Consider the following 60,948-nt stretch of genomic DNA (forward strand, 5'->3'; position numbering starts at 1 on the left):
ATGGTAGACTTAAGCCAACAGGACAGGAATATATGACATCTGTAGGGAATCCAGGATTATTGAGGGTATCAAGATAAATGTAAGTAGCTATGTAATAAGACCATGAGACATTTAGTACTCCCCTGCACTGCTGAGACCTTGATGGGTTGGAAGTAGAAGGAGGAGAGCATAAACAAGGAAGAGAAGATAAAAGTAACATAGAATTAGATAACGGTTAGTGAGTGGAGACCAGCATAGTTAAATTATAAACAGGTGAGGACAGAAATAACACTGGGAGAGACAGAAAAGACATAAGAATAGAAGATAGCAGGATAATTTAGTTAGGTTCATTTAGTTAGGATATTAATACATAGAGAGACTATCGGCTCCATAGGCATGTATTATAGTTTTGATTTTAAGTTATGTTTGGTCAAATTCGCTAGGAAAAGATATGATAATTTAGTTGAAAGAAGTTGTTCAATCTTAAAGAAGATAGGACACTTGATAGAGAAATGCACAGGGTACCTAAGGATGAATGCCCCAGGGAGAATTGTACATGTGGTATATGAAAGGGGGCAATCCTACAAGAGAAGGGCTGACATAAGGATAATTTACTAACCTTACAAAAGACATTGTTAAGAAATACAGCAAAATTGATACATGGTTTGAGCCATGTATAAAAAGGGGGAGTAAGGGGGAGTATAGTAGAGCAGGCGATAGAACAGGATAGGATGCTACTAGAACAAAAAAATTTTTTGTAGAATGTCCGTTCCAACATTTGGAAATGGACTTATTGAACTATTCCGAATTGAGGGGAAGAAGGGGTGTTTAACAATAACAGATAAGTATAGCAAATGGGTAGAAGTGTTCCCAACTTACTTGGTGGACATGATTATGGTAGCTAGAATATTAGGACAAGATATAATCCCTAGTGTTGATACTGGGATCTATCTCTTTAAATGATGGATGACAGTTTAGCTAATCAGGTAGAGCCTATAGAATGCCAGAGTTAGGGAGAATAGAGATACCAGAACAGGTAGACATAGAAGTTAAAGATATACTAGCAGAGCACATGAGAAGACTGTTTGTTAACCAAACCCGTATGTCCAAGATTTTGTGTTCAACAGGTGAATTACAGGAGAAGGTGATTCACTCAATCCAACTAGGAGACTGGGTGTGGATCCAGTCCCTGAGGAGAAAAGACGGGAAGCAGCCCCGTGGGGAAGGCCCATACCAGGTGCCGTTAAACCATTGCCTTTGCCATTAGAAAAGCTGAGAGAGTCACTTGGGTCCACGTTACCCACTGCAAGGAGGTATGTACACATATGACCACTGCTGATCACACACAGAGTTAGGAGAAGAACCGATACCAACAGGGTCCGGGGGTTACCTCCTTAACGAAGATTCCCTATCCCGACCGTTCATCACTGTGTGTGCTCCTAGAGGTGTGAGTATGGGGTGGTACCAAGCAGAGAGACTAAGGGCAGGAGGGTTGACGGTTTTTGGGAAGAGTAGAGACTCTGAGCTGCATCATAGTCTAATCTTTCTGATACATTCAGATCCAACACCTACGGGTACTAAACATAGGTTACCGTTGTCATTGAGAAGAAGTAAAAGATAAACTATATAATACACTGATGAGTGACGTACAGAATAAGGAATCAAAGAAGATCAAGATGTAGAATTTAAGGTAAACATTAAACAATTTCCTGGGGAAGCAGACAACTTTACAGGAATTGGGGTTGGCCAGACTGTACTCAGCCAACCCACCTCGGTTCACCTAAATTCCGGATGAATACCAGTGTTATAGATACAAGAATGGCACCGAGAACTAAGATGATTTTAATGGCTGAAAGTAATCGTTAATGTGACTAACTTAGGTTTGAGAGATGAATAGAACATTCTTAACCTCACAGCACCTATAACTGCTGAAGGGTGGGCTAGTACCAGCAAAGGACGCATACGACAGAAATTACCACAAAGGGTGGTTAGGAATTGCGCTCTGGGGTTATTGGTCTAACCAGTTCGAGTTAGTCATCAGAGGCCAGTTATAGGAGGCTAAAGTAGGCACAGGAGGAGTTTTGACCAGGATGGGAGTAGCTTTACAAGATGGATGCTATTGGCATCCTCAGGGAAGTTCCAGATTAATACAAAGCTATGAATCAAATATGTGAAGGCTTTAACACTACATTATTTTGGTAGTTGACAATAAATAATAATGTGGATTGAATTAATGACATCTTTTAATCAACAGATATTCATGAATGAAACAGGGGATGCAGTAAAGAGGTTCTCTGACCAATTATCCGCCACCTCCCTCATGACCTGGTAAAATAGACTGACTCTCGATAGGTTACGGGCAAAGAGGATGGTGTAGGTAGAATGATTAGGTTCATTGCTGTACGTACATTTTTGATAACACAGCTCATGTTTGGGAAATGGAAAAGTGTTGCAAGAACTGTATTATGGGCTGCTTTCACCTGTATGAGTGTGATTGGGTTGTGTGGTAGTTGTTTGGTCCCGTGTGCAAGAGGTTTAATCACCAGAACTCTAGGCAGATGGTGAGCTACGGACCGAGTCAAAGTTCAGATCAATGAGATGACAAGTACCTACCGCCGAGCAAGGTGGAGGATTCATTCAAATATGAGGAGCACATGTTAGATGAGACCATCTATTGGGATGCATGAATTAGTTTGAATTTGTGTGAAATTTCTGAATCCAATCAAAATAGATGTGTTATAATGTATGTGAAATATCTAGCAAAACGGGTGGATTGTAATGGTAATGATATGATTTTAATCCCTATTGAGACTTGACAAGCTATCTGCTGAGGTGAGACGTGAAGAGGGGGACTCACAAAATTTGTCTCTGACAAATTTGTGTACTTCCGTTTGTTTGTTTTCACTCCCGCTGTGCCGCAGATTGTTCTTTTTTGTCACGTCTTGCAGACGTGAAGAGGGGGATTTGTAATAAAGATAATCTAACGTTTTACCTAATGATATATAAGGAGGGCATTTGCACAACATGTTTCACAACAGCACACAACAAAATTCCAGAGACATATTGAGCAACCAACTGATACCAATCACGACCACACCCAGAGGACAGATGGCTGACTTAAGAAACTCACACAAAAATGTCAAGACATGAAAGCACCCTAGCCACACGAACTGACCACTGGTGTAAAGAACAACATTCCATGAATATCGCAAGCACCCAGACACGAATTACCAGAAATACACACACACACACACACACACACTTAGGTGTGTTGGACTCCGAGGACAAAGGACACTGCCAAGGGCCAATGGGAAGTCGACACCACCTGGAGAGTGGACCGTCCCTCCACTCATCGACCAGTCAGGAGAGCGGACCTACTAGACTCAACGTCAACACACTGTCATTTCATTGTATAAATTAGATGCACACTATGTTTCGGGGCTCTCTTCTGCTAGTTCCCTATGAGCTAAACGAAGGAGTCCGTGCATGCTTTGCCAAATATCTTTGTCTCATAATAAACTGCCTTAATATAAACTGAATCACCCGGTCCAACGTCTTGACTTGGTCTCCTTCTCAAATAACTAATCATCAACACTTGCCATCTGTACCAAACATTGCAAAGTATTCTGATGACAGTGATAGGGAAGAAACATTGATCAACAGTGTTGTTGTCACGGATGAAGTTGACTGAGTTTTGAAATCAGTGGAATGCCCAGTGGAAGTAGAATATGAGAAGGAGATGGAGAAAATTCTGGCTTTTGATTGCATCCGTTACAGAGAGGGAGAAAGATCTGATGATTCTTATGAAATTGCACATGGTTAGTGTGAACGGGAGTAACTTAATACAACGGGCCAAGCAAGCGGTACAAACAAAACGGAAATGACACAGGATGTCTGACTTAGTTAAAGAGGTTCCAGTCTGCCGTTAAGCATTCATTCATGTATATGGGAAAGAGTCTAGCTACATTTTCAGATATTATATGTTTCTAATTTTGTCCAAAAGTATTTTTCATTGCAAGTTAAATCGTACTGTTAGCTAGCTAGCTAACGTTAGCTGGCTGGCTCACTAGCAAACGTTAGATGTATGATCTGTTTAGTAATATTACTAGTATCTCAGAAAGCCATTTGCATTGCTAGTTATAGCCTGTTAGCTAGCTAACATTGAACTTAGTTGGTTAGCTTTAGCTATCTGCAGATTCATACTACAGCATTTCATGAATGGTGGCTAGCTATGAAAATACGTTTTTATTTCTAGTACTAGTACTGTATGAATTAGTTACAAAAGACTCCACTTTGCCAGATAATTACATGACCCGTAAAGAGATGGGTGAGGCTTAACTGTAGCCAGGTGGGTGAGAGAGACATTGTGTCCCCATGGAACAACACATTTCTATGATTGTTGGCACTGTGACAAAGGTATGTTGAAGACATAATTAAGTGTCAAAGAGTGTTTAATGTCCAAGTATTGTTTTGCCTCCAAAACAGGTCTGGGGAAGGAATTTGATGCCTTGTCAAGGGAGAAGGCGTGCGAGGACTTGAGGCTCTGGAAGCTGTCCATAGTGAATCATCAGTAGTGGACGGCAGATTCAACTCCAAGTGGAAATCCGGATGGTGAGGCCAAGTGGAGAAGGCTCGTAAACCATGTGCAGGACATCCGCAACACCTCTGCATTCCTGTCAGGTGTGCTCCCTCTCCGGCCTCTAAGTCACCAGGCTGCTCATTATGGCGCTCACCTGTCACCATCATTACGCGCACCTGCTCATCATCAGACTCACCTGGACTCCATCACCTCCCTTTTCTTATTTTTTATTTCACCTTTATTTAACCAGGTAGGCCAGTTGAGAACAAGTTCTCATTTACAACTGCGACCTGGCCAAGATAAAGCAAAGCAGTGCGACAAAAAACAACACAGAGTTACACATGGGATAAACAAAAGTACTGTCAAAAACACAATAGAAAAATCTATATAGCTTCATCTATATAGCTTTACCTAGCATAGACTTATAGATGACCTGGAGCCAGTGGGTTTGGCAATGAAAAAGAAGCGAGGGCCAGCCAACGAGAGCATACAGGTTGCAGTGGTGGGTAGTATATGGGGCTTTAGTGACAAAACAGATGGCACTGTGATAGACTGCATCCAGTTTTCTGAGTAGAGTGTTGGAGGCTATTTTGTAAATGACATCGCCAAAGTCAAGGATCGGTAGGATAGTCAGTTTTACGAGGGTATGTTTGGCAGCATGAGTGAAGGATGCTTTGTTCCGAAATAGGAAGCCGATTCTAGATTTAATTTTGGATTGGAGATGCTTAATGTGAGTCTGGAAGGAGAGTTTACAGTCTAACCAGACACCTAGGTATTTGTAGTTGTCCACATATTCTAAGTCAGAACCGTCCAGAGTAGTGATGCTGGACGGGCAGGCAGGTGCGGGCAGCGATCAGTTGAAGAGCATGCATTCAGTTTTACTTGCATTTGAGCAGTTGGAGGTCAACAAGTCACTGGCAGACAGCGCATCACTTGCTGCTGAACGACAGCGTTGCATCGTGTGTGTTTCGCAGAGTGATCTTCAAGAAAACTGCAGAAAAAAGATCCGGTAAACCGCAACGCACACGGGCATCTCCCTCAAACTTGCGCAGCTGCTAAGCAGAGACAGAGACCGCTGCTAAGCAGAGAGCGCACTGAACAGAGAGCACAGATGCACTTGGCCAAATCAATTCCAGTAATGAGTTAAATAATTATAAGTTTACTCTGACACTTCGCGACCCATACTTTAAGGCTGGTCTACACCAATTCAGCATGTTCACACCCTCTAAAGCCTTAGCTCCACCCATCTCTTTAAGGATTCACGTGAGCCATGCGGTAAACACACCCTATATCAAAGAAAAGTTTAATTGTCACATGCACAGGATACAGAAGGTGTAAACGGTACAGTGAAGTGGTAACTGGCATAGTAGCAATATCAAAAACAGAAAGTGCCCAGATAAAAATATTTTATAAATATTTTATCATTATTATATGATGCTTACCCGACACACTTGTCTAAATTGATGGGTAATGTAAAGGAAATGCTATAACCACCCCCCAGCCACATATAGCTAAGTGGATGGGTCACTATCATCTAGACATGTACACATGTTCATGAAATACAATAGATGGCCGTAATCACCCCCAGACACACCTGGCTAACTTGATGGGGCATGTAACAATCCGGCCAAAGTGGAGTCTTTTGTTTAGACATGTAAGTACCTAGGTAGCTAGCTAGCTAAACAAGGAACCGGCATAATCCCAACTCATACTACTGCCAATAAAAACATTGTCATAGTTGTAGTATGAATCTGCTAACAAACTAGGTTCAATGTTAGCTAAATAACATTAGGCTATAACTAGCAATGCAAATGCTTTTCTGATTAGAATAATATTACTACACAGATCATACGCGTAACGTTAGCTAGCAAGCTAGCGTTTACTAGCTAACTAACAGTACGCTTTAATAAAAACAACTTTCTGACAAAATTAGAAAATTATTTGAAAATGTAGCTACATCTTACCATGCATGGATGGATGAATACATGGATGAATGCTTCACGGCAGACTGGAACGATTTAACTCTGTTTTGTTTGTAGCTACATCTTGTTTGACCAGCATTGTGTCAAGTCACGTGTGCAGAAAGTAGCCCATCACTTTTTTCCAACTGATCTGTCGATTGATGCCCTAAATTTAACTGGCACTATGTTGTTGAGAAAAGTAGCAAAACTTTTGTAGTTCTCAATGGCTAACGTTTTATCTTTCAAAAACGGCACGGTACAAATTACTGTAAACACATACTGAACAGCCCACGTTATAGACAGAAGCAAGCTACATGGCAGACGAATCCAAACTCATCTCCCGGCATGTCCATCCCATCCATTATCTCAGCCAATCATGGCTAGCAGGAAGGTTCCTGACCTTTTTCTGTGGCTAAACCAACTAGGCTCGTAATTCAACAATTTATTTGTATTTATGGGTGGAATATAAGTTTGTTATTAAGAACTGGAAGCATAGAAATAGTGCACATAGAACACATCTATCGCATTTATATGAATTTGGTCGTGCTGCCCAAAAAGTTACATATTGCAGCCTTAACATTGTAAGATAGAATATTGTAGCTAGCTAACATCACTTAGCTAGGTTATCTAGCTTCCTAGCTAACTAATGTAGCAAAATAGCTGCCAACTAGAGTCAAGTTTCACATTCAGTATCTAATCAATAGATAGCTAAAACCCACTGTACTAGCAAGCAAATGTGGAAAAACTTGCTACTATCCAACATACATTTTCTGCTGCAAACAAATTAAAACCAATCAAACCAAAATACTTTACTTCAGATGTTTCGGTCATTAACTATGTCAACATTCACAGACAACTTTCAACAGATTATTTGTTAGCTTGAGTCAGAGACATCTAAGTGTTAATGTCTCATCTGCTTTATACATCCATTGACATCCTCAAACAAGCAGTATGAATGTTAGCGGACTAAACTCTAAAGTTTATGATGAACTTCACCAACAGAGTGGAGCAGAGACCAGGCTTTGTGAAATCTAGCACCAATTACATCAACAAAAATTTGAACATTTGGTTGAATTTGATTAACTTTTAATGTAAAAGTAAGGATTTCAGCAAACAATTAAAGGCATGCAACTACAAAGGACAAACATAGGTACAAGGTACATGATTAGATTTTGTATTGACCTTAGACGAATGGATGTAGTCTGATCTAGATTCCACAAAGCCTGGTCTCTGCTCCACTCTGTTGGTGAAGTTCATCAGAAACTTTGTTCAACTTGGAGTGGAGTTTAGTCCACTATATGAATGTAAACTTTGACATACAGTAAAAGTGTGTGTGTGTTATATCCCATGTAATCCTGACCTTCAACCACACAAAGGCAGAAAAGTCAACTTTGCCATTTATAGACATAGAACTAATCCTTGAAGACCACTCCTAATCAACAAATAAATCAATGTGTGCTACTTAACAATACGCTATTTCCAACTGCTCTAATTTAAAAACGCATAATTGTTTCTTTCGTCTCATCATGATCAGAAGTGTTTAATTGAAGACTAAAAGCACATTGCTGCTGGCTTCACGTGTGACGCTCCCTGACTTGGCTGTGAAAGTGGTCGGCCCAGATTGCTATATTATAATTGCTCTCTGATACTGTGTGTCTTATTCTATGTTCATAACTAAGTGAGAATGTGGTAATTACCAGTTGTGATGTTGTAAATCCCAGTTGCATTCACATTTCTCGTTGAGAAACGCTGATTGGCTAATGGCCAATAAGCTCTTTCAACCATAAACTAAAAGTACAGCTATCATGTTTGTAAACAAATGATTGTGTTCAAAAACCATATTAATGAATTGCTTTATATAAATAATGTTTTGTTTCATGTAACTGCTGAAAATGCTGTTATCAAGGTAATTTCCTTAGTAGGAGATTTCAGAATGTGGGAGAGATCAGGGTTCAGGGATGATAGATGAGTTTCCTACTAGTAATTACGAGTTGGAGGGGCATTCAAGTGGATTTCTCCTAGTCGTATGAGGTAAATACCACCTTTCCACTTGGTTATGAACGCAGCATAACATTGTGGGACACCCAAGGCATAGCAGATGCTTGAGTTGCTTATCTTTCTATGCTTGAGTCTCACAGCAGCTATGTTCTGCAACGTTAACTCTCCTCTGACCTTGACCCTGCTCTTACATGTAAGCCAGCAAGGGAATCATAATAGATCTGAAGATATCACAATAAGAATCACAAACACCCAATTAGTTTCTTAAACTAATTTTATTAAGACGGTTGATACACAAAAAATATATATATACTTTTCAAAAGACAACATATCATTTGAATTTGTTCAGTGCACCATTTGAATTTGTTCAGTGCACCATAGAAGGCACTTTAGCCAGGGTTATAGAATTCCCTGGATTTTTCATCCATGCATAGAATTGGAGCAGTAATTTTGTTAAGATGACAAACTCTAACAACGTTGTTAACAATCCTGAAGGGTGACATCCTGTATAGACACATTATACCCAGGCACAAACAAGCCTTTAATCTAAGGCATTATTTTATAACACAGCAGCCCAGTACAGATCAAAATGAGGGAAATGACTTCATGTTGCTGCTTATAGGAAAAAATAGATAACAGAAAAATGTATTACTGTGAATACATTTCAAGGGTTAAGATACTTGGTAATGTTATTATTCCTGTCTGTCCAGATGAGTTTCAATATATTCCGTTTTTACATATTATATTAGTTATGTGATAAAAGAAAAAAAGTAATCCCCTTTTTTTGTGATTTCAATTGCATATGATGCAAGAAATATTGGATAATATTTTTCTTCCACACTTAGACCTTGTACGTTTGGGAGCCTCCCAACTCAAGAGCTGCGTTGAGTGTATCACTCAATAACAAAGAGCTCATAACCACCTCCTAAGTCACTCTCCTTTCTGGATTTAAACAAAGACACCTCCCGAAAGACAAACACTCACTTTCTCTCACACACACACACACACACACAGACACTCTCTTGTAATACATGCACACATTCTGTCTTCAACACACAAATACACACAGTCTGCTCGCCTTGCGAGTGTCTAACATTGTGAGAAAGGGAAATGTGCCGTGTGTTGAGGATTGCTTGGCTCGTGTGTATCTATGAGCAAAGGAAGCCCTTGTCAGAGGCTGGGCCAGAATCTGCTGGGTTAACGACTGGATTAACTGACAGCCCATCTGATTTACCCTGCTTTCTGTCAGTACTCTCAGAGAGCCTAGCTGTCACAGACTGTCTGATACAACAACACCCCCTTCATTCACTGTTACTTGCCTGTGGAGGTTCAGTTCAGTGGGACGCCAGTGCTCCCCTTATATGCTGACTATTGTGGGTCAAAAGTTTTGGCTCATAATAGCTTCAATGGGGCCTCCCGAGTGGCGCAGTGGTCTATTGCACAAACCATCTTTTGATTTCTGAACGTGTCGGCACCGGGTACTCGGGATGTGGCTGTGTTATTAATGTCATGTTAAATCAGGACTTTTGATTTGAACATATGGGGTGTTTTAGTTTTGTAGGCGAGGCTACCTATTTCTGATCTCGTTCCCAATGATCAGTACTTCAGTTTATTATGTTGCTGTCCAGAGGTTCTGAATTTGCGATGCACCCGACTGTCCACATTTATCTGCACAATAGCCTTTTGATTTGAACATTTGAAAAGTTTTGGGGTGTGTACTAAGCTATTTGATATATATCTATATATGTATATAGTTGAACGGAATAAGTTAGAGCATGCACACTTGCATGCATGCACTCACTCACACATGCACATAGAAACACACAAACAATGCATTATTAGTTAGCTACATAATAATTTAGGTGGGGGAAAAAAACATATTGGTCCATTCAAAACAATGTTTGGTTGAGGAAGCTCACTTGGTTTTAAGATGGCTGCTTTTGGTGACAGTATCAAAACAAATGAATGACTAATTAATTACTCAACAAATATACATTTGTGTAATGAACAATAACTAGTACAATCATAACAATAAAATCAAAAATTATTATACAAACTGTATAATTTTGGTACAGTATTGCTGTTTCTTTAAGAAACATGGCTGAATGGAATGTTTGAAGGGAATGTCTTTATACCCAGCAGGTCATAATCACAAAGCTTTTCTTTGTATTGTGAGAGCATTTTCAAAGAGATAAAAAGAGGCAATACAATAAAAATACATTTACATTTGTACAATTACACACAGAATGGGTTTACACTTACGGTTCAACCATCTATCACATCTGATTTCCATTTTTCTTGGCACTGGACATAAATAATTACTCCCTAACCTACAATAATTCCAAATATAGTTTTTCCTGAGTTCAATCATTTAGATGTAAATTCTTCTTTTTTTGTTGGTCTTTACAAATCTCACAATGTTTTGGGTAAAACCTTGCTTTGGGGTTGACTTTAGTTTGCATTGAGGAAAGTAAAATGTGTCTCTTATCTAGACATAATACAATTTCAGATAAATATTATATTTTTAAAAAAGGACTATAAAAAGTATTCATTCACAAAGGCTCCTAAGTAACATTGTCATGCATGGACATTTAGTTATACATTCTGCTTGTATGTAACAGATGGCTTGGAGAAAAACAGTATGATGTACAGTGCATTTGGAAAGTATTCCGACACATTCCCTTTTTCTACATTTTGTTACGTTACAGCCTTATTCTAAAATGTATTAAATCATTTTTTCCCCTCATCAATCTACACACAATACCCCATAATGCCAAAGCAAAAACAGTTTTTTTGCAAATATATTACAAATTAAAAACTGATATATTACCATTTCCATAAGTATTCAGACCCATTACTCAGTACTTGGTTGAAGCACCTTTGGCAGCAATTACATCTTTGAGTCTTCTTGGGTATGATGCTACAAGCTTGGCACACCTGTATTTGGGTATGATCTCCCATTCTTCTCTGCAGATCCTCTCAAGCTCTGTCAGGGTGGATGGGAAGCGTAGCTGCACAGATATTTTCAGGTCTCTCCAGAGATATTTGGTCAGGTTCAAGTCCGGGCTCTGACTGGGCCACTCAAGGACATTCTGAGACTTGTCCCGAAGCCACTCCTGGGTTGTCTTGACTGTGTGCTTACGGACATTGTCCTGTTGGAAGGTAAACCTTTGCCCCAGTCTGAGGTCCTGAGCGCTCTGGAGCAGGTTTTCATCAAGGATCTCTCTGTACTTTTCTCTTGATCCTGACTAGTCTTCCAGTCCCTGCCGCTGAAAAACATCCCCACTGCATGATGCTGCCACCACCATTGTTCACCGTAGGGATGGTGCCAGGTTTCCTCCAGATGTGACGCTTGGCATTCAGGCCAAAGAGTTTAATCTTGGTTTCATCAGAACAGATAATCTACGTTTCTTACACACAGGTCAGGTGCCTTTCAACAAACTCCAAGCAGGCTGTCATTGTCACATCCTGACCATAGTAAGATGTGATTTTCTATGGTAGAGTAGGTTAGGGCGTGACAGGGGGTGTTTTGAGTTTTTCTACGTTTTCTATTTCTATGTTTAAGTTCTAGTTTTTCTATTTCTATGTTGTTGTTTTTTGGGTTGATCTCCAATTGGAGGCAGCTGGTCCTCGTTACCTCTGATTGGAGATCATATTTAAGTGGGGGTTTTTCTTCATGAGTTTTGTAGGTGATATATCTTTTGAGTAGTGTTTGTTTCTCTCTGCGTCACGGTTTGTTTTGTAAATTCAGTTATTTATGTTTTGCAAAGTTTCACGGATTTAATAAAATGTGGAACTACAACCACGCTGCACTTTGGTCCGATCCTTTTGAACGCCGTGACAGTCATGTGCCTTTTACTGAGGAGTGGCTTCAGTCTGGCGACTCTACCATAAAGGCCTGATTGGTGGAGTGCTGCAGAGATGGTTGTCCTTCTGGAAGGTTCTCCCATCTCCACAGAGGAACTCGGGTGCTCTGTCAGAGTGACCATCGGGTACTTCGTCACCTCCCTGACCAAGGCCCTTCTCCCCCGATTGCTCAGTTTGGCTGGGAGACCAGCTTTAGGAAGAGTCTTGGTGGTTCCAAACTTCTTCCATTTAAGAATGATGGAGGCCACTGTGTTCTTGGGGACCTTCAATGCTGCAGAAATGTTTTGGTACCCTTCCCCAGACCTGTGCCTTGACACAATCCTGTCTCGGAGCTCCAAGGAGAATTCCTTTGACCTGATGGCTTGTTTTTTTCTCTGACATGCACTGTCAACTGTGGGACCTTATATAGACAGGTGTGTGCCTTTCCAAATCATGTCCAATCAATTTAATTTACCACAGGTGGACTCCAATCAACTTGTAGAAAAGGATGATAAATAGAAAAGGGATGCACCTGAGCTGAATTTCGAATCGCATAGCAAAGGCTCTGAATACATATTTAAATAGATAAAAAATATATATTTTTAAAATTAATTTACACTTTGTCTTTATGTGGTATTGTTTGTAGATTGATGAGTTTTTTAAATATTTTTATCCATTTTAAAATAAGGCTGTAATGTAACGAAATGTGGAAAAAGGGAAGGGGTCTGAAAACTTTCCGAATGCATTGTAACTCAAGTGAAACGGAATGAAAGAGAGAAACAAAAAAATAAGGTATCTGACTAGCTCACCAGAATAACCCATTCTCATGCTTGTGCTTCAAAATCCGACATCTACATAAATTAAGAGGTAGCCTTTTCCCAATCTTTCCTGACTCATATAAAGACAGATACCCCTTGGTATTGGAGAACATTGGATATTTTAGCTTTGTTGATCTGTCTGAAATCTTTAAATCTGACATGGTGTCTTCCAGCCACCCATATACAGTAATACAATTTTAATTAAAACTACAGTCAATGTGATAGATTCTGGACTGACACCTGTTCTATCTCTAAATTGCCTACAATAAGGGGCCTTGACATTTCCAATCACAACAACTGTGGATGTCGAGAGACAAAAACAGTTTCTCTAATAATGTTTTTAAAAGTTAATCTTTTGTCTCTTTTTTTCACTGACTGACTCTTATTGTGCCGCCATCAGAGAGGCACAATTCATTGAGAAGAATGCAATGAATTTCCTGTTAGTTCTTAGGGGATATGCTTTGTTTTTCCTGTTGCTAGGAGCCGGGGTCTTTTTTTTCACCCTCGCTGACTTTCCGTCTGGAACTTTTGCTGGGAGGCTAGAGAGGTGAATGTTAGGAGCCTGGACTAGACTAGAGCCGCCCCCCACCCTCCCATTCCTGCTCCTCCCACCCCGCCCCCGACCTCACCACTTTCAGGTGGGGTCACGGGTGAGAACGGGTGGGTGTTTGTGGTGTGACTAAAGAGAGGGGGGTAATGCTTTCTTAAGCATGGTGAAAGAGCGACCAAATAGCACGAGGCCCCTCGGTGTGTCAGAAAGGGGAGACGGTGGTGCTGATGATCTCATGCCATGCTGCTGGTTGGCGTGCTCTGAGTGCTGCCAATGCTGGCATTAGCACTACTGTTCTCAGAGGGGGAGGGGTTCGTAGAAACGGGTTGCCGTTTGCTGGTCAGAGAGCAAGGACATCCTGGGGAGAAAGAAAATGTTTTTTGATTTATGGCAAACCAAATTTCAGCTTGCAAAACTGTTGCCTCTGGGGTGCAAACCAGTTCCCTCTGCCTCTAATAAAGACTAATTTACTTGTTGGTTGATTGATTGCATGAATGATTGAGGGAGAAAGACCATGAGAGAGATCAGAAAAGGAGAAGACGGGTTTTCCTGATCTATATGCGTTGCCTACATTAACATTCCCTATTCATGGAAAATATAGCTCTTTATGTTTAACTGTAACTGGCATCAACCAGAAACAGTGACTAGCATCTTACCTGAGAGGTTTACTGCAGTCGACCCGACATCCAGTCCGGTGGGATATCCTAGATCCCATAAAACAGAATAATACAATTTTAAAATTAAGTCATGGTAAAATTAAGAGAGATCTCAAATCAAGAAAAAAAGACCTCTAAAACACTTTTGAAGCATGTCATTGTAACACCACAAAAGAGATAGTGGGACTCCGACTCACCTGTGCGGATCTTGATAAACCACAGAGCTCCGATAAGCAGAACTCCGATCAGGAAGCCTCCGAAAGCGATGCCCAGCACGGCTGACAGACCAAAGTCAATACACACAGCTAGAACACACAGAAGAAACACATGAATGCATGTCTTACATTGGGGTATTTTCTAGTATCGTTGGATATCAGCGGAATCACAGAGATCAAATTGTATTGGTCATATACATGTGTTTAGCAGATGTTATTGCGGGTGCAGGGAAATGCTTGTAATTTAAACCATTATTATTCCTCCTATGATTTCCTCATTTTCAGTACACTTCATAGGCACACAACCAGTTAACATTACAAGCTCATACATTTTTTGTTGTTGTCTTAAGCACATTGCACAATTTAGGCCAAATCTGTTTGTGGAAGCAAATGCTTATCGCTGTTGTGTACTCGCTAGTTCTGGCTTTCTCATCATGCGATGTGAAGTCCAAGAGCTTGGCCCTGGCAGTGCCATCAGGGCAGCCTGTGTGTGGCATGGTCCCGCACAAGCCGTTGCAGCAATTACAGACGTAGTTGCAAACAAAACAACTGGAGCCAATGGCTGAGGCAGAATTGCTCTCTCTCGACAGAACTCTCAAATCAACTATTCTGACAAGTCAGAAAACAGGCCTTGGCCATGTGCTGCATTGACACAGGCTTCTGACACTAACACACCCACACACACACACACACACAAACATGTGTGCATCCTAGCAATTGAGCATATGTGCACAAATGCATGCACACCAAGGCACACACACGTTTCCCTGCTTCTGCTTCCTTACTAGTGAACATTTCCAACATGGATCCTGAGAATTTGGGAGGAAGCTAATCATCAGTCCCATGGGCAGAAGCCATCCTGTTTCTTACCCTGTGCAGTTTCTCACCTGCCACCTTAAGCATCCTGTGCCACTGCGCTACATGCTAGGCTCAGCACTATGCTAGGCTACCGACCGCTCTCTCTTTTCCTGAAGGAAAGACAGGATGCAGGAAGGGTGAGGGACAGCATTCTGTTTGTTTGGCTGCACCTCTTGCCACCATCCAAGCCATGTGTATCTGGTTAACATTGTTATTTATGGTGTCTATGTTATAGTCTGTTCTTTAAATAATAATAATAAAGATCATTCATTGCCTCACCTTATTAAAATCACTTAATCATCACTGCTCTACTGTCACAATATATTGAAACCTTTGTGTGCCAATGAAATTAAACTAATGTGGAGAATACATCCTTCAATAAAGTCTAATGAATTAGATTGTAAGTGATTAAAGTTATCTTTATAGGAGGATAATTAATGATCTACTACTGTACTAACAATATCGGCTCAGTTGGTAGAGCGTGATGTTTGCAACGCCAGGGTTGTGGGTTTGATTCCCACGGGGGACCAGTACGCAAAAAAAAAAAAAAAGAAATGTATGCATTCACAACTAAGTCGCTCTGGATAAGAGTGTCAGCTAAATGACTAAAATGTAAAATGCAAAGGCCCTGTCCCAGTTCATGTCTAAACAGAAACCTGTTTTACAGTCTTTCTTTTATTTGTTTTCCAGAATGGGTCGACTTGTTATTTGTGTGTTTGGGTTAGACAGCAAAGCTGAACAAACAGAGACAGGAAGCAGAAGCCTTGTTGTAGGTGGGGAGGAGGTGGAGAAGACGGACAGCAGCAGTCCTGTACTACGACACTACTACTCCAAAGAGCCCTCTGGGGGACAGCTACCAAACAGGAAGGACAACCGAGGGGAGTCACATCCTGGCCAATGAAAGCAGGCGGGACCCCCAGCAACAACATCAGGAGTCAGCCTGCTTCAACTGTCATAAAAGCTAAATTCCAACACTCTGGCCAGAATTCTGAAGCAGAACTGAGAGCCCAGAAAGTTGGCTGGCTCCAGTTGTTTGGTGTGTGCACTGTGTAGTCACTTGGCAGGCGTGGATAAAAAGAAGCGCTTAGGTCAATGAGGAGTTGCCTGCAGTTTAATGGGAGGAAACGTTGTTCCCTTGCCACTGATTCCCGTTCAGCCATTCTCCATCACAAGTCCCTGAGTCCCTCCACACGCTCACATCACCTTTCCATTACATAAGAACCAGAATGGGCTGGCCAATAAAACAGGATGCAAAAACAAAAATGAGCAGCGAGGGTCTGGCTGTGTCGCCTCCAACCCCATCACCATCAAGCCGCTGATGCTCCAACCTGTATCCTCTTCTTCTCCTGCATGAGGAAATTGCAGGAAACAATTACTTGTTGGTATAGCTGGGGAGCTATGTTCCAAGCCAAAACATGAACCTGAGATTCGTTCTCTTTTCTTTTTCACCCCAAAATAATGGGCTTGCAGAGGGTTGAGGAATGCAAGGTTAGTTCCTGACTCATCTGCCCAGAGATTGTCCTCCCCTTTGAAGAGCGACACCTTCCCCTCTTTGTTTTCGGGGGTTTCTGACAATAGCTCCAGTAATTTTTTTGGGACAGACAGCCGCTCGGCCAGACCTCGGACACAATGGATCCCCCCGAGGGTCATTACTGGCTGATTGTGGCCACAAAGTCAGGCTGCAGGCCTTCCTAAGGAAGAGGCCCCACCCCACCTCGCATCCCCTCTACGACCCCTCTCTTTTCGTATATCCTGAACTCATCATCGCCATGACAACAGGCCCAACGTTAAAGTGGAGCTCGATGGAAGGCGAGACAACTGAAACAGACGGACAGACTGGCAGCAGCTGCTGTGGCTGGAATGAGATGGATGATGGAATGTTCTGAGAGGGGAATTGCTGAGGAGGACAATGCGGTGGCTCTCCTATTATTGCATTTGACAGCAGTGTTAGTGCTGATTTCATTTGGATATCTTTTGGTTTTCCACAGGAAAGAAGATGGCACATTATAGCATAGGGGAAGTTGGGGGTCATATCAACGATAGAGAAGAGTCATGTTTAAAAATACACTCAATTTGAATTTATGAATTCTGTCATTTAAGGGCCAACATTGGGGTTATCATTGTACTGTAAATGTTGACTGATGCCAAAGCTGATAAGAGAAAAAGTAAGGGTTGAGTTGCTAGAAGGACAAACTACACTACAACACAACAACAGAGCTGGAAGGATTTGGAGTTAACTGAACTCACTTGGTGGTGGGATGTATGTCTGGGTTACCTCCAAATTCCTCTTCACTCTTCCTCCATCTCCACATTTCTACAAGAGAATACGAAGAGAGTGAGACACATCATTCATTTTGCTTTGTTGGCAAAGATACTAAAACCAACTCAAAACATCAAAAATGCTTTAAGGTGAAAGGGAAAGTTCACTAAATATTTGGGTTGTTGACTAAGCTACAGTTTAGAATGAACAATGTTTAGTGAGCAACAGTTGGCACACACTATCCATTGAAGAATATTCTCTGTGTATGATATTTCATTTTCAGTCTAGCTCTAAATGTACACTTTCTGGAACCGTTGTTGCTGTTATGAGACTGAAATCAATTTGTCAGAGAAAAATGTATTCAAGGATCTATGAAAAATGCTCAATAATGAAATAAAGCATACTAAAAGAAAAAACTAGAACATATTTTCTCATTGAAGTAAATTTAAAAAAACAATACCCCCCCCAACACACACACCTACATACACACACACACCTCCCCCCAACACACACCTACACCTAAAGTTGAAGTGGGATGTTTACATACACTTAGGTTGGAGTCATTAAAACTCATTTTTCAACCACTCCACATATTTCTTGTTAACAAACTATCGTTTTGGCAAGTCGGTTAGGACATCTACTTTGTGCATGACACAAGTAATTTTTCCAACAATTGTTTACAGACAGATAATTTCACTTAAATTCATTGTATCACAATTCCAGTGGGTCAGAAGTTTACATACACTAAGTTGACTGTGCCTTTAAACAGCTTTGAAAATTCCAGAAAATTATGTCATGGCTTTAGAAGCTTCTGATAGGCTAATTGACATCATTTGAGTGCCTCTTTGCTTGACATCATGGGAAAATCAAAAGAAATCAGCCAAGACCTCAGAAATAAAATTGTAGACCTCCACAAGTCTGGTTCATCCGTGGGAGCAAATTCCAAATGACTGAAGGTACCACGTTCATCTGTACAAACAATAGTATGCAAGGATAAACGCCATGGGACCACGCAGACGTCATAACGCTCAGGAAAAAGATGCATTCTGTCTCCTAGAGATGAACATACTTTGGTGCGAAAAGTGCAAATAAATCCCAGAACGACAGCAAAGGACCTTGTGAAGATGCTGGAGGAAACGGGTACAAAAGTATCTATATCCACAGTAAAACGAGTCCTATATCGACATAACCTGAAAGGCCGCTCAGCAAGGAAGAAGCCACTGCTCCAAAACCGCCATAAAAAAGCCAGAAGAAGTCGGTTTGCAACTGCACATGGGGACAAAGATCCTACTTTTTGGAGAAATGTCCTCTGGTCTGATGAAAGAAAAATAGAACTGTTTGGCCATAATGACCATTGTTATGTTTGGAGGAAAAAGGGGGAAGCTTGCAAGCTGAAGAACACCATCCCAACCATGGAGCACGGGGGTGGCAGCATCATGTTGTGGGGGTGCTTTGCTGCAGGAGGGTCTGTGCACTTCACAAAATAGATGGCATCATGCGGGAGGAAAATTATGTGGATATATTGAAGCAACATCTCAAGACATCAGTCAGGAAGTTAAAGCTTGATCGCAAATGGGTCTTCCAAATCGACAATGACCCCAAGCATACTTCCAATCTTGTGGCAAAATGGCTTAAAGAAAACAAAGTCAAGGTATTGGAGTAGCCATCACAAAGCCCTGACCTCAATCCCATAGAAAATGTGTGGGCAGAACTGAAAAAGCATGTGCGAGCAAGGAGGCCTACAAACCTGACTCAGTTACACCAGCTCTGTCAGGAGGAATGGGCAAAAATTCACCCAACTTATTGTGGGAAGCTTGTGGAAGGCTACCAAAAAAAAACTTTGACCCAAGTTAAACAACTTAAAGGCAATGCTACCAAATACTAATTGAGTGTATGTAAACTTCTGACCCACTGGGAATGTGATGAAAGAAATAAAAGCTGAAATAAATAATTCTCTACTATTATTCTGACATTTCACAATCTTAAAATAAAGTGGTGATCCTAATTGACATAAGACAGGGAATTTTTACTAAGATTAAATGACAGAAATTGTGAAAAACTGAGTTTAAACGTATTTGGCTAAGGTGTATGTAAACTTCCAACTTCAACTGTACATACCTCACTGAAGCAGAGTTTGACGGAGCACTCCAGGTCCCAGCTAGTGGACGCCAGGTCTTGGAGCAGCTCTAGGGAGAAGCTAACCCTGGTACTGTTGGGGCACATGGTGGAGGCGCACATCTCTGACCTGAAGGGCATGTCCCTGACCACCGGGCATGAGCCCTTGGAGCGCACCGAGCAGTTGATCACCTTGATGGTCAGCACAATCTCCCCCAGCATCCTCCCTGAGATCTGGAGGAGAGGAGAGGGATGAGTGGGGACAGGAATGATTGGAGTGCTAGAAATGTTTGCATACACTGCAGTATGGGTGTTGTTTTGTGGCCTAGAGCAGGCCTGGTGGGAGATGTTGGTGGATGCATTTGCTCCCATGTACATACTGCATACTACATTGAATGGTCACTATATCATATATGGTGTTATACTGTATATCAATATGACAATACTATGTACTGTAGCTACATCCAGTACCTCTCTTGGATGGAGCTACATCCCCAAACATTAATTAATACCTGTAGATCGAAGAGAGTTTTGCTTTGTGTGTTAGGAGTCATACAGATGTGAAGGTGTGCAGGGCTTAGAGGATGAGAATTTGGGCACGGCGGAGGAACTGGGAGAGCATTAGAAAGAGCAGGAAGGTGTTGGAGTGAAATAAATAAAAAGGCTCTCACCTCTGCGTAGATCCTCTTGTCGCTCTGCACCTTGGCGTTGAGGTCCAGAGGGGAGCGGTAGTCTGGAGAAGTGTACAGCTGCATGATCAGAGGCATCTGAGGGGGGCTAGGGGGCGATGGGGTGGTCTCGGTGGGTGCAGTCTCTGTGACTGAGACAGCAAGACACAACGTTCACCTGTCAGTAAGAATCCATTTGTACATGATACTACAGGATAGGTGTACCATATATTTGTTTTAATAAAATCATAAATAATAATAATAATGTTGGCTAAGCTAGTTAGCTAGTCTAGTACAGGAGCCTGCTGGCAACAGTGGCATAGTGTTAGCTACCAATTACTGAGAAAGCTTGATAAAGCATATTCTTATTGCAGTTTTGCACCATTATACCAACCAACAGTATGAGCATTTATGATTGTAGAGCTGGTCACTCTGCGTCGGAATTTGCATTAACTTCATACATTAACTAATCGGAACATTTGTCAAATTTACAGAAACTCCCTAGTCATGCTACCCTTGCTAGAGGCTAATATTGACTATGCTCACTGTGACTATAACTGTATTTTACCTGGTGTGTGGTCCTTATTCCCAAGGACCAGTGTGACCATGGTGCCCTCGGTTCGGATCTCAGAGTAGCTGGTGATGGTGCTTGCTTTGAAATGGTCCAAGGCCTTCTTCTGTACAGCATCAGCACTGTCTGTGGGGATGTCGACCGTGGGAGGGATCGTATGCATCATGTTGGTGGCAGCAAGCATGATCACGTTGTTAGACTGAGCAAAATAGAGATACAATTAACATAATTTGATATAATAGATAGTACTGTATGGTTATTTTCAAATGTATATAGGACACCATTGTCAGTCACAGAGTATAATGCATACTGATCTGAGCCTGAAATGATGACCAGACAAATGCAGGTAAAATGTCTGAGTCATTGGTGATTCAGTTTCAGGCATTGATACTACAATTTAGTCAATTGTAGATGTTATCCAGTGCTTACACAGAAGCTGGTGTGCTGTGGGTCATGGATGCTCCACGTGGTACCCTGAGGACCTCTTAGGAACAGACTGATCTGCCTCTCACTGATGACGTGCACAGAGACATAGCTGGAACCATAAAATAGTGTTGATTTACCGTACCAAGAGCACCAACAACCAACACAATAACCCGTATAAGGCCACTATCATGGAAAGTGTTGCTAATGTTTTCAGCCAAGAGACTCTTCGGTGTCTTACCGAATGCTGACATCCTCAGGGATGTTAACGATGTATAGTTCTTTCTCAGTGTGACTGTTGAGAGGCTGGTTCGAGCAGGACTTGATCGAGGAAGGTATGCTTGATTTGAATGTCAAATAGTGCTTGAGGGAGTGCCATTCATTTTCAAGTGTACAGTTGTTGGAGCCAGTTGGAAGGATTCTTGTTCCTGTAAAATCATTCATATTTATTATTCAGATTTGTTACATCATCTGTCATTCTTCGGTCACAGCAAAAACGGACAGTTTGTGGCAGTTGTGTAAGTTTGAGGTACGTTGTATGTATCTGACTGTATCTGACAGTGTCTTACCCTCTCTGCCTGTGGAAGCGATGCTCGTTGGGTTCTGGACGGTGGTGAAAGACGTCACCCCACCAAACTCCTCGGTGGCCCACCTCACTAGATCTTCGTTGTCTGTGGGCAGGGCTTTTCTATGGACGTTGCCTTTTGAACCATAAAACATTATATTGGAGTTATTGGCCACCTGGAGAGTGAAGGAAAATACATTAGACATTTCATTTCAGGTCTCTTTGACTATCTATTGTATGCAAGTTATGATACTATGGGTTCACTTCAATTGAACCCATATTGCAATAATGCTACACAGTCCGCTGGTCAAACTAGACCACAGAATAAAAATGTACATGCTACTTATTAAGTTATATTCTCAGGTAGACTCCCCTCACAATTCAATTATTAAGAAGAGGCGTGTGCCAAGGCAGTAGTTCATAAACAAAAACACACTACATATATAAGGCAAGTTTGATTGAATCTGTCTGTTAACATGATCCACTCCATTATTTTTAATTTCCTTAATGTACGTGGAGGGATACTTGTTTATATACAGTACAACCCTAAGTCATTAAGCAACTCTACCTCTATGAGGGTCAGACAGCTCTGTTTGTCTGCTCATTGTTACCGTGGCATCAGGTGAGTCAGCGCCTTATTTAGAGGCTGCTACCTCATGTTTGCCCAATGTGTCTGACAACAGCCACATCAAAGCATGCCCCCCTTCCTCTTCCTCTCTCTGTCTCGCTCTCTCCCTCTTTCTGTCTGTCTATATCTTGATCTCTTTTTCCATCTCTCCTTTTCTCTCTCTCGCTCTCTTTATTCTCTGAGCAGAGCAGAGCCATTTGAAGAGGAATGTTTATTATGCTAAAGTGTCTACAAGCCCGGTTGAACAACCCCATTGGAGCCAAGGTCATTCCTTCGCTTCCTGAGTGGGGCCAGGAAATGGGGACCTTTTTAACTCTGTGCGTCAGTGGAGTCGGCAGGAATCTGGCTCCATACGGGTATAAATATATACATCCAGCCTAGTGTATGCACACTACAGCACACATTACCGTTTCCCCAACAGGCCAGAGAAATAATGGACTGTACATGAAGCACTCAAGTAGGTGTTCTAATATATCGGTCGGTTATGTGCCATTTTGGTGTAACCTAAGAGTCGCGCCCAATCTGTACTCATCTGCTAATCAAATATTTGTATAAAGACAACTATACTTCTATAAGCATATTAAAAAACAATTTCATTATTTGCCCAAGAGCTTGAGAATAGAGTTCCTTTATATATTATACAGAGCATATGGATGGAGCAGATATCCATTTCCCTTTGGATCCTGTCTCAACAATGGCTTCATTTTCTCCCCCATCAATGTTCTCATCACTATTCCCGTTGCATTCCAGCTAATATACCACACAGATGGACAAATTGTTCTGGACTGGCGGGACTTATATAGGTCCGATGTGTTGTTACAATTAATTTCAGGATAATGGATAGCATAAAAACAACAACAAACAATTAGCTACGCTGCATTGCACAAACTCACAGGAGGTACAGTATGTGCTCAGTGTTTTTCCAAGAAGAGGCTAGGGAAGGGGGAGAGAGCAGCAGCCATTGTGTTGGCAATGATTTTGGCATTTGAGGAATAATTCCATATATTTCCTGGTGGTCGAGGTCTTAGGGTGAAAACTAAGGGCTGGAAAGAAGACCACTGATTGTTCTCTCTGTGGACCTCCATGTTGGCGGTCAGTGTGTGTGTATGTGTGTTTTAAGGCCTGCCAGCTGCAGCCAGACCCCATAAAGCCAGTCAGAACACTCTGCTGAGAGCCAAGTAAACCTGTGTGATTGATTGGTCCTTCTCATGCGTGTATATTTTGTTTAATGTGGATCGAAATAGAAAGACGGGAAACTACAGAGACGAGAACATAAAAAACATCACAATGGAGGGAGAGGAGGAGGGGCAGAGAAGGGAGTAAGTAAGGAAGAGAGAAAGAGAGTGAGAGGGATCAGCGAATGATAGAAGGAACTACTTTGACATGAATTTGTCTCCTGGGGGTCAGAGTTCGACGCTGCACGGCCCGGGGACATAACGCACAACAGGAAGTAGTCTGAGCAAGAAGTGGCTTTGTCTACTGGCACTTTCAGACACTTCTCAGATTAGACTTCCTTCCTTTGGCCTGATCCAGAGGGGTTGAATGAGCCAGGGATGACAAGCATGCATCCTCCTGTCCTATACTCCTCGCATCGCCTCTCTTCTCCTCTTTTCTCCTTCTCTGTCCTCCCCTCTGATTCTCCTCACTTCTCTCCTCTTCTTCTCTACTCCCCTCTTCTCATCTCCTCTCGTACTGCATCATTAACCCTGTGGAGAACACTGGAGTGACAGCTAGGAACCTTATCGCTCAGACGCTGTGCAGACACTGTATTGTGTGTAGCCGTGACACTCATCATTGTGTGTCTGTGTCATTGCTATCACAGAGGAGTCAGGGGGATTCAAGTCACTGTCAGAGAGAGCTATCTAGTGGGCTGTTTAGATCAGGCACCCATCCAAAATAGATTAGGTTCGAGGTCAAGGCCATTCGCCTATCTGTCTGTCTCTGTCCCCTTGGCTCCGAGGACGCATCGTGAACTGTCTGCACGAGGGCGTGCGGGGGACAATACCAGAGGGGTCATCAACTCTTACATAACATAGAAGAGAGAGCACTGGGTGTTTCTCAATATGCATACTACCGTGCTCCACACTCTCATGCTCCGAGTGAATTCTCAGATGAAGTTCTCTTGAGTACGTTCTTGCGAGGACAAGAGTGTGGAGAACGCATCAAACATTACATTTGAGGATCACTCACACTCCCCCTACTATATTACCTCACGCTGCACCTTCCCATTCACTGAACATTCTTCCAGCCAGGACAATTGCAACAATAGACGAAACAAGATATACACAAACCAAACGTTTTACTTCATAACTATCAGCTATGTGAATCATAATAATGTAGCTAACCAGATAGTTTAACAGGCAAAAATGACCTGAAATGAATATTATGCAAGATAGATCTCAATTCTTTGTTGGTAGCTAGCTAACCATTCTTCATGGCTATCTAACAGTAGTAGCTAGCCAGTTAGCCCTATTGACTTATTATGGGCTTGCGATCTACGGTACGTAGGCAGGTAAACATTTCAAAATGTAATTTTAATCAAGATAAAATATTGTAGTCAGACAACATATGAGAAGTGAATAGGCAACATTTCATTCCCAAATCGGAGTGTATTTTTCTTTGCATACTTTCCGTTGAAGCTTGCATCGATGCATGCTTCAAAATATGTAGAAACGGAGTATGCATTCGATTACTGCCCTCCGTGCTCTGTTTCGCATACTTTGATTTGGACTCATACTCCGAGCCTCCCGTGCTCCAATTTGCGTGCTTGGAGCACGGTAGTATGCATTTTGAGAAACACCCACTGTGTATCATGTCTTGGTGTGAAGCTAAATTACCACCCCATATTAGATGGGAGAACAAACGACAAGATCTACAACAGGGAGGAGGGACAACTGAGGATACGAGACCTTGAACCTTGACGATGAACTCACAGGTCGGTGGCCTTTTGTGAATGTACGCAAATGTACTCTGTCCCCTCTGAGTGTGTGTGGGGACTGTTCCCTGTCCCGGTCACAGCTGGATAGAACACTGGGCCTGTACCCAACAGATCTGTCAGCCTCGTGACGCACTTCCTTTTTCCATTCAAATGGTAACATTCCCAAGTGATCCACTACACACTATCCCATTCTCCCATCCCACACACACATCCCCTCTTCATGTAAAATGGTTCCCCTCTCTGCAGGACACGATAGGCTATCCTACTGTCACAGACTGCTGACAGTGTTGTAAACATTGAATCATCCTATTTATCGTGGAAGATTACTGAGTTTTAACAGCATCTTAATACGTTTAAACAGAGGATAGAGGGTAGAAGGGGGTCGAAATAGAAAAAAGATCATGTTATTTATTTTACCCTTTGTGTGAGAAGCAGAGATCAAGAGGAGGATGCTTGGGCTGTGGACTTGGTCTGAACTCTCAACTCAGCTTGGTACTTGTGTTCATTGTGATAAAAAGCAAGAGTTCTGTTTCAAGAGAATGGGTGCCTACAGACAAGTTGCGGTTTGAGTCCCAGGCAGGGATCCAAAATCAATAACACTATAATTTACTGTCAAACTCCAAAAGAAAACATCCCATCAGTCCCTTCTGCTTCATTTTCAAAATTCGGTTGACAAGACGAAACCCTTTGAGACACACCATCTCTTTCTGAAGGAGTCCTTTCTTTCTAAAAACTCACTTGAAGTGTGTAAATCTAGTAGATAGGTTGAACACAATACTCAAGTTAATGTCTCCACTATAACACTATACATCCCCAGTGTCTGACAGAGACTATTAGCTTGCTCCCTGCTCCAACACACTTTAAGAATTTTTATAATGTGTACCAGATATAAAATACACACAGGTTCTTCGGTACTGGGAAACTAAACAAACAAGGGTAATTGCTTCTCCAAACTGTCCCAGGGGCTTGCACAGCTGTGGCTGGTTTGGAGAGCCCATCTGGGCCTGCAGAAAAGCATTTCTGGTTAACTATGGAAGTAGGGAGCCTGGCAGTGAGGCTCTAATCCCCCCCCCTCCCCCGGCTCCAAACACTGGAGCTGAACAGAGCAGAGTGGAGCAGCTCAGCTGGCAGGAACAGGAGAGCTGCCAGGCTAGACTCCTAGCCCTTGCCAAGCCCCCATTAGCGAGCTATCAGGCAATGCAGCCAGCTATCTATCAGGCAATACCTATTGAGAGTCCTTCTCTATTTCTGTAGGCGATTGGGCATTAAGGTGTCTAATAGAAGTCAGTATCTGCTTTTCTCCCGGCTAGGATATACTGTAATTCCTGGAGTAATAATTTGCATATAACTTTTGTGTACTTTTCATACACTGACATACTGTAATGCCCTTACACTAACTGATACACAACCCCAAAGGAAACAAGTGGCAAAAGGAAACACTTAAATGAGTAGAGAAGGTATACTTACGTATAAGCTGACATCCACGTTAGCATTGGGCAGAAAGTGTATGGCCTGCTCTGAGTCTGTGGTGATGATGAGGTGCATTGGCTTGGCAGTGGTCATGTTTAGTTCAAACATGGTGGAAGCCTAGAGGGGACCGAAGAATCAAGTTAAACTTCAAGAAAAATACATTCAAGTTTGTGATGACTGTAAATGCAAAAAAAAGCATGATATCATCATGTTTATCACAATTCACCCCACGTTTTTTACTGCAAGACAAACAATTCTTACACACCCCCAATCACCCACCCCACCATCCATCTGAGTGTACAGTACACATCAACTTAATCACCACATCAACAATGGTTGTACATTCAAAACTGAGCCATGCATGGTATGTACAGTAGCTATAGCATAAACATGTGGCTGGCAGGGGAAGCGGTGGTGGCTTTAATTCCCACAGGAACTTTGCTGTGATTAGAAAATAAAAATCAAGAATCAAGCAGTATAAACATTTTTTGTAAGAGATCACACTGGGGTCGCAGTGAGGGCAATGTTTACTGTAGGATTCTAAGAGCTAATCTGTTTGGTCACCTTATAGGCCTTATATAAGGGTAATTATGCAATGTCATTGTTTATGAGAGTCTCTTGATAAATTGTGAGCTGGCATAGATTCTAAATGTACTTTATGACAGATTAAAGGATGAGGCTTACTGCTTCCATATGTGTCTGACTGACTAGCACATACTGCACACACACAAAACCTGGTTCCCAATCTATTCCCCTCACACGTATATGGACTCCACACCTCCATCCTGAAAAATCTACTTCTCCAATAGTGTTATTACATTTCACTGAGTCAGTGCATGGCATCATCAAAATACAATGACTCCACACTGCAATGTAATGATCCTGTGGTGGGGTAACACATGGCGTTCGAAAGACACAAATGTAATCTAACACCTTCATTTATTTTGAAGGGACCAGGCTTGGGATTGAATTGTCGCCTGACAGCTCAACACAAGGGTTTCTATTGTGTTCTGTCTCTCCCACAGAGAAAGTCATTGAGAAAAGCGCATTTCTGTTCCCTTCCAGAGGCATCACATCAGCACAATACGTGTGAAAAATACAAGGATGGGCTGCATGCCAAATTATGTACCACTTTCTTCACTTCTACAATTCCAGAGATGACAAGAATTCTGTTGATGGTAGGTCACTTGTGTGATTTGATAGAGACAGCTGATCTAAGACACATAACTTTCCCAATGCTAGAGAGACTACATAATGTTATCTACTATAAATCACTGCGTAATTATGGCGCAATATGGAAACGTGACATATTCACCCCAAGTGGCAGGTGTTGGCAGACAGAAAGTTCTGACTGAAGCTCCAAGAAGTCTGTAGTAGAGGAACAGACTACAGCAACACCTGTCCAATACTACAGTCAAACCAGCACAACACTAGCAGAACCAGCTCATGGAACCAATCCAACACCAGTGAATCCAACCCAACACCATTCCAAAACCAGTGATCCCAGTACAGCAACAGTTCCTGCTGTGAGGCTTGGGGCACCAGGAGGAGTGGAGGTGAGATACTTGGGGTACCAGGAGGAGTGGAGTTGAGAGGCTTGGGGTACCAGGAGGAGTGGAGTTGAGCGGCTTGGGGTACCAGGAGGAGTGGAGTTGAGCGGCTTGGGGTACCAGGAGGAGTGGAGTTGAGCTGCTTGGGTTACCAGGAGGAGTGGAGATGAGAGGCTTGGGTTACCAGGAGGAGTGGAGTTGAGAGGCTTGGGTTACCAGGAGGAGTGGAGTTGAGAGGCTTGGGTTACCAGGAGGAGTGGAGTTGAGAGGCTTGGGTTACCAGGAGGAGTGGAGTTGAGAGGCTTGGGTTACCAGGAGGAGTGGAGTTGAGAGGCTTGGGTTACCAGGAGGAGTGGAGTTGAGAGGCTTGGGTTACCAGGAAGAGTGGAGTTGAGAGGCTTGGGTTACCAGGAGAAGTGGAGGTGAGCGGCTTGGGGTACCAGGGGGAGTGGAGTTGAGAGGCTTGGGTTACCAGGAGGAGTGGAGGTGAGAAGCTTAGCCATATCCACTCCACTAATCTCTTCTCCCCTCTCCAGTGACAGCAGAGTCACCATGTCCACCTGGCCGGCCCCATACAGTGGACTCCCAACCCTGACAGAGAGAGGACAGGATGTGCATGGATGCCCTCCTGTAGTGCACACTATCTGCTTCAGAGGTCCTGGAGGAGATTAAATAGCCTCTTTCTGAGTGGCAGTGGCCTCGACACATGCTTAGCTCACAAAGAAAAGCTCCACTAGGCAGTACAGGATTCAGCAGGCTGGAAGCCAGCTGTACAGAGGGTCAGAGGCATATTCTACACTGAACAAAAATATAAATGCAACATGTAAAGTGTTTTTTATAATTGTTCATACACACAAAAAGCTTATTTCTCTTAAATGTTGTGCGCACATTTTACATCCCTGTTAGTGAGCATTTCTTCTTTGCCAAGATAATCTATTGGCCTGACAGGTGTGGCATATCAAGAAGCTGATTAAACAGCATGATCATTACACAGGTGCACCTTGTGCTGGGGACAATAAAAGGCCACTCTAAAATGTGCAGTTTTATGCCACACAATGCCGCAAGATTTGAGAGCGCATGTAATTGGCATGCTGACTACAGGAATGTCCAGCACAACTGTTGCCAGAGAATTGAATGTTAATTTCTCTGCCATAAGCCACCTCCAACATCGTTTTAGAGAATTTGGCAGTACGTCCAACTGGCCTCACAACCGCAGACCACATGTAACCACGCCAGCCCAGGACCTCCACATCCGGCTTTTTCACCTGCGGGATCATCTGAGACCAGCCACCCAGACAGCTGATGAAACTGTGGGTTTGCACAACCGAAGAATTTCTGTCAGAACTATCAGAAATCGTCATCCTCACCAGGGTCTTGACCTGAATGCAGTTCAGCGGCGTAACCGACTTCAGTGGGCAAATGCTTACCTTCGATGGCCACTGGCACGCTGGAGAAGTGTGCTCTTGCATTTTATCCGATGGCAATTTGAATAAACAGAGATACCGTGACGAGATCCTGAGGCCCATTGTCGTGCCATTCATCCGCCGCCATCACCTCATGTTTCAAAATGACAATGCACAGCCCCACGTCACAAGGATCTGTACACAGTTCCTGGAAACTGAAAATGTCCCAGTTCTTCCATGTTCTGCATTCTCACCAGACATACTAACCATTGAGCAGTAACTTTGCATAGCCATTGAAGAGGAGTGGGACAACATTCCACAGGCCACAATCAACAGCCTGATCAACTCTATGCGAAGGAGATGTGTCGCACTGAATGATGCAAATGGTGGTCACACCAGATACTAACTGGTTTTCTGATCCACACCTCTACATGTTTTTAAAGGCATCTGTGACCAGCAGACAACAGGTGAACAGTGTTGGGCTTCAACTTCCGGTCAGTCAAATATGTTCTTGCAATATTGACCACAGTCAAGAATAGAGGTCGACCGATTAATCGGAATGGCCGATTAATTAGGGCCGATTTCAAGTTTTCATAACAAATCGGTAATCGGTATTTTTGGCCACCGATTTGCCGATATTTATTTATTTATTAAATTACACCTTTATTTAACTAGGTAAGTCAGATTAAGAACACATTCTTATTTTCAATGACGGCCTAGGAACGGGGGTTAACTGCCTTGTTCAGGGGGGATTCGGGGATTCGTTTTTGCAACCTTGGTTACTAGTCCAACGCTCTAACCACCTGCCTTACATTGCACTCCACGAGATGAGATGATAGTTTCCGGATTCGACCATATTAATGACCAAAGGCTCGTATTTCTGTGTGTTTATTATGTTATAATTAAGTCTATGATTTGATAGAGCAGTCTGACTGAGCGATGGTAGGCACCAGCAGGCTCGTAAGCATTCATTCAGACAGCACTTTCGTGCATTTTGCCAGCAGCTCTTCGCTGTGTTTCAAGCTGTTTATGACTTCAAGCCGGGTGGGTATAATTTGTGGAACGTTCCAACAGGAATCTATTCCAAAAACTTCGTAAATAACAAGGCTGCCAAAAAACAACGCAAACAAAGTTGTATAGCGGCAGAATAAGATACCGAGTAGTGAGTGGTCTATTTCATTACGTTTTTCACTCATCACATTTGTTCCGAAAAATGTCTGTCCTCACTCTGGTTGCCTATGGACAAACATTAAGAATAAGCTACGTGGTGAGTTGATGCCTATTCGGCAGCTAGTTAGCTAGGTTTGTATGCGTTGTTGGTTGGCAACCTTTTACTTTACGTTTTTTGGAACAGATTCCTGTTAGAACGTTCCACAAATTATACCCACCCCTTCAAGCCTGCCAACTCCCAAGATTAGGCTGGTGTAACCGATGTGAAATGGCTAGCTAGTTAGCGGGGTGCGCGCTAATAGCGTTTCAAACGTCACTCGCTCTGAGACTTGGAGTAGTTGTTTCCCTACCTCTGCATGGGTAACGCTGCTTCGAGGGTGGCTGTTGTCGATGTGTTCCTGGTTCGAGTCCAGGTAGGAGCGAGGAGAGGGATGGAAGCTATACTGTTACACTGGCAATACTAAAGCGCCTATAAGAACATCCAATAGTCAAAGGTATATGAAATACAAATCGTATAGAGAGAAATAGTCCTATAATTCCTATAATAACTACAACCTAAAACTTACCTGGGAATATTGAAGACTCATGTTAAAAGGAACCACCAGCTTTCATATGTTCTCATGTTCTGAGCAAGGAACTTAAACCTTAGCTTTTTTACATGGCACATATTGCACTTTCACTTTCTTCTCCAACACACTGTTTTGCATTATTTCAACCAAATTGAACATGTTTCATTATTTATTTGAGGCAAAATTGATGTATTATATTAAGTTAAAATAAGTGTTCATTCAGTATTGTTGTAATTGTTATTATTACAAATAAATAAAAAATTCGGCCGATTAATCGGTATCGGCTTGCGGTGGTCCTCAAATAATCGGTATTGGCGTTGTAAAATCATAATCGGTCGACCTCTAGTCAAGAATGGGTTATAAGCTAGTGAAGTTTACAAAGATAGAGATGAGGAAGACAGGTTATTTATATTCTGTTTTGAACTTGCCAATTAATTACCATAAATGAATTGGTATTTACTTCCTATGTATATCAGTAGGGAGGAAAGGAAGGTAAAAGGTTTGCGGTTGTGAATCCCATTGTTTTGTTAAAATACTGAAGTGGAGGAAAGTACTTAAATACCTCTAACACACAGTTCTGAAGAGGTGCTTTTGGGGAATTAACTATTTATATTTTATCCTGACGTAGCGGTTCTCAAAAAAAAATCTTCTCTAATCTCTTGCTTGTTTTGGAGCTGGATTTTCTTTGCTGCTGGCCTTTTTTCTTTGTGTGGATGAGTGTGCTGAGGAACACAGTGTCTTTTGTTCGTATCTGCTCGCTCTTATTAAATTGATTGTCTGCTGCCTGCTGCTGACAGCATGCATTCCGAGAGGGCCACGCTGGGCTGAGGCGAGGGGCCGACATGAAATAATCGGACCCCTGATGTTTGGAGCTGGTCGGAGGAGACCACCAGTGTATTGTCTGAGGCCTACCACAGGGCTAATACACAAGGCCTCTGCAAGGGCCATGTTCAACACACACAGACAGACAGACAGACAGACAGACAGACAGACAGACAGACAGACAGACAGACAGACAGACAGACAGACAGACAGACAGACAGACAGACAGACAGACAGACAGACAGACAGACAGCTATTGTTTCATTACTCCATTGTTGACATAGTCCCAAAATGGGATGTTTTTTTGTATTTTGAAAGTTACATATGTTGAAAACTTGATTGCTAACAAGCAAAATATTTTGGAAATATGTCAACAATGGACGAATGAAACGCATGTATTTATTTTACCTTTATTTAACTAGGCAAGTCAGTTAAGAACAAATTCTTATTTTTAATGACAGCCTAGGAACACTGGGTTAACTGCCTTGTTCAGGGGCAGAACGACAGATTTTTACCTTGTCAGCTCAGGGATTCAATCTTGCAACCTTTACAGTTACTAGTCCAACACTCTAACCACTAGGCTACCTGCCGCCCCAAATACCAGAAATAGTTTTGGGGTGGAATTTTCCTTTAAGTTTAAATCTTAAGGTTAGCCATTAACACTGATGGTTAAGATAAGGGTTAAGTTTTGGGATAGGCTTAAAACAAAAATCATCTTTCTATTGCTGGATTTGAACATGCAACCTTTGGCACCTGAGGCAGATGCTTATGACTACCCGCCATCTTTGTCCACAACACCTTAGCAAAACCAAAACCTACTTGAAGGCAGTTGTGGGAAAAGTACTCAATTGTCATACTTGAGTAAAAGTAAAGATACATTAATAGAAAATGACGCAACTAAAAGTGAAAGTCACCCAGTAAAATACTACTTCAGTAAAAGTCTAAAAGCATTTGGTTTTAAATGTGCTTAAGTATCAAAAGCAAATGGAATTGCAAAAATGTACTTAGGTATCAAAAGTAAAAGTACAAGTATAAACCATTTCAAATTCCTTATATTAAGCAAACCAGACGGCATGGTTTTCTTGTTTATTTATTTATTTATTTATTTACTTACTTACGGATAGCCAGGGGTACACTCCAACACTCAGACACCACTTACAAACAAAGCATTTGTGTTTAGTGAGTCCGCCAGATCAGAAGCAGTAGGGATGACCAGGGATGTTCTCTTGATAAGTGTGTGAATTCGACCATTTTCCTGTCAAAATGTAACGAGTACTTTTGTGTGTCAGGGAAAATGTATGTAGTAAAAAGTACATTATTTACTTAAAAAATGTAGTGAAGTACAAGTAAAAGTTGTCAAAAATATAAACAGTAAAGTAGAGATACCCCCAAAAAACTACTTAAGTAGTACTTCAAAGTATTTTTACTTAAGTACTTTACACCACTGCTAAAAGGTAACAGCACTCACTGTTGCCGCTAGTAGCCGGTTTCCACATCGTCTCCCGACGTCCTCGGACATGTATGGACGTCAAATACTGACTTGTATCACGGGTGACCTGGCTGGTGTGTGTGTGTGTGTGTGATAATAGAAGGGACAATGAGTCTGGTAATACGTCTGATTAAATGATCAGTTGCCCTCCCAACTGTCTATCATCACAGAGTATTAAAGCACACTGCTTGCCTAGTCTTTTTAGCAGTGTCCGAAAATGTTTATCATCAAAACTCCCTGAAGAATACCCTGAAGAATAACTCAATAATCAGTCAGCTGATAGATGCATGTCTTCTTTCTTCTTGGGATTCATGATATAAATTGACCTCTAGTTGCCTCAACAAGTGAAGTGGCCATAGTTTTCTAAGCTAAGTACTTCTCTGACAACTAGACTATACACTTTCCATTCGATTAAACATAGTAGGGTTGATTAAACATACTAGGGTCTTACGTGAGTTATCCTGGTTGCTAGGATTGCTAGGAATCATATTGTTAAATAATGAGTGAGTTCTTGAAAAGCACACAGTATACAGTAAATGTGTGACTAATTTTCCTGTTATTTCACAGTTTATGGGCAACTGATTCACTCAGTTTGAGTCAATAGAGTCAAGGATGTGTCTGTGACTAATATATGAGTCGACAGGATTTACTCTTGCAAATCAGTTGGGAAACAGTAATTTCACTTTAAACCAAAAATCAATGGCCTTTACTAAAGAACTGTCCTCCCTTCTTCTAACTTTGTCCATCACTCTCTCGCTTCACTCTATTAGTTTGAACAATGCACATTGCCGTCCCTGGTCACTCGCCCTTGCTATTTTTGTTCCTGTGCTTTCCAGATACAATTGTTTTCCTTTTTTTTTGAGAGAGAGAGCTTCTTGAGAGCCACTTTTTTTTAAAGGCTTTTGCTGGTGCATAACAGCTTCCCGTTACTCTTTGTCTCTCTCCCCTAACCCGAGCCGGCTCCGACGGTCCAGTCTCGGCTGTGAGCCAAGGCCCTCACACTCGTGCCTGAATGTGACATCAATGGGGTCTTGGCAAGCCCCTTCCCTCCTGCCCTGTCCAGCCCTCCTGCCTTCCACCCCCCCTCTTCCCTCCATCCCCCTCCAAGGCTGAACCCATACACAGGCCGCCAGGCAGCCACACTTCCTATATGACCCCTCCCTTTCCACAAACAGCTTTGTCACTACCTCTCCTCTTCAGGGGGCCTAATATTCCATCATAGTTGTTTACAGTGCCTGGTGGACATTGAGGAATGGTCAGGGTTGTATCCTGGCAGGGGGTGAGGGGTGTTCAGGGGTGATGATGGGAGCGGGGGGAGGTCATGTGAACTCTTGTTTAGGATGGAGGGATTTGTTTTTTGTCTGTGTGGAGTGCATGCAGGTCTGCACTGAAATACTCTGCAAAACCACAAACTAAACTGCTGAAAACAGAGGGGGGGGGTAGAGAGACAGAAGGGGACGACAACAAATAACTGTTCTCCATCCTCTGGTAGTTTTGCCTTAAGCCAAAGACATACCCCTGCTTTGTGTCTAACGATAAACAAAACCTCAAAATCTTACATTTTCAGCACTGCCCCAAACTGATGCAGTAAAGGGAGTGATAAGGCTGTGTGTGTAGAGAAATGACATGACCCATCACTCTCCAATTGCAAACATTCAGCCTGGTCCCACAGGAGAACATGGAATGTCCACGGGATCACACGGCAGGCTTCAACTCCAGCCTTTGTGTTCCTCCTACTCTCCAATCTTTTCGTGTTTCATAATAAAATAAAATCTAATTTTATTTGTCACATGCGCCATATACAACAAGTGAAATGATTACTTACAAGCCCTTAACCAACAATGCAGTTTTAAGAAAGTACCCTTCAAAAAAGTAAGAGATAAGAATAACAAATAATTAAAGAGCAGCAGTAAATAACAATAGCGGGGCTATATACAGGGAGTACCGGTACAGAGTCAAAGTGCGGGGGCACTGGTGTCTAGGTAATTGAGGTAATTATGTACATGTAGGTAGAGTTATTGAAGTGACCATGCATAGATAATAACAGAGCAGCAGCAGGTTCCAGAGGGAGAGGGGGCAATGCAAATTGTCTGGTTAGCCATTTGATTAGCTGTTCAGGAGTCTTATGGCTTGGGGGTAAAAGCTATTTAGGAACCTCTTGGACCTAGACTTGGCACTCCGGTACAGCTTGCCGTGCGGTAGCAGAGAGAACAGTCTATGACTAGGGTGGCTGGAGTCTTTCACAATTTATAGGGCCTTCCTCTGACACCGCCTGGTAAAGAGGTCCTGGATGGCAGGAAGCTTGACCCCGGTGATGTACTGGGCCATTCACACTACACTCTGTAGTGCCTTGTGGTTGGAGGCCGAGCAGTTGCCATACCAGGCAGTGATGCAACCGTCAGGATGCTCTCGATGGTGCAGCTGTAAAACCTTTTGAGGATCTGAGGACCCATGCCAAATCTTTTCTGTCTCCTGAGGGAGAATAGGTTTTGTCATGCCCTCTTCACAACTGTCTTTGTGTGCTTGGACCATGTTAGTTTGTTGGTGATGTGGACGCCAAGGAACTTGAAGCTCTCAACCTGCTCCACTACAGCCCGTCGATGAGAATGTGGGTGTGCTCTGTCCTCCTTTTCCTGTAGTCCACGATCATCTCCTTTGTCTTGATCACGTTGAGGGAGAGGTTGTTGTCCTTGCACCACATGGTCAGGCCTCTGACCTCCTCCCTATAGGCTGTCTCATCGTTGTCGGTGATCAGGCCTACCACTGTTGTGTCATCAACAAACTTAATAATGGTGTTGGAGTCCTGCCTGGCCGTGCAGTCATGAGTGAACAGGGAGTACAGGAAGGGACTGAGCACACACCCCTGAGGGGCCCCCGTGTTGAGGATCTGCGTGGCGAATGTGTTGTTACCTACTCTTACCACCTGGGGGCGGCCCGTCAGGAAGTCCAGTATCCAGTTGCAGAGGGAGGTGTTCAGTCCCAGGGTCCTTAGCTTAGTGATGAGCTTTGAGGGCACTATGGTGTTGAGCGCTGAGCTGTAGTCAATGAATAGTATTCTCACATAGGTGTTCCTTTTGTCCAGGTGTGAAAGGGCAGTGTGGAGTGCAATAGAGATTGCATCATCTGTGGATCTGTTGGTGTGGTATGCAAATTGGAGTGGGTCTATGGTTTCTAGGATAATGGTGTTGTGAGCCATGACCAGCATTTCATGGCTACAGACGTGAGTGCTACGGATTGGTAGTCATTTAGGCAAGGTTACCTTATTGTTCTTGTGCACAGGGACTATGGTGGTCTGCTTGAAACATGTTGGTATTACAGACTTAGACAGGGAGAGGTTGAAAATGTCAGTGAAGACGCTTGCCAGTTGGTCAGCGCATGCTCGGAGTACACATCCTGGTAATCCATCTGGCCCTGCGGTCTTGTGAATGTTGACCTGTTTAAAGGTCTTACCCACATCGGCTGCGGAGAGCGTGATCACTCAGTCATCCGGAACAGCTGACGCTCTCATGCATGTTTCAGTGTTACTTGCCTCAAAGCGAGCATAGAAGTTATTTAGCTCGTCTGGTAGGCTTGTGTCACTGGGCAGCTCTTGGCTGTGCTTCCCTTTGTAATAGTTTGCAGGCCCTGCCACATCCGTCGAGCGTTGGAGTCGGTGTAGTACGATTCAACCTTAGTCCTGTATTGACGCTTTGCCTGTTTGATGGTTCGTAAGAGGGCATAGCGGGATTTCTTATAAGCTTCCGGGTTAGAGCCCTGCTCCTTGAAAGCGGCAGCTCTACCCTTTAGCTCAGTGCGAATGTTACCTGTAATCCATGGCTTTTGGTTTGTGTATGTACGTACAGTCACTGTGGGGACGACGTCCTTGATGCACTTATTGATAAAACCAGTGACTGATGTGGTGTACTCCTCAATGCCATCGGAAGAATACCGGAATGTATTCCAGTCTGTGCTAGCAAAACAGTCCTGTAGTTTAGTATCTGCTTCATCTGACCACTCTTTTATAGACTGAGTCACTGGTGCTTCCTGCTTCGACATTTGTTTGCACGCGTCTCTGTGTGTGGAGTAAAGGTGGTCTAGAATTGTTTTCCTTCTGGTTGCACATTTAACATACTGATAGAAATGAGGTAAAACTGATTTACGTTTCCCTGCATTAAAGTCCCCAGCCACTAGGACCGCCGCCTCTGGATGAACGTTTTCCTGTTTGCTTATGGCGGAATACAGCTCATTTAGTGCGGTTTTAGTGCCAGCCTCTGTCTGTGGTGGTATGTAGACAGTTACGAAAAATACAGATGAACTCTCTAGGTAGATAGTGTGGTCTACAGCTTATCATGAGATACTCTACCTCAGGCGAGCAAAACCATGAGACTTCCTTAGATATCGTGCACCAGCTGTTGTTTACATAAATGCATAGGCCCCCATCCCGTGTCTTACCAGAGGCTGCTGGTCTGTCCTGCTGATAGAGTGTATAACCCTCCAGCTGTTCCTAATGTCGTCGTTCAGCCACGACTCTATGAACCATAATATATACCGTTTTTAATGTCCCGTTGGTAGGATAAACGTGCTTTCAGTTCGTCCCATTTATTTTCCAGCGATTGAACGTTAGCTAGCAGGACGGAAGGTATGGGTAGATTAGCCACTCGTCGCCTGATCCTCACAAGGCACCCTGATCTCGTACCCCAAAATCTGCGTTTCCTTCTCCAGTGAATAACGGGGATCTGGGCCTGGTCGGGTGTCTGTACTATATCCCTCCCATCTGACTCATTGAAGAAGAACTCTTCGTCCAGTTTGAGGTGAGTAATCGCAGTGCTGATGTCCAGAAGCTCCTTTCGGTCATAAGAGACGGTTGCAGCAACATTATGTACAAACCAAGAAACGAACAACGCAAAAAAATGAACGAAATAGCATGGTTGGTTAAGAGCCGATAAGATGGCAGCCCTCCCCTTCCACAAACCTGGCAGCGAAGCGCATCACCACATTTCTCTTTCTCAGACCACTATTGGACCTTTCTTGGCAGAAATCTATCTTTGTTCAATTGTGTACATAAAAACATGGTTAAGAACAAGTCAGCATGTTCCAGTTGTTTTCTAGGAGGTCTGCCAGAGGGAGAAGCAGAGGAAGACAGGAAGATTCTTCCAGGATTTATCCATTTAATAGGGTGTTAGGTCATGAGACAAAATCTGGATGCTGAGCGATAATTTTACTATTTGATGCTGGTGCTCACTTTATAAATCATGATATTTTGATAAACTGAATTAAATTGAAATAATTTTGCATAAATATCTTCCTTAATATGTTGTAAATGTCAATGTTGCCTGATTATTAACTGTTCATGAGCATGTCTCTCTGATATCAAGGCGAGCTCACTCAATCAGTGAGGCCAGAGTGATTTGACGCTTCTGACAACCACTTTTCGCGCTCTCCTGAAAACACTGCTTTCACATTTGTCAATTCAGGAGGTGTTATCTTGTCCAATCATAAACGATTTCAGTACCAACTTGAAGTATACAGGTTGACTGACGTCTGGAAGAAGCTTTGTGGAGCAACTGAGCAAACGCAAGAATCGCCTGAGTGAGAAGGTAAGCAAGCTGTCATCTACACTGTTTGACCATATGTTTTTTTTGCGTTTCGTGAAATGTGCATCTCTACAAAGCTCAGCTTTTCGGGAGAATTTTGCTACTGTATTCTGCTATCAAGATGTCATGCTGATTGTTGAAGCTTACAGATGCTCATTCTGTTTTTGTTTGTTTGATATTAATAGGCCTGTATTCTTGCCATGTTTAACAGATACCTTGCATGTCTGGATGGCCTCTTCTACCCCACTTCTGACCAATTAGTCTGTATAATGGAAGGACACACACACAGTTTATTGGTTTTGTGAAAAGTACAGATGCTCATTCTGTTTTGTTTGATGTTAATAAGCCTGTATTCTTTGCACATTCACTATGAAACCTACTGCACTGGCATCTGCCTGTATGAAATGTTTTATCTTTGCTGCTAATAAATGGGCCAAAGACTCAAAGAATATGTTTGGAAAGGGGTTTGTTGTGTACGCATTTATCTCACCTTTGCTAGAGTAGCTGTCAGGAAGGATAGCCGCCACCGCACACACACACCACACAGCGTAGTCTAAAGCTTCCGTATGCTGCCCAGTCGAAACAGTTCGCACATAGACTGAGTGTACAAAACATTAGGAATACCTTCCTAATATTGAGTTTGCTCTCAGAACAGTCTCAATTCGTCAGGGCATGGACTCTACAAAGTGTTGAAAGTGTTCCACAAGGATGCTGGCCCCGGGTGACTCCAATGCTTTCCACAGTTGTGTCAACTTGGCTGGATGTCCTTTGGGAAACTGTTGAGTGTGAAAAACCTAGCACCGATGTAGTTCTTAACACACTCAAACCGGTGTGCCTGGCACCTACTACCATACCCCGTTCAAAGGCACTTAAATATTATATCATACCCATATACGCACTGAATGGCACACATACACAATCCTGTCTCAATTGTCTCATGGCTTAAAAATCTTTCTTTAACCTGTCTCCTCCCCTTTATTTATACTGATTGAAGTGGATTTAACAGGTGCCATCAATATGGGATCATAGCTGGATTCACCTGGTCAGTCTATGACATGAAAAGAGCAGGTGTTCCTAATGTTTTGTACCTTCAGTGTATATTATGACAGCATTTTGCGATTTGTTTTGGTGTTCGACAGCATTCAGCAGGTTTTTTCCAGCTGTTCGAGCACAGAACCTTTTTTCTTGAACCTTTATCTTTTTTCTTACATCTAACCTTAGTTAGACGTAAAATTGCGCAACTAAGAACTCAGCAAAAACGTCAAAATTAAATACAGATACAGAGTTATCTTAGAGTAATTCAAACTATTTTGAGGAAGTGTACTGGCTATGGCATCTCAAGAGGGACAAACAGTCAATGAGATGAGAGAAAGTGTTTCTGTGTGTGTGTGTGATAGAGATCATTGATAAGAAATTACGAATACGTGCTGACATGACACTGTCAAAGAATGAAAATGAAGTCTGGGGTGAAATAGCAGTGTAGGATTACATTCCTCCTAAGCACTGGTCTTGGGACAGTTACGTCATTTAACGCCCAAATGGCTATAATTGGAATTACATATTGCTATACAATTTGGGGTACAACTTTGAAATCAACCTGTATTCTACACACTTAGCCCCATTCCCCATGCAGGCTGTTGTACGAGGTGGTGCGTTTTCACACTGCTTTGTATAGTGTAAGGAAACCCAGTCACCTCAGGGGAGACCCTGGCTCCATGTTATGTCTGGCATGTGTTTGTACTTATCAGGCTGAGCAGAGGAGGTGTCGGTCATGTTGACTCTCAGCCACATGGGAAAGCTAGCTAATTTATCTGACATCAATCTCATGTGTAAACTAGCCTAGTGTGTTAATGCTCATCTGGAATCAATGAACCTGTGTTTTCAATGCACTGGACTATTCAGAATGAGTGTACTGGATGCATCTAAATTCTAGTGGAGGGTTTCCACAGTAGTTTAGTACATACACACAGTACGTAGATTGCCTTACCTCAGGAAGGAAGTGCAGGCTGAGGATGTGCACCTCTTTACTGTCCTTAGTGGTGTAGCTGGTCCAGCAGCCTATTGGCATCTCCCTCACCCTGATCCAGGCATTCTGGTTGTCAGGAACCTTCACTGGCTCACACGTCTGCTGGGATGCTGGGGGAGAGACAAGGGGCAAACCTGGATAAGCAAAGTAGAGAGGTCACACATTCTAGGACCATACATTTTATTTAACCTTTATTTAACCAGGCATGTCTGTTAAGAACAAATTCTTATTTACAATCGTGGCCAAGTGGCTAGAGCCTTGAATGCCATGTTTAAACTTGCAAAACAGGCCTATGCTTATGAATAGGGTTTCAAAAGGAGGGTATATAGCTGGAAACATTCAAGTAACAAAATTACACTGATTTGCCAGATATTGGTGCTATAAAAAGAGATTGAAAATGCAAAGTTTGAAAGGTTTGAAAGGCCCTCACCCTGTTTGACCTAGTCATGAAATTCAGTACATAGGTCCCTCTCCTCACAAGGAACAAATTTGCCTAGGGACCCGCCATGATGGATTTTCCGCCATTTCAAATTTTGTGAAAAACACTACTCTTCTGGCAGCGTGTAACGGTTGTCGTCGGGAATAGAGGACCAAAACGCAGCAGGAATGTGGATGCTCATCTTGATATTTATTTTAAAAGAGAACAACAAAACGAAGACCGCACGAACAACAAAACAGTCTTGTCATGCTCACACAGGCAAAACAAGAAACAATCTCCCACAACACTACACCAAACAATTACCCATATATAGGACTCTCAATCAGAGGCAACGAGAAAGCACCTGCCTCCAATTGAGAGTCCAACCCCCCATTAACCTACACATAGAAATACCACAAACCAGAAAGAACATAGAAATACAAAACATAGAACATAGACCAAAACCCAGAAATAATAAATCAAACACCCTACTACAAAAATCACCACCCCGAACCACATAAACAAAATACCCTCTGCCACGTCCTGACCAAACTACAATAACAAATAACCCTTATACTGGTCAGGACGTGACACAGCGAATGACCCGTCGGCACGAAACTTGATATGTGGCGTCTATGGACAAGGTTCTCTCAAATAATATTTTCCAATCTAGTACCTAAAAAAACATGGCCGCTATTTACTAATAAACATTCATGTGGCTGGCAGATAAATGCATATAAATCAGTCAAGGACATTCGTATTGTAACAAAATATGGTACACATGTTGCAAACGCTGTCAATACTCAACATATGCAAGAACATTCATATTGACCACACGGTAGCACAACTTGATCTGTTTTACTCAAAGTGATGAAATGTGGCATACTGTATGCTCAGGGATATGAGTCCAGCAAACCCACGCAATATCTCAAACACCACTGGCCCGATTTTGACGAAAGTACACTGATTGGCCCAAGGGGGGCGTTGCATCATTCGTGGGGAACGATATGTTTACTGTTGCCTTGCTTTACTATGACAGTATGTATTTGTGGTCAATGTTTTGGTGTCAAACTGGTGTCAGTTATGAAAAATGTCAATATTTGGACGAGTTGCAGAGGTAATTGAAATAGTTGATTAAAGTAAGCTATTTTCTCTTGAACAATATGGCCTATCTACTAGAAACGTATGGACAATATTGTAAATTACTTGTAGTTTTGCAACCCTACATAAAAATAACTGACGATGTGAAATGCATTAGGTACAAGAACATAGGTACAATAAAGAGTGAAAACCAAGGAGAGCTGGTAGAGCTAACACCCTCTATTATGACCATATGAATAATGCATTATGAATTTCCTTGAAATGTTTTATGCATCAACCATAAATACATTAAAACACATTATATCATTAGTAAGATATATTCATACACATTATAGGCAACATACAAAGAGCTCGGTAGACCAGCAATATAATGCATGATCTGAAACACATACTAAATCACCCTCTTGGCTACAGCCTAGACTAGCCTATGGAGGGTGTTGTTTTCCTGTTCTATTCGTCTCTGATTCCTCCACATGCACTCCATCACTCCTGCTTCAGTGACTGTCTATGGGAGTGGAGGAGGGTTGCATGGCAGGTCATTTGGAAGTAGTGCTGCCGTGTTTCTAATCAGGAGATAAAGTAAGAAGTATGGATGCTAAATGGGTGGGAGGGGCTACCGGTCTGATCGGCACGGCTGATAGGTCAAGTTTATCTGGGACCTCACGGCTACATGGGCAACATTAAATCAAGTCCACTCGTCTCCTCCCTACTATCCCTCACTCTCTGACTGCACCACACTGCACTGCAGGGAGTTTCCTCCCCAACCTCTGCTCTCTGTCACACAGACACAAGGGCAGCTGATTTATTGCATGTGAGGCTGTGTGTGTCAGGGCTGAAGATGAAGGGAACCATTGAAATAATGTATTTGCTCTTTTTGTTCCTTTTACTTTGTCCCCTGGGGGAGTATCCTGTTGGTGCTCAATAAATATTGCTCACCAGTAAACCACCTCCTTCTTCAGGAAGAGCAGGGTCAGGTGCTGCGTCCTACCCAATCAACAGTCAGCACAAGGACCAAGTCCCGCCCAGCCTAGTGAGAGATGGGAAATCTGATTGGGGCCCTGATGCCCCCTACCTCAGACTGTCTGTCTCCTGACCCTATTGGATGTGACTCAGATAGTATCATAGGACTGATACAGAGACAACCCTGGTCTGAGAGTCTGAATCCCAATCAGTAGACATACATCTAAACGGAATACAATATCACCACTGACACCCATTATGGAAAGGGATGATATTATTGAGCACAGAGGCAGTGGTGGAAAAAGTACCTTATTGTCATACTTGAGTAAAAGATACCTTAATAGAAAATGAATCAAGTAAAAGTGAAAGTCACCCTGTAAAACACTACTTGAGTAAAAGTCTAAAAGTATTTGTTCACATTCCTTATATTAAGCAAACCAGACGGCATCATTTTCTTGTTTATCTATTTACGGATAGCCAGGGGCACACTCCAACACTCAGATATCATTTACAAACTAAGAATTTGTGTTTAGTGAGTCTGCCAGATCAGAGGCAGTAGGAATGACCAGGGATGTTCTCTTGATAAGTGTATTAATTGAAACATTTTCATGTCCTGCTAATCACTCCAAATGTACTTTTGGGTGTCAGGGAAAATGTACAGTATAGAGTAAAAAGTACATTATTTTCTTTAGGAATGTAGTGGAGTAAATGTAAAAGTTAGAAATATAAAAAGTGAAGTACAGATACGCCAAAAGTAGAACTTTAAAGTATTTTTACTTAAGTACTTCTTAAGTACAATCTTCTTTGGGAAAACTGATGAGAATTTTCAGCTCGTTATGTGCTGATTGATGCTTAAATTCCTCTCATTATACTAATTTGGTATAAGTCAGCAGTAAAGATGAATCGAATACGTCCCCATTTTATAGAGAGATCCGTTATCATTCGGCTGATACTATTCACATTGACATAATTACATTCTCTTATTTAGACCGGTATAATAGTTTAATCTGAGAACTTATTACAAAAGATCAAAACTGTTATGAACACCTAAGAGACAATCATAGCTTCTCAGTTCCAGGGTCCGTTTCTATGCACAAATCATAGCAGAGTAGCAGTGCTGATCAAAGATCAGGTCACCCCTGTCCATATAACCTTATTCATTATGATCTAACTGGCAAAATGAATCCTATATCAGCACTCATACACCGAGACTCTTGAATATGGGCCCACGTCTGAAGACTCAGGATTTTCCGTATCTACAAGGTGCAAAGCATTTGGGGGAGGGGTTGATGGTTGATGAGCGCCATGGAAGGATAGAGAGACAGAGAGGGGAAGGGGGGTGTGGGGGTGAACAGGAAACAACAACTTTTGTGAGGGCAACAGGAAATGCCCTGTTTAGACGGCTGGCCTGATGATGACGGAGAGCCCTGGCAGAGGACATTGTCGTCACCACGAGGGGAAGGGATGGAGGTAGGGAAGGGAGAGAGAGAAGGGGTATGAGTAAAGTCAAGCCAATGCCCACCACACCAACAGCTCTTTCTTTCAAGCGTCTCATCTTTTCGTTAATTAACTCTTTATTTCTTTCCCCACTGTGCAGTGAGAGATCCTCCCTGTCTTTTCTCATCATCCCTCTTCTTCTGCTCTGGTCAAGTACCGGCTTCCTGTTATTCTGCCCCTGTGCTTTAATGTCCACTCAACAGCCAGATTACCTCCCATAAAGAAGCACCGTCTCATTCCACTGTGACAGAATCAACAGCCTGTGACTGCGTCGGCAGGGGCAGACTACTTTGCGTAAATCACCCCCTGGTGTCTGCAAAGCCCACACACAGACACACACACAGACGCACACACCGATACTCCCCTAATCCTATTTACCGGTCACTAAGGATATAAACCATAGTCACACTGACCCCTCTGCCTGACCCGGAAATGCCAACTGCCTCATTAAGCGGTTTGCTGTTAAATGAGCTATAGAGAAGCGCCGTTCCATTCCTCCTCTGTCTTTATCTATTTTTATCAGCAGCGCCTCCAATTTTCTTTTCCAAGATGGTGGTGATTCCCATATAGATGTGAGGGGGAGTCAGAGGGATTTTGAAGGAATCCATCATAATGATTCTAGATGATAGAGGATGTATAGGAAATGATGATGAGCCTCATGCTTCAGTGTTGTGTCACAGTGTTTTTCTGAGTATGGAAGTCCTTGGCTTGAAACGTGTCTGGCCATGTTGCTGAATCTGCCATTCATACCTCTCCTCCTCCCTTGTACTTTTTTTCCCTGTCTGTGTCTATCTCTGGACTGTCCCTTCTTGTCTCATTGTTCTGGTCAACTCCCAAACCTGATTTTGAGCCAAAGAAAATGCTCAATCAGGCATGTGTCTCCTGTCTGATGCAGGGGCGGACTACGGTGGGGGGTGCGGGGGCTCGAGTTAGGAGGGGGAGATTTCTCAATGCTGTAAAGTACACAAAGTTATCCCTCTGACGCAGCTTGGTACATTCCAAGTCTACCATCTGTGGCTGTGAGTGTATGTCTTAGGACAGTAGACCACTGTTTATTTTTTTGGACAGAAATAGTTTGTTTAATATTAACGTTTATACCTAACATTGTGATAAATGTTTAATATCTACAGATGTCACTGACGTAGTAAACAACTAAACAGCAAAAAATGTGTTCTTTTTTATTGGCAATCCTGTAAACATTTTTTGCAACTCTTCAAGGCATACTGTAGGTGAATTAAGAACAAAAACATCCTGTAGCAGAAAAAGCCAGCATGGCTCCTTCCTAGAAAAAACTGCCAGAAAGCAGAAATACTAAACTCATGACTTCATCATCAGCCTCATCTGACTTGGATCGGACTACCAGTTCTTGTTTGGGGGGGTGAAAGGTTCATCGTCAGTATTCTGTAGGGTGGATCTCCCAACTCAGCAGAAAGAGGACCTTGGCTGGAAATAAAAACCCACACAACTCTGACATTAAACGTTATATATTCAAGAGAGGCATTGTGACCCTGCCAGCAACAAGGCACATCCTGGAAACACTGACTTCCTTTATTGAGTCTCCTCGCAGAGTCAAAAGATCAAACCGCTATTCACTTTGACAGGGAGGGACAGGAAATGCAGATGAAGCAGTTTTGACTTGTACTATCTTACATTCACCTTTATTTGAGAGGTTATTCACTTTTTAATTTAGACATGAGAATTTGATTTGGGGAATCAACAGAGTACTTTTATTTTATTGCAATTCATGAATACAGTAGTCTGCCAAAAGCACGTCACCTACAACAGGACTTTAACAAGAAATCTTACTTATTGATGACAACTGTTTCTATTTTATTCTAGCAGTAGTCCTTTACTACTCTCACTACAACCCCTTTTCTGACAAAAAATAAATAGGAGGAAACACTTTTTCTTCCATTTTATCTTGGCTCAATATTTACCACATCTTTGGAAGCAATTCACTTCTCTATTTTGTCAACAGTTCTATGTTCCAAAATAAATGTGGTCTGTGGGTAACTTTTTTCCCCACTTACACCCTCATGCCCAAAGTTCTGGAACTGTCATCAAGATGAGTGGCTTGGCTCTCCAATTATCTAACTGCTGTATATTACTGCATCAAAGTACCATAATGATAAGTTACCAATCAACTAAAGCATATTACATGCCATAATATATGTTAAAAACGACAAAATAATGTATTGCCCTGGCATGAATCAATTGTTCTGTATAAAATGTATTTCAACTGGTTCCAAAAATGGTGTCCCAGATGCATCACATCTAAACCCCGCCTTATCTGTAAATCTAGGGTAAATCCTGGCAAACACAGAGCAGTGTCTGGGGCTACTGTCTCACTGAGGCAGAGTAAACTGTTTGCGTCCCGGGTCAGGTTGGAGGAGCCATGATGGTGAAGGGGAGAGGTAGGGGGGTGGTCGGAGCACACGGAGGGGGGTGGGGGGGGGTGGGGGTCTGCCCCAGCCTTTCCAGCTCCACACACCTATTGTCCTGGTGTTTCCGCGGCCGCAGACTGAGGCTTGACCATCCACAGGAAGGTAAACAAGCTCTTATCAGCGTTCTGCAGGGGCCCGCAGTGTCCCCTGGCCTCTCACCCCTACACTGCACAACACTACACTGTGCTTCACCTCTCTCCTCCTCTCTCCCCACGCCAACAAAATCCCCAAAGTCTACAAAAAAGTCCCTAATTATCACTATCACTTTTATTACTAATGTGTGTGTGTCTGGTTGTCTGGTTCATCCTTAGGAGCAATTTCCAAATACCTGAAGGTACCACGTTCATCTGTACAAACAATAGTACGCAAGTATAAACACCATGGGATCACGCAGCCGTCATACCGCTCAGAAAGGAGACACTTTCTGTCTCCTAGAGATGAACGTATTTTGGTGTGAAAAGTGCAAATCAATCCCAGAACAACAGCAAAGGAACTTGTGAAGATGCTGGAGGAAACCGGTACAAAAGTATCTATATCCACAGTAAAACGAGTCCTATATCGACATAACCTGAAAGGCTTTTTGGAGAAATGTCCTCTGGTCTGATGAAACAAATACAGAACTGTTTGGCCATAATGACCATTGTTATGTTTGGAGGAAAAAGGGGGAAGCACGGGGGTTGCAGCATCATGTTGTGGGGGTGCTTTGCTGCAGGAAGGACTGGTGCACTTCACAAAATAGATGGCATCATGAGGACGGAAAATTATGTGGATGTATTGACGCAATATCTCAAGTCATCAGTCAGGAAGTTAAAGCTTGGTCGCAAATGGGTCTTGCAAATGAATAATGACCCCAAGCATACTTCCAAAGTTGTGACAAAATGGCTTAAGGACAACAAAGTCAAGGTATTGGAGTGGCCATCACAAAGCCCTGACCTCAACCCTATAGAAAATGTGTGGGCAGAACTGAAAAAGTGTGTGCGAGCAAGGAGGCCAACAAACCTGACTCAGTTACACCTGCTCTGTCAGGAGGATTGGGCCAAAATTCCCCCAATTTATTGTGGGAAGCTTGTGGAAGGCTACCCAAAACATTTGACCCAAGTTAAACAATTTAAAGGCAATGCTACCAAATACTAATTTAGTGTATGTAAACTTCTGACCCACTGAGAATGTGATGAAAGAAATAAAAGCTGAAATAAATCACTCTCTACTATTATTCTGACATTTCACATTCTTAAAATAAAGTGGTAATCCTAACTGACCTAAATCGGGGAATTTGGAAATATGCATTCGTGCAGGTAGCGTTCTCCTTCATCACGCCCAAGAAAGCATTTTCACTGCTCCAGAGTCCAATGCCAGCAAGCTTTACACCACTCCAGCCGACGCTTGGCATTGCACATGGTGATCTTATGCTTGTGTGCGGCTGCTCGACCATGGAAACCCATTTCATGAAACTCCCAACGAACAGTTCTTGTGCTGACGTTGCTTCCAGAGGCAGTTTGGAACTTTGTAGTGAGTGTTCGAACCGAGGACAGACATTTTTACACACTACGTACTTCAGCACTCAGCGGTCGCGTTCTGTGAGCTTGTGTGGTCTACCACTTCGACGTTGTTGCTCCTAGACGTTTCCACTTCACAATAACAGCATTTACAGTTGACCAGGGCAGCTCCAACAGAAATTTGACAAACTGACTTGTTGGAAAGGTGGCATCCTATGACGGTGTCTCGTTGAAAGTCACTGAGGTCTTCAGTAAAGCCATTCTACTGCTAATGTCTTTCTATGGAGATTGCATGGATGTGTGCTCGGTTTTATACACCTGTCAGCAACGGGTGTGGCTGAAATAGCTGAATCCACTAATTTGAAGGCGTGTCCACATATTTTTGTATATACAGTATATACACTGCATTCGGGAAAGTATTCAGACCCCTTGACTTTTTCCACATTTTGTTACGTTACAGCCTTATTCTCAAATGGATTAAATTAATGCCCCAAAAAAAAACGAAAACAGGTTTTTAGAAATGTTTGCAAATGTATAACAAATAAAAAACAGAAATACCATATTTACATTTACCTCCCCATCCAAGCGAACAGAGCTTGAGAGGATCTGCAAAGAAGAATGGGAAAAACTCCCCAAATACAGGTGTGCCAAGATTGTAGCGTGATACCCAAAATGATTCAAGGCTGTCATAGTTGCCAAAGGCGCTTCAACAAAGTACTGAGTAAAGGGTCTGAATACTTATGTAAATGTGATATTTCTGTTTTTTATTTGGAATAAATTTGCTAACTTTTCTAAAAAACTGTTTTTGATTTGTCATTATTGGGTATTGTATGCAGATGGATGGTGGGGGGAAAAAAGGATTTAATACATTTTAGAATAAGGCTTTAACGTAATAAAATGTGGAAAAAGTCAAGGGGTCTGAATATTTTCCGAATGCACTGTATATATTTTTTATTATTTATTTATAATTTAATTTATGGCAGACGAAACATGTCTTGTGAACTAATGTGAACTAATCCATTGCGGAGGCTGAGACTAATGCATTAAGGAGGCCGCGGGGATGGCACAGTCCAAGAAGTGTGGCTAAATTCACAATGCATGTATCTCTCCAGAATGCGCTCTCTCTCGACAATTTGTGCACATTCATTGTTTGCGTTTGATTGTTAGTGTCTATCTATTCCTGATTCCATATATCACCAGTAGTACATTTCCCAATAATTCCTATAATTTCTAATATACAATGTTTGTTTGGTTACGGTCATGAAAGGGAAAAATGTTATGCTCAGATCCAGTGGAAGCGTCATGAAATAGGCCTACCTGATTACTATTTATCACTTGTGCAAATAGCCTACAGCTGTGTCTGTCCCAAGCTCACTGGCACCGGAAACTCTGAGGGCCCAGAATATTTTAAACAATGTTGCAAGTTTGCTAGCAGGAGCTTCAGGCTGACTCAAGGTAATAGTTGATACAATGTTTCAAGTTCGTTGCAGACAGGCCATGTGTAGCCAATTTGATTTATAGGATATTTATTTTTATCAGGATATTCTCTACCTGCAGGCTGCAATGTTTTCATTTGTTGGCTTTATAGGCGGTTTTTACATAGTTGGCAATGGCAATAGAAGTTATCTTTTAGGTTTGTATAATTTTCCTTTAGATTTGTATAGAATTAGGATTAACCACATGACAATGATTGTGAGATACGTAGACCTTATTATAAATTAAATGAAACTGTTCCATGAAAATGTGCACATGAAAACATAACTGGCACGCATATCGGTAGAAATGATCAAATAAACTGGCATTCCACATGAAAATGGTTCCAGATTCCTCATGTAGCCTATGACCAGCAACTTCAGCAGTGTAAAGGCAGAATCTGCGAAACCCAGTAGGAGCAGGAGAAGGATGGTCGGGTCAGGTAAAAAAAAAAAAATTCTGGCTCTCTTGATCTCTGGCTCCCTCGAGTCATTTGTGTCTTATTTCATCAAATAGTGTGCTTAAAGCATCAGAAAAGCTCAATGCATTGCCTACAGTATATCGTAGATTTTCTTAAAACACATATGTGTCTATATATGGTAAAATTTCAACCAGTCAATTGGGTTGAAAGAACAGCCGACTTTTGGTCGACCAAGATTTTTTACATTGGGGACAGCCCTGTTGTGTGTGTACGCTCACGCGTGTGTGTGGTTATTTAGGTGTGTTAATGGAATTGAGCTGTGGTAGAAAAAGAACCCGATTGTCATACTTGAGTAAAAGTAAAGATGGCTTAATAGAAAATGACTCACATAAAAGTGAAAGTCACCAAGTAAAATCCTACTTGAGTAAAATTCGAAAAGTATTTGGTTTTAAATGTACTTAAGAATCAAAAGTAAATGTAATTCCTAAAATATACTCAAGTATCAAAAGTAAAAGTATAAATCAATTCAAATTCCTTATATTAAGCAAACCAGATGGCACCATTTTCTTATTTTTTTAATTTACGGATAGCCAGGGGCACGCTCCAACACTAAGACATAATTTACAAACGAAGCATGTGTTTGGTGAGTCCACCAGATAAGAGGCAGTAGGGATGACCAGGAATGTTCTCTTGATAAATGTGTGAATTAGACCATTTTCCTGTCAAAATGTAACGAGTACTTTTGGGTGTCAGGGAAAATGTACAGAGTAGAAAGTACATCATTTTCTTTAGGAATGTAGTGAAGTAAAAGTAAAAGTTGTGAAAAAATATAAATAGTAAATTAAAGTACAGATACCCCAAAAAACTACTTAAGTAGTACTTTCAAGTATTTTTACACCACTGGCATTGAGGATGTGAAAGCTGGTCTGTAGACAGCTTGTCTTCATATATAATTGGCTTTGTTTACACCTCTTGTCAGATATCTCCTCATGTCAGAAGTAGTACAACAAATCCATGGAGGGCCTATGGCTCACCCACACACACACACACGTATCTCTTAGAAGCTTGAGAGCTGTCTCTCAATTCATCTTTATGGTTTGTCTGTCTGTTGCTGTTCCTAAGGCAATCTGATGCTTTGATGTTGAAAAACTTAGTGTGCTCTTGTCATTCACTATACTAGCAGTTCTTTCCTAGAATGGTGATGCTAGGAACTTTAGATATGACGAATGTTAAATACATTGCCGTTCCCCATTGATACCCTACAGGCTCTCTATCTCTGTCTCTCTCACAGACACACACAAACACACACATACAGAAACATATATCTGTCATATTCCAGGCAGCATCAGCGTGTGCAATGTTTCCGTTTCGTTGCTTTGGTTGCCTCTTCCTTCAAATTGACAAGGTGTTCCATAAACACTCTATTAGCTCTCTGTCTTCAGGTTGGTCGCAGTGTGAACAAATTAATTTATCACTAAATGGCGAGACATTGTGAATTTGCTCTATAGTGAGAGTCTATTCATCTTCCAGGCATTAATTAGCAAATGTGGCTTTTGGAGGGAAAGACTAATTTAGCGGTCGCTGTGCTAACTCCGTTCCACCGAGCAGATGGAAGCGGCAGAGACGCATTGCACACTGGGTGCTTCCAATCATTCAAGATTGATGTCGCTTTGCACAGCATATGTTGCTCATAGAACCAACAGACATTACCCCGTTTTTCTCCACTGATTTCCCAGAAAATATTAACGAGCCCACTTTGGGATCGTCGCATCATAGATAGCATAGCTATGAAGGTTCTGCTACTTTTCGACACGTTTGAGAAGTTGAAGAAGTGGAGTTAGGTAGAGTCTGGAGCAAAGACAGAAAGATTGTGCTGCTTTGCAGTGCCAAGTTTTATTTTTCTTCCTCTAAGAGTAATGAAATAGTCTGAGAGTGGAAAGCTGTCAACAAGCTTGACTATATTCCCTCAGGAAGATAAGTACAGACTGTTAAGAGCCCTGAGCATGGCATTGGGATTTGTTGGAGTCACATGACAAACATCTGCAATCCAGAGCCTTTAATTAAAGCCTCTCCCTTGATCACACTTTCTACTTTTCAATGTATTAATAATGGGAAAAGACTCTATCAAAAGCTTTCCATCATATTCAGAGGGACTCTCTATAACCCTAAATGTGGCCCCTACATTAACACGCCAACACACACAGGAGCACACTCATGCGTGCACACACACAAGCACACACACCAAGTTTGTCATGAATCAAAGAGAATTTTGAGCGCTTCACCACATGAATCCAGAGAAAGCAGCATGACACCTGAATCAACACGAACGTACAACTTTATACACCCAGGCTTGCATAGCTCTACCATTAGGGTCAAATAACAAGTGACTGTAGCTACCCTACGTTGTTTCAATTCTGAACACCATTCAATCGCGTTTTTTAAGATTTGTGAGACACATCGCAACAAGCTTCAACTAAAGCCCATGACACCTGTCATTGCTTCAAAGCATCAACTCTTCAATAATAATTTCCTGTCCTTTAGAAGCTTAGCTGACAACTATCTGTGTTCTGCCTGAAGAAAGCAGCACATCAACATAGCACACTAAATAGTTTATGAATTTGCATAGTGGGAAATAAAGAATAGGTACCAAACAGTCAACCCAAGTACTACTCTCTCTGGGATTTGGGGAAGATAACCCCAAAATAATTTTTAAAGGGACAGGTACAAATCCCCTTTCAAGACTTCTTTTGATTGGGCAGACCCTTGGCTGAGTATGGACAGACTGGCCAGAGATAATAGCTACACAACGCCATGCCTTATCTGTCCACAGTGTGCAGACGGCCGCCGCTGGCATGGGCACATAGCGGTCGCCATTCTGATGAGGAGTTTTATCTCAGCGCCATGTACTAATGAGCCATTCAGGTCGCACGCCACTGTCAGCCGACCAAACCGACCTGGGGGACCTGGGCCTTACCAATCCCCAGGGATAGTGCACCACGATGAGAAAGAGAGGCAGGCAAGGTCCAGAAACAGTGGCTGAAACGAGTGGACACTTAAATATCAATGACTATGTTTTCATTTAACATGGTCATCTTTTGTTAACTAAAGTACTCCACGTAAATAATTATGTGTGTATTTGTTAAGAGCTCAATGGAACTAGTGCTCTCTCTCTCTTTGCCTCACAGCCAAGTAATAGAATAATTACTGAGGCTCAAACATCTCCTTGCAGATGAGAAACGATTGTGTATGTTACTCGCAAAATGTTTTTCCTAGATATGAAATAAGTCTTAAATTAAATGGTTTCTAAGATGAAAGTGTGCCTATCAACATTTGGTGATGCATAGCCTAAATAGAGTGAGCTAGATGTGTTTTACAGTGCTTTGATATATGCCTTACCGCATGAGGGTTGCCTTGTTAACAACTTACTTCAAGAAAAACATAACTCACAAGCTGGAAAAAAATAATTTGGCTCTCTAAACATTTTACTTGACACTGCTGCTGCCCTGCTTTACTCCAGAGATAAAGTGAACCATCACACATCCTTCATAATCTATACACAAACAGGAAAAGTTATCCGGCAGCAAACATTATTGTAACTCATCAAGCGCTTACTCTCCCTTTTAGGTACAACAGACAGAAATAGGTAGAGAGGTGAACAACACACTGTAGCATACTCACTGGGCACAGACATCAATTCAACATTCAACATCTAACATCGTTGGTTCAATGTAATTTCATTGAAATGACGTGGAAACAACATTTATTCAACCAGCGTGTGCCCACTGGGTAGCTAGTCCTGCTCAGCACTGCTAGTCAAAGAGAGAAAAAGAGGCAGTCAGAAATGGATTGTTGATTGCAACAGTGAGATAGAAATCGGTCTGCAGCAGCGACAAGTGGTCGCGTCACTATGTCTCCCTGGTCCTGCCACCCAGTCTGGCTGCAGTGTGGGGAAGTGGGCTATTTAGACTCTCAACGCCATTTTTAACAGAGGCAGCAGGTTTTTTTTTTTTTTGTTATTTCCCTCTGCAAGGCCCTACTAAGGAGCTGTCTGTCACCTCTTTTTATCCCTCTCTCCTTCTCTTTCGCTCTCATCTCTCTCTGCATCTTGCCATAGTGTATTTCTCTCTCACATACAATCTCTCCCTCTCTTTAGTCCCTCCCCCTCTTTCTGTTCTACCTTTCCTTAGCATCATCTGTCTCTCAATTGCTCTGCCTCATCCCTCACTTCACCCTCCTCTCTCTCTCTCTCTCTCTCTCTCTCTCTCTCTCTCTCCCTTTCATCCCTTTCTCTCTCTCTGCACCCCTTTCCCGATCAACCCACTTTTTCACTGATGTGTTGTTGGATAGTTACATAATCCACCCCTAACCACCACCACCACCACCATCTCCACCCCTCAACACCCCCCCCCCACCCCCCACCATAGCTTCCTCAGGATGTGGTCCTAGTGGCTTCCCTGCCTGCTGTTCTGCTACTCTCCTTACCTTTCTTCCCTCCATCTCCCTCCCCCCTAGTCTGTCAGCTTCCCCCAAGCTCTCCTTCAGGCTCCCCTCCCTCAACAGCAGCTGCCTAATCACTTTTGTACTTTTCCTCCAGTCTGTGGAGAAGGACCCGGCTGGGAGGAAGTGCAGCGGGAGGCCAAGAGTCGACAACCATCACGTCAGGCTCCCACAGGGAACTAACTGCACTGGGGAGCCGATGGGGCCTACAGTCAACCTAGCCTCCTGTAGGGACACCCCCAGAGAGGGCCTGTACAGCTGATGGCCCCCATGGAACTACAGAACAGAAGTCTGGAGTCCAACTACCGTCTGGAGCCCAAACGGAGGCCCCCAACAGGGCCAACAGGGATTTAATCCAGTGAGACCAAAGCAGTCGACACAGATTCCCAACTAGAATCCACTACAGAGGGCTACACTGTCGACAGACAGTCACAGTTGTAGCCACAACCTCAGCCACTCACTAGTGATGGGTGTAAAAAATGCTGTGTTCAGAAACGTTGCTATAGGATTCCTATTTGGAAGTCTCACAGAATATTCCAATAAATGTCTTGGCATGTCTCGGTTATGTTTCAGTTGCAGTTTCAAGTTGTATTAGTCGTATGTACAGGATACACATGGTATATACCGTCCAACAAAATGCTACTTGCAGGTTCCTTCTCCACAATGGTACAACAATAAGAAATACAATTTAAAAAATAATACTAACTGTTTTGGACAGCTTTCCTTTGTCTGCTAGAGCCAAATACAACAAATGTGCATATTGAGTCAAAAGTACCACTTGAGCACAAGGAGGATATCAGTGCATAAACCTGAGGAGCCACTGGAATCGCATGAACTACACCTGCTCTCTGACGTAACTATCTGAAATAAGCATCACTCCAAGGATCCACACATGTTAGCGGCCAGAGCATAACACAAGACCTGTCAGAGCATAACTGAACACTGCAGATACTCTTCCATTTCCTACATAACACTCCGGCTAACTGCCAACTAACCACTGTAGCCACAGAGAGCAATTGTAATGGCTCCTTTTGGTAGGAACTAATGCAGGGGACCACCATCGCTTGTTGGCCAAAGCCTATGGGGAAATGAATGTTTTTTTGTAGGGTTTTGGGATAAAAGAGGAAAATAAGACCTGTGGTAAACGCAGGCTTAGGAGATCTTATTAGTTTTGTTCTATGACATCTCCATCAGCTAATGTCAATTTTTGTGAATTTTGAAACATTTATGTAATGAAAATAAGCACATAAAGCAGATAAATGCTTCATAATTCATAAAGGTCATGTTAACTGACTGATATTTACAAATGTATAAGATCTAAGCCTGTGTTAACCTCAAATCTTATTTTCTGTGTTTATCCCAAAACCCCATTCATTCCCCATTGATTTTTAGCAATGGCTGAACAAACCTGAAGTTTAATTTCCATTTTTTAGGACTACAAGCTGGCGAGCTCTATTTAACATACCTATTTGTTTTATCATACGCCCCAAAAACGTACTTGATAAATATGTCAAATAAACACGCAAACCAAGACAAATCTAGGCTACCTATAGCGTATACCAGCACAATAATAAACTGATGCACACATTTCTCATTTCATCCTTATACTATACGACTTTTAATGAAAGTAGTCTTTAGGAAATATTGTCAGTCACTATACACATCTATATACAGACTCATCCAATCAACTGGTAATCCTGAGAGACAACCACTGAAAAAAGCAGTGAAAATAAAGCCCTGGTTGTTTTTTTAAAAAGAGATGAGGTTAGAATAAGTAAATCATGACAGTTCAAATCAAGGTTAATGCCGGTTTTTGAACTTTGCTTACACAGAAGGAAAGACCCTCTAGGCTTCAATTCAGCACCAGTCTCCAAGTCGAGTCTAGCACCCTAGCAGTCAACCAAACAGCTCTTCACTTACACAACCATTAAGAAGAGATGGAAGTTGGAGGTTCAACCAACCGTTGGTCTTACCTGAAGTGGCGATGGCAAGGCAGAGTAGAAGCAGAGGTAAAAGTGACATGTTGCTGCTCTCCATCTCTAAGTCAGATATCTGTGGGAGTCTCAATGAAGAACTTGCTGGTGTCTAGGTGCTCGGGCAGCGTCCTCGTCCAATGGCAGCACGGCTGTGACTGTGGTGGCAGTGGTTCCGCTCCAGAGGGGTGACTACACAAATCCAGCCTTGATAGGTCAAAGGTCAGCTAGGAGAAAAGAGGCTGGGCATCAGTAGGAGATTGCCAACTGCCAAGCAAAGTCATAGATGAGGTGAATACTGAAAATATCCAATCAATAAGGAATAGTCTATACCTCTGATATTACTGATGCTGCACATTTATATAATTACATCAGAGTAGAATTAATATAATGTCAATGCATATTAATCAATGTAATACTCATCCTCTACACTCAATGCTGGCAAGCTTAACAAATCCTCTCAAGAACCTTTCCTGTTGAAAATTAAATTGTGAAATGGTGTTGCCAAGATTATAAACCGCATCACTATCTTTTTTCTGTCTTTTATCTGGAATAGTGGCATCTGAGAATATTATAGGATAAAATGTTCTCTCCAGAGGGCCTCTTAATAAACGTCCAGGATCAGATGAAGTACACTGATTAACATCTATGTTAGTGATGATTAACAAGGCCATTTCTGAGCAATGTATGTACTGTAGTCTCTCTACTCAACTACCCCCCATTTCTAGTAAGGCGCTTGATTAGTTAGAACTGTTGCTACCATACCAAATTCAGATAAAGAATGGGATAATTAGTTAAAACTTGACACGTGACATTGCCATCAACTTCTGCATGTGCAACTAATGATAGGCTACAAACGTATTACACTTATACTTCCAATGAGATTGTCTGTTCTTGGATAGCCTAGAATATTATCATCGGGGCCCAGAGCTCTAGGGTTATCCAGTGGTCAGTAACTGCTGGCCCAGTCTGCCAGGAAACAGTATGGCGTCGCTTTCTTTAAATAATGTTACAATAGGGAGATCTGATAAGCGGGGGAGACTGCTCTTGTTATATGATTCATATAGAGCGAGGGGAAAAGACTATATAAACTGTTTATGCAACCAAAGCAAAACAAAAGTAACTTTGACTACTTCCTTAACCAGACAAACACGAATTATTGAGTCAAATGCCTAATAACGGTTTAACTATAGAAAACGGTCATTAGAAAGTAGTTGAATATTTCAGGTAAACGGAAGACGGGCTATTAAAGTGAAACAAAAGCAGCACCGTTATTTTTTTTATTTGGCTGAAATAAATAGGATGGATAAGTGAAACTCATAGTTCTGGTTTTCAGAAATGTACGATAATACGGCTATAGGCTATACGTTTATCTGACAATAGCTCATAGTTCACAACTTTATAATTCATGTTAACAACTTATCTTACCTAATTGTCACATATCATTGGCTTCAAATAAACAACACATCAAGAGAATACATTGTATCAGGGACAACAGCTAAAGCTGTCAGCAAAGCATTGATTAAAAGAAACTCACATATCAATGGAGACTGTCCCTTTTAAATTGCGGGTATAATCCACGAGTGCAAAAGAAGCAGTCAGTCATGTAAACGCTCATAAACTTTCTAGTGTAGCTGGGCGGGCGGGGAAGCGCAGATTTACTTTCGTACCACTCCCAAAGACAAGAGTTTCGCGCGCTGGTGCTAATGCCGGTGACTGACGTCAATACCCGCACTGCTTGTCAGCACAGAACATTGTGAGAGACACTTTCAGGCTGACTCAAGGTAATAGTAGGGATTTCTTTGAGATTTTGCATCGCAGGTGAATCGACAACAATGAGATATGGTCGACCGGTAGCAGCCTAATGAAAGAAAATAAGGTATAAATCACAGAAGCATGAGTTTGGTCTTTCCATAACCCATTCAACATGGTTTATTACAATGTAATAACATAGCAATAACCCAAAATGTTACGTATTATCAAGAGTAAAGGGGTTGTGTCCTTATAATCTCAGATGGGATGATGATGATGATGATCCCTAGGTTTTGGAAGAATCTCACCTCAGTATAACATATTTATGTCAAAACCAACTGGGGACCACACCGCCCTCTTGAGGCCAATATTGCTACAATCATCATTTGTCGCTCTGTGGGAGTTGTAACTGTACTCTTTCTCATCCTCGAGACTGTTTTGTTTATGAGAACAAATTGACATCATGTAGCCAGGGATGTAATTTCAGAATGAAAATAAATATTTATGTATAAACATATTACAAATATAGAATGGTATGATGTGATGATGATATCCAACAATTGTACTCTTGTCAAATGTCTTATTTGATAGGCTAATTAATAAGTAATCCAGTCAGTTGTTTATTTGTGACGGAAGTTTACATTCACTAAGGTTGGCATCATTAAAACTCGTTTTTCAACCACTCCACAAATTTCTTGTTAACAAACTATAGTTTTGGCTAGTCGGTTAGGACATCTACTTTGAGGTATGTGGCAGGGTCTACAGTCAATCACGGACTACAAAAAGAAAACCAGCCCCGTCGCGGACAAGGATGTCTTGCTTCCAGACAAACTAAACAACTTCTTTGCTCACTTTGAGGACAATACAGTGCCACCGACACGGCCCGCTACCAAAACCTGCGGTCTCTCCTTCACTGCAGCCAACGTGAGTAAAACATTTAAACGTGTTAACCCTCGCAAGGCTGCCGGCCCAGATGACATCCCTAGCCATGTCCTCAGAGCATGTGTAGACCAGCTGGCTGGTGTGTTTATGGACATATTCAATCAACCCTTATCCCATTCTGCTGTTCCCACATGCTTCAAGAGGGCCACCATTGTTCCTGTTCCCAAGAAAGCTAAGGTAACTGAGCTAAATAACTATCGCCCCGTAGCACTCACTTCCGTCACCATGAAGTGCTTTGAGAGACTAGTCAAGGACCATATCACCTCCACCCTAC

The 60,948-nt window shown here is 42.2% G+C and overlaps 1 protein-coding gene and 1 long non-coding RNA gene across 4 annotated transcripts; one reads left to right on the plus strand and one right to left on the minus strand.

Moving 5' to 3' along the window:
• The first annotated feature begins 1,471 nt into the window (after nucleotides 1-1,471).
• Nucleotides 1,472-2,975, plus strand: LOC123725191 (uncharacterized). Its single transcript, XR_006757670.1, has 2 exons — nucleotides 1,472-2,603; nucleotides 2,901-2,975. It is a non-coding gene; the product is annotated as an uncharacterized lncRNA (long non-coding RNA).
• Nucleotides 2,976-8,773: 5,798 nt separating this feature from the next.
• On the minus strand, nucleotides 8,774-59,884 carry LOC106563265 (endoglin). Of its 3 annotated transcripts, none has more exons than XM_045689991.1 (14): nucleotides 59,518-59,884; nucleotides 57,981-58,207; nucleotides 41,662-41,834; nucleotides 27,096-27,215; nucleotides 22,067-22,238; nucleotides 21,739-21,925; nucleotides 21,504-21,609; nucleotides 21,072-21,273; nucleotides 20,507-20,655; nucleotides 19,839-20,069; nucleotides 17,708-17,774; nucleotides 14,585-14,692; nucleotides 14,388-14,442; nucleotides 8,774-14,089 (listed from the first exon to the last, which is right to left on the minus strand). In XM_045689991.1, exons 2-14 carry the CDS (start codon nucleotides 58,042-58,044, stop codon nucleotides 14,029-14,031), a joined length of 1,695 nt encoding a protein of 564 aa, XP_045545947.1. In that variant the 5' UTR covers nucleotides 58,045-58,207; nucleotides 59,518-59,884; the 3' UTR covers nucleotides 8,774-14,028. The 3 variants fall into 3 exon arrangements, with proteins under 3 accessions (XP_045545947.1, XP_045545946.1, XP_013984171.2); XM_045689990.1 differs by having other exon boundaries at nucleotides 14,388-14,435; nucleotides 59,518-59,833; XM_014128696.2 differs by having other exon boundaries at nucleotides 14,388-14,435; nucleotides 41,662-41,810; nucleotides 59,518-59,818.
• Nucleotides 59,885-60,948: the final 1,064 nt, after the last annotated feature.

The sequence above is a fragment of the Salmo salar genome, chromosome ssa11 (assembly GCF_905237065.1).
Source record: "Salmo salar chromosome ssa11, Ssal_v3.1, whole genome shotgun sequence".
Classification (NCBI taxonomy): domain Eukaryota; kingdom Metazoa; phylum Chordata; class Actinopteri; order Salmoniformes; family Salmonidae; genus Salmo; species Salmo salar.

Coding starts and splice junctions, on each gene's coding strand:
- LOC106563265 (XM_045689990.1), bottom strand. CDS start 58,044: ATGGAGAGCAGCAACATGTCACTTTTACCTCTGCTTCTACTCTGCCTT. Junction 21,926..22,066: donor CGCTTCCACAGGCAGAGAGG/GTAAGACACTGT, acceptor ATGATTTTACAG/GAACAAGAATCCTTCCAACT. Junction 14,436..14,584: donor GTTTATCAAGATCCGCACAG/GTGAGTCGGAGT, acceptor TATGGGATCTAG/GATATCCCACCGGACTGGAT.